We start from the raw sequence: 72,089 nt of genomic DNA, 5'->3' as shown, positions 1-72,089 counted from the left end.
TTTAGCAAATTCTTTGTGGACCCACAATATATATATTGGTTATAAGCTGGTCATAGGTGAGTGATGAAATTTAAAAAACGATACCTAATTTGGCATTACAGGAAAAAGGAGTGCTCGATATTTTTCGTTATCGTTGTCATGGCAGTGAACTTCGGAACTTCTGTTAATCATGCTAGCCAAATGCTTGGATAATGGAGAGGGATAATTTAATTTTGAACTAGAGTAAGGACTTCGAAATATTTTTCTTGGTAAGTCAAAAAAAAAAAAATACCAAGTGATATTTACAAAATTGTCAAGGACAACACTTGTAGGACAAGAGCCCCACCCTTGCACACTGCTAATTAACTACTATAGGTATAAAACAACTATCCTATCAACTCCAACAAACTTCTAAGCTAGGGATAGTAGTTTAGTTCAATCACTCTCGTTACTAGCTTTGACTTCATATATCCTTTACAAACTGCCTTTTGTATGATCAATCTAAGTACCACTTGTGGATTTATTTTTTTTTAAAAAAAAAAAATTATGCCCATCCGAGCGTTTTATTAATATGCAGAAAATAAAATAGAGTTTAAAAAGGCCCAACCCATAATCGGGTCAGGCCCAAAATAAAAGCAACAAAAATAAAAAATCCAAAAGAAATAAACTTTGTCCACTTTCCTAAATGGAACCCTATTTATCAGGTGACTTCTCTCTCTCTTTATCCACGCTTCTCACTGTATCTGGTCGCCGGTGTTGGTGTGAAGGTGCATACCATACGATGTTATGCTGATGGTTCATTTCTTATTCACACCTCTAGATGTGGAGTTCTTCATTGCCTCGTATCTCTATCTTCAGGTAAAACTTCAAATTCATAGATCTATTCATCTTCTTAATTTCCTGCTGCAAATTAAGCTTAATGACCTTGTCCTTGTTATGCATGTACCAATTTGGAACTCTATCTGTGTTGAAACCACAGTCCGAGCTCATCTCGTTAGTTGGACCTCCATAGCTTCTGGTAAGTTCTCCATCTTCCTTACTTTTTGTTTAACTGCTGCAATTTTCCCTTCTCCGATGATGTAGTTGATGATTTTGTTGAACATTTGCCTCTCCTTCTCACTTTAACTTTGACTTGCATAGATTAAATGTTTGTCTATTGAATGAGCACCGTGAGATGCTAATACAAGAAATAAAACATCTATCCAATCTATTTGTTCAAAGTTATAGAGAATTTGAGTATAAGTGTTATTTCTGTGTTTTCCTTGATATTCCATGATGTTTATGCCCAAAGTATGAATGTATTTGTCTTCTACTTGTTCCTTGATGATTTTGTTCTGCATTTTGATCATTGTATCTTCTGAGTTACATAGATTAGATACCTGCAAAAAAATACACAAAGTTAGTAAAAAATACCACCATGTTCTCCTCTAAATGGATTTAAACATGATGATAGGCTTCCTTCCCTTGTCCTTTCTCCAAATTTCCAACCAGCACCCCCGCAATTCCTCCATTTCCTCCATCATCTTGTGGTCCTTATTCTCAAATAAGGAATCTGGGTCTTATCACTATTGAGAATCTTCCCACACATTGATGGCAATTCCTGGAAATTGTGACACTGCAAAAAGGCTTTATCTAAGGCTTGGTTAGCCAAGGCATCTGCCAATTTATTCCCCTCTCTTAAAATATGACTGAAAGAAACAGTCATAGCATTTTTTATCTCCAAAATCTCTTCAATCCAGTTAAAAATTCCCCATAGTGGTTTCCAACCCTCTTCTAAAATTTTATATATCATTTCTAAGTCAGTTTGGACTATGATATTTTCAAGTCCATTATTCCTACAATATCTCATAGCTTCTACAATTAACATCACCTCAGCATCTCTGTTGGTAGTAATGCCTATATCTGCAGCTTGAGCATATATCAAGTTCCCATCTGTGTTCCTCAAACAAAAACCATAAGCACTCCTACCTGGATTTCCCCTAGAGGCCCCATCTGTATTACACAACAACCACCCTGATGGTGGAAACTTGCATACCACTTTTGTAATCTTTAGCCTATTAGTTCCTTCCTCTAGCATCCTTATCAATTCTTCCCATCTGTGTGGCACCTGAGTAATTGATGGATTCCTGACCATTACTAATCTTTGGATAGTTGCAAAAACTAGATATACAACTCTCTCGATTGACTTTTCCCTCTATGCTTAATGGCATTCCTTCTCTTCCATAATTCCCAGATAATGATAGCTGGAATAGCTTTGTAAATCATCTTCCCTCTTCCTTTGACTGGGGCAGTCCACCACTTTATAATTCTTTGTTGTAAAGATAATCCCTCCATGTTCATTCCTGCAATTAAAGACAAGTAGGCCCAAATCTTGTTAGCAGCATAAGATGTAGCAAATAAATGTTGATTTGTTTCCTCATTTGGGTTGGAACAACACCAGCATTTGGATGCCATATTATAATGCATCTTGTTCAAAACATCATCCAAAGGAACCTTATATTTCCAACATCTCCATAGAAAAAACGTTATCGTGAAAACCAGTCCTTTAATCCAAATATGCTTATACACATCCATATTCTGCCCTCTCAATCTAATATACCCCCAAGCTGACTTGACTGTGAAATCTCCCTTATTATTCAGTATCCACCATGGCCTATGCATTCCTATTTCTGCCCTTGGAGGTTTGATAGTGGTGTCAATATGTTGCACAATATCCTCAGGTAACAAATTATTCAATTTATCCATGTTCCACTACCCATCCTCCACCACATCTGATACATTTTGAATATTCTCATCATATCCTTCAACAGATTAATACAAAGCACCCATGCCTGTCCAATTATCAAACCAGAATTGTGCATTTCCCATACCTATTTGCCACCAAATTTGATGCTCTATCAAATCTCTAGCTTGTACCAAATTCTTCCAAGTCTGAGATCCATATCTCCACTGAACAGAAAAAAGCTATAGATACATCATGTAGTGGTCTGAATCCCATCCCTTCTTCCATTAATGGTAAACAACGATGATTCCAAGAAGCCCAGTGCCTACTTTTTCCTCCTATTGCGTTGCTCCAAAATAATTGGGCAAACATTTTATGCATTTGCCTGATTACACCAATAGGGGGATTAACAGCAGATAAAAGATGAATTGACATACTTTGAAACACATATTTAATAAGAATAGCTCTACCCCCCAAAAGATAACAGTTTTCCTTTCCAACTCTGTATCCTATTCATTATTTTCATCAGAATATGTGTGAAAAAATCTTTCTTTCTCCTACTATGGTATATAGGACAACCTAAGTAGTTGAAAGGAAAATATTTTCTACCAATCCCTGTGATAATTTCCACAGTGATACTCATGTCCCCAGGCACTTTTTTGTGCATTTACACTGCACTTTTATCCCTGGGATCATTTGCCCTATTGTGATCTCACATTTCTTCGAAACCTCCATAACAAGCTATAGAGAAAATAGATCTGCTGAGGCAAAGATGATCATATCATCTGCATAAGCAAGATGGTGCACCTTAGGACTCCATTTAGGCATCCCATAACCTTTGAACTGAGGAACTTGATTGAGAGCATTGATGTCACGACCCAACCCCGTAGGCCGTGACTAGTGCCCGATCTGGGCACCCAAACCCATCTATCAAATGCATTCAAGTATATAGCAGAAGCCGTCAAGGCTATATTCTAAATTTAGATAATTTCCAGAAAAATTTCGGCAGAGTTTCCTTTGTTTTACAGACTATCCAAAATAAACATGCGCACAGAAAATACCAACAAAGGCCACACCGGCCAACAAGGCAACATGTAAACATATGCGGACCGGCCGCCGCGGCGAATGGGATCGCCCAAACACATCATATACACACATCCGTACAGAAAGACCCAACCCACAAACATGTCCACAGACCTCTAAACAGACCGACAGAATCATATGACGGGACAGAGCCCCGCCGTACCCAAATAGTCAGATATACAGAAATATATACATAACAAAAGATGTATGTACCAAAAGTGGACTCCGGATCAAAAGGGAGTACTCCGAAATAGCAGAAAGTGGAGCCTACAGTGATGGATCACCTGTGTCTGTACCTGCGGGCATGAAACGCAGCACCCGAAGAAAGGGGGTCAGTACGAAAGATGTACTGAGTATGTAAAGCATAGAGTACAGAAATATGAGCCATAACTAAAAATAAACAGGATACAAAGGGGAAATACCGAACAGTATATCAAAATCTGTATCAAAACCATATATACGTAATGCAAACAAAATCACGCAAAGCTCAGGAACGTGGTCACCACTCCGACGCTGGTGCCACACACAGCATAACACCGGAAGGTTCAAATCTCCGTACATCCCCGAGCACACATATCAGCATAGCATATCACCAGCCATATCACAGCATAACTCCAAACGGAACCCGGCTATTATAGCCCGTATATTGTACGTTTGGAAATTCCAAAGTCGTCGTGGAAAGTTAGGGGCGAGATCATTTTCAAAAATTTATTTCAATGTACGAGTGGTTGAAAATATTATTTATGATTATTATTAGTATGGAAATGTTGAGAAAAGTTAAGGGCAAAAGGAGAAATTCGCAAAATGATCAATGGAAATAATGTGGAAGCTTAGGGGCAAAATGGTAATTTCACATAATGTTCAAGAATGATCTTGGAGGAGCAAAAATGTTCAAGAAAATTTATGAAGAGGCCATATTGGCCGTGCACTATATGCCCTTCTTTGTAATTAATGGGGGCTAATTGTGAGTATAGAATAATACATGGGTCAAAGCTTCCTTAAGAAGACATTTGGTCTTCTTTGACCATATGAAAAATTCAAAGAAAAATCAAGAAAAAGAAAGAAGAGTCTAGAAGAGGAAGGAAAGGGACTTGAGGTCATACTTGAAGGACTAAATTATAAATATGAAAAAGTAGTGGAAGACATGTATATATATATATGGAGTCATCTTTTAGTTGAAGAAATAAGAAAGAAAGACAAAAAAAAGATGAAGGAGAAAAATGAGGCCTAGGTTCGGCCAAGAGGGAGAAAAATTTCCCCCATGAAATCTTGGTCCAAAAAAGTTATTTCTTCATATATTTCTACCCAATGAAAGGTCCTCTACAACATGGAGTAGGTGTTGAAGCAAGTGGAATGCTCATTGGGGTCATATACCAACCCTAAGCCAAGGGTGAAGTTGAAGGAAAAAAAAAAGGGGGTAAGAACTAATCTTCCTTTATGTTGTATGAATGCTTGGTATATGTTGTTGTATGGAGAAATGAATGGAAAACATGAAACCTTGCACGATTGAAGTTGTAGCTGTGCATGGTGTGTGTTGTGTGTTGTGTTGCATGGAAGATCGAATTAATGTTATGTAGTGTGTTTCGTTGTTGTTGTAATGTGTAGGAAAAGATAGGAAATTCATGAAATATGTTGTTGTTGTGGTATGGCCGAATGGGGTGTGGGTTGACAAACCATGATGATTTAATTCTATTTGATATTTTAGTTGTTGTTATTATGGATTCTACGATGAAAAATGCAAGTTTGGTGGTTTGGAACAAAATGGTAATTGATATGAGAATGTTGAAGAAGTTAATACCATATTAGTTTAAAGTCTTACATTGCATGAATGGTGTAGTAAGTGCCTGGTTGTGGATGTGGTTTATGAATTTAGAATAAAAAAAATGTGTGGTTAAGTCCTTGTTGAAGATTTCGGATATCATTGAATCATTGGGAAGATTGTAAGTGTTGCTAGAATAATTGCTAGTATTGTTGTTGGTTTGGCCGAGTTCCATTCTCGGGTTGTTGTTGATTGAAATTGGCCAAGTTGAACTTGGTGGTATGGTGTATTTACAGGGGAAATGCTGCCGAAATTTCGGCAGACAAAGTGTTACTTTGAAGAATCAACTTCTAAAAGCTCTAATCAAGTTTTGGTAAACATGACCAATTTATAGATTTTGGCGAAATTGCAACTTGAATTTGGAGAAGCAAAAGGAAACGGAAAAGGTATGTAAGGCTTTATCCTTCCTTCTATGGCATGTCTTAGACGTAATAAGTCGGGTACGAGCCTCGGGGACAACCCTATTCCCCGGAATCCACACCTAAAGTTTTCCCTATTTCCTTCAGTAGAATTGAATTAAAAAGTGTGCAAAATATTGGAAGAATGTCCTAAACCTCTAGAACTCGCATAAATAGGACCCGGTGACCCTAAACCCTCACAAGTAACGCCATGATATGTAATATATGTAAACTTGGTACGCCACCTCATTTGATCCGAGGTGGGCCCACTGTTTCCCGGATTTACCTTATTACTCCACTTGACTTACTTTGATGCTGAATCAAAAAGAAACCTTCGATCCTTATTCCATTACCAAACGACAAGTACCGTACCTATCCCAACGAGAATACTTCCATGATGATAATGATAACGATGATGTCAGAAAAGAGAATATGCCTAAGATAAGTACGACAAGAATGATCTCACGACTAAGAGCCTTGAGCTAAGAATCCAATGTGAATATGGAAGTGTTATACTAGTTTCTAAAAGTATTCAAAGCATATGGATTAATGGTTATAATGCCTATGATCGTATTCTATGTCTCCTCTTAAAGCTGTCTTCCGTTGATAGTCTCGCCTTATAATTATCGTTCCTTCAAGGTGAGACAAGTGACCCGATTATCCCATAATGTAATCGGAGGATTTCGACCTTACGTCACTCCGATGGACACACGACTTTCTTTGGGCTCTCATGCATGCCAATTGTATGACATATGAATATGAAGTGAATATGTATATGTATATGTATATGGGGAAGGGGAAGGGCCACTGTTATATCACCACCTGATTCAGCTGGATTCCATCCCGGACGCGGGATATGGAAGAGCCGGATACGGCGTCTGTATATGTTATATATATTTATATATGATATGTTGGGACACTGTTGGGGAGGGGGGTGGGAGAGCCGATGTACCCGGCGTCTGTAAATATGAATAAAGGATACCGTTTTCTGAAACGTTCTGTTTTCTGTACATGTAAATAAGAAGTACTATTTTTCTGAGAAAGGGACTAAGCATGCATGGCATCTGCCTGAAAGGCATCCATATGTACAGGTTACTTCTGTCCCAAGATAAGCTCCATATGTCTATTCCGTTATTATTCATACTGTATATTCCTTTATTATGTCACTATTCATGCCTTACATACTCAGTACATTACTCGTACTGACCCCTCTTCTTCGGGGGCTGCGTTCATGCCGCGCAGGTACACCAGATGAGCCACAGTTATCATAGAAGATGTTCCAGCGGAGTTGGCGGGCTCCACTTGTTCTGGAGTGCTGCCGAGTCAGAGTATATGAGCTATGGTGTTTGTTCAATGTTAGAGACTTTGCAGACAGAGTCGTGGGTATAGAGTGTCAGTATTGGTAGACGGCTTCACCAGTCAAATGCTATTACTGTGTTTCATGTCACGGGTCCCACAGATGATAGACTTTACATATGAAGAAAAAAAATTGAGAGCTTACTATGTATTTATTCCTTAACTGATACAAGAGTTTGTCTATGTAATAAGAGTCAGCGGGTTCGCTCGGCTCCAGATATGGGGTCGGGTGCCCATCACACCTTAGTAAAGTCAGGGTGTGACAAAGTGGTATCAGAGCAGGTCGGTCCAAGGGTTGTCTGCAAAGTCGTGTCCAGTAGAGTCCTGTTTATGGGTGTGAAGCCGGCCACATTTATAAACAGGAGGCTGCGGGGCATCTAGGAAATATTGACCTTCTTTCTGTCTTAGATCGTGCGATAGAGCCAAGTCATAAGGAATAAGATTTCCCTATATGAGCTATATGTATGACGAAAGAAAATGAGCAAGGCTGCGGAAGCTTATAAAGGTAAGTCCTGACGTGATTGTTCTGTTCCCTGAACTGGAAATATTGGATGGCGGGGATGTGCCATATGGTCGTACGTTCTGTGAGGCCTTGATGACATTGGCCGCATACAGGTTTTGAATAATAGGAACAGTAAAAGAGGTTCTGCCAGAACGGGTACGTCCCACAGGAAGAAGTATGGGAAAGAAATACCGTGAATAGGTAATAAGCGACATGCGTTGGTTCAGAAAGGTTATGGATTTGGGCGTGGAGACGAAGGTGAGATCGCTATCATCAGGAATATAAAAGTCCAGGACAGGAGGTAGCCATACACACAGGCGGAAGATGAACATCGGGAACCAAAAAGGGTAAAATCATAATTGTAAAAGGAATGACGTGGTACGAAAGTGCCTTCGGAGCCTGTGAAACCTCGACTCGCTCCAGAACATGTAATAAAGGTCATGTGAAGAAGCGGGCGCGAAAATATCGGCATTAAGGCACCGAATTTCAGCGAAGCTTTTGGGTTAAGCGTGCTCAAGTGGGGGCAATTCCATGATGGGTGACCCCCTGGGAAGTTGGTGAGAAATTCTATAGATTGGGACATAAGAGCCAAATTAAAATCTAGGGCATTTTAAGGAAAATTAGAGTGTATGGGATGGCTGGGAATCTTAAGAAGATGCGTGAAACGAGGCAGACTAGCTCGGTAAAGAGCCCTGGAATTAAGCTAGGCTTGAACAGCGTTTGAAAGTATCTTGTGAACTAGTTGATAGTAGATATGTGTGTATATATGAATGTGTAAGATATCCCGCATATGATTGTATCGGTGGCGTGCGATCCCCAACAACCGAAACTACGGGAAGAAAGGTATTGATCGCGCAAAGGTGCAGAAGTACGAGTGACAGCAAGAATAAATGGTGCCACCGTCATAAGGTAAACAATTATTATTTTACCGTGGGTTAGAATTGAAAGATTTAGTGCAGTGATACTTGGAAAGGAAAGAGAGTAAATGGATGGAAGATAGAAATCATAAATGTAGGAAAAAGGTGAGAGTTAAGAAAACCTTAGTGAGTGAAACCACCGCGAGAAATTGATGGTAAAAATACGAGACCATTAGGATGAAAATTCAAGTAGGCATGTGAAAGGGATAGAGTGAGGAAAAAGGAAACAAGGAGAAATGTGTGGAGGTTGAGAGTTGATTTCAACAAGTAGGTCTAAGAGAATGGTGACCAGGGTAGAGGGATGTGAAGTAAGAGAAGGAATGCTCAGGATGGTGATGGTGTTAAGATGAAAGATCTGAAAAAGGACAAGTATGTAGCTATAGTAATATGCTTAGAGGTTTAAGAAAATAACGGGACGCTTAAGAAATACGGGCGCACAGTTACAACATGAACACGTAGTTAAGAAAGAATTACGAGCAAGAGAGCTAAGCAAGTGAAAGAACGAATAAAGGATAGAAAGGTATAGAAATGTGGACAAATGAGGACCTAGACAGGAAGTAAAAGAAAAGCTTAAGATAAGAAGTTTTCGATATGTTAGGCACAAAGCTGGAAAAGAAGGTGAGGGATAAAGGTATAAGCGAAGACTCCATAAAGGACTATGAGCATATAAGGAACCCTTTAAAGGGGGGGAGGCCATATTGGGCTTACAAGGAATGACGATAAACGAAACGAGCACAACACATGAAGTCAAAAGATGAGTGTACCTGTATTGAGAGATACGAAAAGAGACTAAAGAATAGTTGTAGTAAGAATCGGAAGGTGTGGCTTTTGCTAGATATGGTCGCGAAACAGTAACAGAAAAGAGATGATCTGAGAAAGACAAGGATAATACGTTGGCCCAACAAATTAGAAAACCCATGACACGGGAAGGAGTTTCAGGTAAAAACTGAGAAGTTCGATTATAAAAGGAATGAGGTAAAGGATAAGGAGTGAGTATGAAGAAAGGACGACTACAAAAGGGATCCTCCCGAAGTATTACGACACCCCATAAGATCAGTTGAACATTCGAGGACGAATGTTCTAAAGGGGGGGAGGATGTTATAGCCCGTATATTGTACGTTTGGAAATTCCAAAGTCGTCGTGGAAAGTTAGGGCGAGATCATTTTCAAAAATTTATTTCAATGTACGAGTGGTTGAAAATATTATTTATGATTATTATTAGTATGGAAATGTTGAGAAAAGTTAAGGGCAAAAGGAGAAATTCGCAAAATGATCAATGGAAATAATGTGGAAGCTTAGGGGCAAAATGGTAATTTCACATAATGTTCAAGAATGATCTTGGAGGAGCAAAAATGTTCAAGAAAATTTATGAAGAGGCCATATTGGCCGTGCACTATATGCCCTTCTTTGTAATTAATGGGGGCTAATTGTGAGTACAGAATAATATATGGGTCAAAGCTTCCTTAAGAAGACATTTGGTCTTCTTTGACCATATGAAAAATTCAAAGAAAAATCAAGAAAAAGAAAGAAGAGTCTAGAAGAGGAAGGAAAGGGACTTGAGGTCATACTTGAAGGACTAAATTATAAATATGAAAAAGTAGTGGAAGACATGTATATATATGTGGAGTCATCTTTTAGTTGAAGAAATAAGAAAGAAAGACAAAAAAAAGATGAAGGAGAAAAATGAGGCCTAGGTTCGGCCAAGAGGGAGAAAAATTTCCCCCATGAAATGTTGGTCCAAAAAAGTTATTTCTTCATATATTTCTACCCAATGAAAGGTCCTCTACAACATGGAGTAGGTGTTGAAGCAAGTGGAATGCTCATTGGAGTCATATACCAACCCTAAGCCAAGGGTGAAGTTGAAGGAAAAAAAAAGGGGGTAAGAACTAATCTTCCTTTATGTTGTATGAATGCTTGGTATATGTTGTTGTATGGAGAAATGAATGGAAAACATGAAACCTTGCATGATTGAAGTTGTAGCCGTGCATGGTGTGTGTTGTGTGTTGTGTTGCATGGAAGATCGAATTAATGTTATGTAGTGTGTTGGTTGTTGTTGTAATGTGTAGGAAAAGATAGGAAATTCATGAAATATGTTGTTGTTGTGGTATGGCCGAATGGGGTGTGGGTTGACAAACCATGATGATTTAATTCTATTTGATATTTTAGTTGTTGTTATTATGGATTCTACGATGAAAAATGCAAGTTTGGTGGTTTGGAACAAAATGGTAATTGATATGAGAATGTTGAAGAAGTTAATACCATATTAGTTTAAAGTCTTACATTGCATGAATGGTGTAGTAAGTGCCTGGTTGTGGATGTGGTTTATGAATTTAGAATAAAAAAAAATGTGTGGTTAAGTCCTTGTTGAAGATTTCGGATATCATTGAATCATTGGGAAGATTGTAAGTGTTGCTAGAATAATTGCTAGTATTGTTATTGGTTTGGCCGAGTTCCATTCTCGGGTTGTTGTTGATTGAAATTGGCCAAGTTGAACTTGGTGGTATGGTGTATTTACAGGGAAAATGCTGCCGAAATTTCGGCAGACAAAGGGTTACTTTGAAGAATCAACTTCTAAAAGCTCTAATCAAGTTTTGGTAAACATGACCAATTTGTAGATTTTGGCGAAATTGCAACTTGAATTTGGAGAAGCAAAAGGAAGCGGAAAAGGTATGTAAGGCTTTATCCTTCCTTCTATGGCATGTCTTAGACGTAATAAGTCGGGTACGAGCCTCGGGGACAACCCTATTCCCCGGAATCCGCACCTAAAGTTTTCCCTTTTTCCTTCAGTAGAATTAAATTAAAAAGTGTGCAAAATATTGGAAGAATGTCCTAAACCTCTAGAACTCGCATAAATAGGACCCGATGACCCTAAACCCTCACAAGTAACGCCATGATATGTAATATATGTAAACTTGGTACGCCACCTCATTTGATCCGAGGTGGGCCCACTGTTTCCCGGATTTACCTTATTACTCCACTTGACTTACTTTGATGGTGAATCCAAAAGAAACCTTCCATCCTTATTCCATTACCAAACGACAAGTACTGTACCTATCCCAACGAGAATACTTCCATGATGATAATGATAACGATGATGTCAGAAAAGAGAATATGCCTAAGATAAGTACGACAAGAATGATCTCACGACTAAGAGTCTTGAGCTAAGAATCCAATGTGAATATGGAAGTGTTATACTAGTTTCTAAAAGTCTTCAAAGCATATGGATTAATGGTTATAATGCCTATGACCGTATTCTATGTCTCCTCTTAAAGCTGTCTTCCGTTGATAGTCTCGCCTTATAATTATCGTTCCTTCAAGGTGAGACAAGTGACCCGATTATCCCATAATGTAATCGGAGGATTTCGACCTTACGTCACTCCGATGGACACACGACTTTCTTTGGGCTCTCATGCATGCCAATTGTATGACATATGAATATGAAGTGAATATGTATATGTATATGTATATGTATATGTATATGGGGAAGGGGAAGGGCCACTGTTATATCACCACCTGATTCAGCTGGATTCCATCCCGGACGCGGGATATGGGAGAGCCGGATACGGCGTCTGTATATGTTATATATATTTATATATGATATGTTGGGACACTGTTGGGGAGGGGGTGGGAGAGCCGATGTACCCGACGTCTGTAAATGTGAATAAAGGATACCGTTTTCTGAAACGTTCTGTTTTCTGTACATGTAAATAAGAAGTACTGTTTTTCTGAGAAAGGGACTAAGCATGCATGGCATCTGCCTGAAAGGCATCCATATGTACAGGTTACTTCTGTCCCAAGATAAGCTCCATAGGTCTATTCCGTTATTATTCATACTGTATATTCCTTTATTATGTCACTATTCATGCCTTATATACTCAGTACATTACTCGTACTGACCCCTCTTCTTCGGGGGCTGCGTTCATGCCGCGCAGGTACACCAGATGAGCCACAGTTATCATAGAAGATGTTCCAGCGGAGTTGGCGGGCTCCAGTTGTTCTGGAGTGCTGCCGAGTCAGAGTATATGAGCTATGGTGTTTGTTCAATGTTAGAGACTTTGCAGACAGAGTCGTGGGTATAGAGTGTCAGCATTGGTAGACGGCTTCACCAGTCAAATGCTATTACTGTGTTTCATGTCACGGGTCCCACAGATGATAGACTTTACATATGAAGAAAAAACAAATTGAGAGCTTACTATGTATTTATTCCTTAACTGATACAAGAGTTTGTGTATGTAATAAGAGTCAGCGGGTTCGCTCGGCTCCAGATATGGGGTCGGGTGCCCATCACACCTTAGTAAAGTCAGGGTGTGACACCGGCCCTATGGCGAGGTCTCGGGAACCGTAACACAGCATACGGCCGAATTTATCATAGCGCGCACGAATCATAACCGGCCCGGGAACCGGTGAACGAAGTCATAATAAGGGCACGAGCGGAGTCGTGAGAAAACAATGCAACTTATAAGTCAAAACACCATTTGAAACTTGATAATATCATATGCTAACTCATTAATCAAATAGTTCGAATAACTAGTCAATACGGGGTTCGTTTCACAAAAGTATTTCCAATATAGTATTTATGGTTCAAACTATAGTTTAGAATATCGTGGCAGTCAAACATTATTTTATGATAGCCAAATTCATAACCAAAAGTGTTTTGCCGACATTAGACAAGAATGGGCATAATAGAGCAAACAAAGATGTCTCGATGCTAGCGGGCCCACCGCGGGTCAAGTCGAGGTGACGGACATGAATTACAGACATTTGGGGTCTATGGAATCATACATGGAAGTCTCGAGGCAACTTGATTACATTTACAAAAGTTTCGGACATTAGATCACTTTTCAATATAATATGAGTTTTATAATTCAATTCAATTGAATGAATAATACTAAATTTCCAATTCGGATTTCTAGGAACAGAATTGCCCTCGGGGCTCTAATATCGACCTAGTATACCTAAGACATGCCAAAAGAAGGAATGGGTAGACTTACATACCTTATATGCGTCTTACGCTCGCCCAAAACTCAAGTCCCGTTTCGCTCAGCATCTGCAAATGGTCAAAGTTACCAATTAGGGATTTCAAGGCTTAAGAATTCACTTAACCTCATTTTTGTCTACCGAAATTTCGGCAGCATTTCCCCCATATATATATATCACCCTGAGACTTAGCTCGGCTCCATATACAACAACAACAACAACCCACAGTATCACAATCATCACAAGTCATAACAAAATCACTCTAACGTCAATATTCTTTCTTTCTACATAAATCAACAACTTTCATCCAAACTTCACCACATCCACATTATCATATTCATTTACTCATTCAAAGTTATTCAAACACATTCCAATAATATTCCAAACGATATACATGAATTTAAGCAATCCGCTACTTTCCATATTCTATTCAAAACGTCCACAACTACGACGAACATACTAACTTGCATTGTTTCATTCCAAATTCATTAACAACAACCATAATTCACATTTAAAGTCTTACTTTCACAATTATATACGAATATACAAAAATCATATAATTTCCCATAAGGACCCGCAACCATTTTCCATGCCAATTCAACTCGTTAAACATTCATTTACGTCATAAATGCCACAACGACGCAACTAACAAACTAAACAAAATCAAAATTCACCTTGCCTTCACCATGACATGGCTCACGGCCACTTCACCCCACACACACACACACCCACGGTTTCACACACACACCAAAACTACGAAATTCTCGTCTATTCTCAATCCTTATAATATTCTTACGAATTCCATATCACAAAAGTGACAAAATCCTTACCTTATCTTGAAATTCCGACTTGCCGCAAACGTGATTCTCTCGCCAAACAAATTGTATCACGTCGGAGAGCGTCTTGAACTTACTACAAATATGAGAAGTACAAGATTTTTGGATTAGAATCAAAGCTTGGATTTTTTTTTTCTCTAGGTTTCGGCCGAAGCCCTCTTGGCTTGGTGACTTCAAATTTTTGTTTGGTTTCTTGAACTTTCCAATGGATATATATGAATATATATTTTGATGATTATGTGATCACATGAAACTCACATGACCATTAAATGGGGCTTGGGCCAAGGCCTCTTGGCCGGCCACCCCTTGGTCTTGGGCCCAAATTTTTCTCTAATTTTTCTTGAGCCCAATTCATTAAAATCTCATTTTGTAATTCCCGAAACTAATTTTTCCGAAATTCCAATTCTCACCCTCGGCCTTCCCCGATGCCTTTGTACCAATACTTTCATAAACGACATAGGCATATTAACTAAAATCAAATTATTGCCTTATAACACACAAGTCTTAATTATTTTCAAGATTTCCAATTATGCGAAAACACGGGACATAACATTCTCCCCCCTTTAGAACATTCGTCCCCGAATGTTAAATTAGTCTTATAAAGTCTTATGAGCAAAACGGGGGAGTCTCTCTTTATAACTAGCACACATAATTCATTCATCAATCAATACAACAAGCTTAAAAGTTCAGATTACCTGTGGGCGTAGGAAACAAGTGGGGGTATTTCTGCTTCATCTCGTCCTCCGCCTCCCAGGTCATTTCTTCCCGGTTGTTGTTGTGCCACAGGACTTTAACAGAAGGCACTTCTTTAGTGCGTAATCTCCTGACCTGTCGATCCAGAATAGTTATAGGCTACTCTTCATAAGACAAATGCTCTGTTACCTGAATGTCATTTACTGGGAATATTCTGGAAGGATCACCAATACATTTTCGCAGCATGGACACATGAAATACCGGGTGCACTGCCTCCAACTCGGATGGTAAGTCTAGCTCATAGGCGACCTCGCCTATCTTCCGAATGATCTGATATGGCCCGATATACCGCGGGCTTAACTTACCCTTTTTACCGAATCTCATAACACCCTTCATAGGCGACACCTTCAGAAATACCCAGTCGCCAATCCGGAACTCTAATGGTCAACGTCGTCTGTCTGCATATGCTTTCTGTCGACTCTGTGCAGCCAATAATCGCTCCCGAATAAGTTTTACTTTATCCACTGCTTCCTGGATCACATCTGGCCCAATTAATTTAGTTTCGCCCACGTCGAACCAACCAATAGGAGATCTGCATTTTCTGCCATAAAGTGCTTCGTACGGTGCCATCTGAATGCTGGAGTGATAACTATTATTATAAGCAAATTCAATAAGCGGCAAATGATCATCCCAGCTGCCTCTGAAATCAATAACGCAGGCCCGCAACATATCTTCCAGCGTCTGAATAGTGCGCTCGGCCTGCCCGTCGGACTGAGGATGAAAAGCTGTACTGAGGCTCACCTGAGTCCCTAATCCCTCCTGAAATGACCTCCAGAAATTTACCGTAAACTGGGCACCTCGGTCAGTAATAATAGATACAGGGACTCCGTGAAGTCTGACTATCTCTCTGATGTATAATCTAGCATAGTCCTCAACCGAATAAGTAGTCCGGACTGGGAGAAAATGGGCTGATTTCGTCAATCTGTCAACAATAACCCAAATAGAATTGTACCTGCATGGAGTGCGTGGTAACCCAACAACGAAATCCATATTAATCATCTCCCATTTCCAGGCTGGAATTTCCATCTCCTGTAATAATCCACCGGGCTTCTGATGTTCAATTTTAACTTGTTGACAATTCGGGCACTGCCCAACGAACTCAGCAATATCTTTCTTCATACCGTCCCACCAATACAAACACCTGAGATCATGATACATTTTAGTGGAATCAGGATGAACAGAATACCGTGCATTATGCGCCTCGCCCATGATCTGTCGCCGTAGGCCTGCAACATCCGGTACACAAAATCTGCCTTCATATAATAATACCCCTTCAGGCGAAATTTCAAACGGAGTCTTTTCTTTATTAAGGGCCACCTCTCTGTACTGGACCAGAACAGGATCTTCAAACTGATGCTGCTTTATATCTTCCATAATCGAGGATTCAGCAATTCCTCGAACAGAAACCCCAATATCTCCAGAATCTGCCAAACGAACTCCAAGGCTGGCTAATTGATGAATCTCACGAACCAAGTCTTTCTTACCAGATTGTACATCAGCCAAACTGCCCATAGACTTGCGGCTAAGTGCATCCGCTACCACATTGGCTTTCCCAGGATGGTACAGAATATCAACGTCATAGTCTTTCAATAATTCAAGCCATCTTCTCTGCCGCAAATTTAGTTCTTTCTGTTTAAAAATATACTGGAGACTCTTATGGTCCGTATAAATATCGACGTGGACCCCATATAAGTAATTCCGCCAAATCTTCAAAGCATGAATCACCGCGGACAACTCAAGATCATGAGTGGGATAATTCTTCTCGTGCGGTCTGAGCTGCCGAGAAGCATAGGCTATGACTCGACCGTGCTGCATCAATACGCAACCTATCCCAATACCAGAGGCGTCACAATAGACAACATACCCGTCTGATCCTTCTAGAAGGGCTAAAACTGGAGCTGTAATTAATTTTTCTTTCAACATCTGAAAGCTGCACTCGCAGGCATCAGTCCACTGAAATTTTGTTGCTTTCTGAGTAAGCTTCGTCAGTGGTGCTGCTATAGAAGAAAAATTCTCCACGAACCTGCGATAATATCTGGCTAACCCCAGAAAACTGCGTACCTCTGTCGGTGTAGTAGGCCTGGGCCAATTCTGTACAGCTTCAATTTTCTGCGTATCGACCCGAATACCATCTGCTCCGACAATATGCCCCAAGAATGCCACAGAAGTTAACCAGAATTCACATTTGGAAAATTTAGCATATAATTTTTGTTGCCGAAGAATGCCAAGTACGGTTCTCAAATGATCTGAATGCTCCTCTGCTGATCGTGAATAAATCAAAATATCATCAATAAACACAATCACGAACATATCCAGGAAAGGCCGAAATACCCGATTCATCAAATCCATGAATACCGCTGGAGCATTGGTCAGCCCGAAAGACATCACTCTGAATTCATAATGCCCATACCGGGTCCTGAAAGCAGTCTTCGGGATATCTGATTCTCGCACTCGCACCTGATGATAACCCGAGCGCAAATCTATCTTTGAAAAATATTTGGAACCCTGCAACTGATCAAACAAATCATCAATCCGGGGGAGGGGATATTTATTCTTTATAGTCACCTTATTTAATTGCCGATAGTCAATACACATTCGCAGTGACCCATCTTTCTTTCTTACAAATAATACCGGCGCTCCCCAGGGTGATGTACTGGGTCTAATAAAGCCTTTATCTAACAGATCTTTCAGCTGCTCTTTCAATTCCTTCAACTCAGCCGGTGCCATTCTGTACGGAGGAATAGATATAGGCTGCGTATCCGGCAACAAGTCTATAGTGAAATCTATCTCCCTTTCAGGCAGAAGACCCGGAAGCTCATCTGGAAACACATCTGGGAACTCACTAACAACCGGAACAGACTGAAGAGTAGGTGTCTCGGCTGTAGTATCGTGCACACGAACCAAATGATAGATGTAACCTTTCTGAATCATCTTCTTAGCCTTGAGGTACGAAATAAACTTACCCCTCGGCGATGCCGTAGACCCGAACCACTCTATAACTGGTTCCCCTGGAAACTGAAAACGGACTACCTTTTTCTGGCAGTCAACATTAGCATAACAGGAAGCCAACCAGTCCATACCCATAATGACATCAAAATCCAGCATATCTAATTCTATCAAATCAGCTTTAGTGCAGCGATCACATATAGTCACAGAACAATCCCTGTATACCTGCCTCGCTATAATACAATCCCCGACTGGGGTAGCTACCTCAAATGGATCTATAGGCTCAGACACTATCCCAATTTTACTAGCAACGAGCGGGGAAATATATGATAAAGTAGAACCAGGATCAATCAGTGCATATACAGATCTGGAGAAAACCAGTAATGTACCTGTGACGACATTTGGTGAAGCCTCCTGGTCCTGGCGACTGGCTAATGCATATATGCGGTTCGAGGGACCGCTAGAACCTGAAGCACTGCCACGACCTCGACCGCGTCCCACCGGTGCAGGCATACCTCGCCCCGCAGGGCGTGCAACTGATGGAGCAGATGATGAACCAGCGGCTGATCCCGTCGGCTGAGCTACACTACCAGAACCGCTCGCCAACGGAAAATCTCGCATAATATGGCCCTCACCGCCGCATGAAAAACAGGCTCCAGTAAGTCGATAACACTCTTTCGGGTGTGATTTCCCGCAATGGGAACAACGGGGCCTGGGTGGTCTGGGCTGGCTGGGACCTCTGGCTATCTGTGACCCTGATGCTCTGGAGCTCTGACCGGCCCCAGACTGTCCTGCACTGTCAAATCTCCTACCGGCTGGCTGTGTACCCCGGCCTGACGGAGGAGGATGTCTGCCTGACTGCTGCTGCTAAGGCTGTCCACCTCGAGAATCTCCAGAATAACCTGCGGATCTGGCCCTCTTGGGCGGCCTCCTGTCCCGATCTCTGCTGGAATAATCAGCTCTATGTCGGTCCTCCATACCCAGGGCATAAGCCTGTAGTCGGGCAATATCCATGTCTGTCTGCAATGCCACCGCCATACAGCCATCAATCAAATAGCGGTCTAACCCCATCACGTATCTGTGCATCCGATCGGCCATATCTGCTACTATGGCAGGTGCATACCGGGCCAAAGAATCAAACTCCATATTATACTCACGGACGGTCCAACCCCTCTGCTGCAGATGCAAAAATCGGTCAACCCGCGCCCGCCATAACTCTGGGGGCAAAAAGTGGTGAGTGAAAGCAGTCACGAACTCGTCCCAAGTAGCTGGGGTAGCACCCTCACCCCTGGATAGCTCCCAGGACTCATACCAGTTAGCAGCAACATCCCGTAGTCTATGTGAAGCCAACTCAACAGACTCAGTCTCTGAAGCCCTGACCAAATCTAGTGAGCGCCGCATCCCCCGAATAAAGTCATGGGGGTCCTCGTCAGGCTTAGACCCGAAAAACTCTGGAGGGCCACATAATAGGAACTTTCGAACCCTTAGGCTGTCACGCCTGTCGTCATCGTCATCGTCATCATCTCTCCGCCCGCGTCTGCGAGCCTGCCCCGCTACCAGTGTGGTCAATAATTGCACAGCCTCTCTCACTGTCCTATCCTCCGCCCCTGGCTGAGGAGCTGGAGGCTCGGGTGCGGGTACTCGGGCCCCTGGAGCTGCTGATGGACCTGCTCCAGGCTCCGCCGGTGGTGGTGTAGCGGATCCCTCTGAATGGGGAACAACCTCGGGCAAATCATAAACACGAGCCTGGGTAACTCGCTGTGCCTGACTAGTGCCTGCCATCCCTGCCTTGCCCTTCTAGGCCGCTGTTGCCTTCTTCGGAGGCATCACTGCAAACACAATAACGGATCAGATCAAAATCATCATAATAGCACAGCTCTAACGCACGATCTAAGATTCCAAAGAAAGGTAACACCCTAAATGCCCTGTAGCCTCCTGTTTATAGATGTGGTGCACAACACACCGATAAATAAGACTCTACGAGACACGGCCTGTAGACATTCCGAGGACAGACTGCTCTGATACCACTTTTGTCACGACCCAACCCCGTAGGTCGTGACTAGTGCCCGATCTGGGCACCCAAACCCATCTATCAAATGCATTCAAGTATATAGCAGAAGCCGTCAAGGCTATATTCTAAATTTAGATAATTTCCAGAAAAATTTCGGCAGAGTTTCCTTTGTTTTATAGACTATCCAAAATAACCCTGCGCATAGAAAATACCAACAAAGGCCACACCGGCCAATAAGGCAACATGTAAACATATGCGGACCGGCCACCGCGGCGAATGGGATCGCCCAAACACATCATATACACACATCCGTACAGAAAGACCCAACCCACAAACATGTCCACAGACCTCTAAACAGACCGACAGAATCATATGACGGGACAGGGCCCCGCCGTACCCAAATAGGCAGATATACAGAAATATATACATAACAAAAGATGTATGTACCAAAAGTGGACTACGGATCAAAAGGGAGTACTCCGAAATAGCAGAAAGTGGAGCCTACAGTGATGGATCACCTGTGTCTGTACCTGTGGGCATGAAACGCAGCCCCCGAAGAAAGGGGGTCAGTACGAAAGATGTACTGAGTATGTAAAGCATAGAGTACAGAAATATGAGCCATAACTGAAAACAAACAGGATACAAAGGGGAAATACCGAACAGTATATCAAAATCTGTATCAAAACCATATATACGTAATGCAAACAAAATCATGCAAAGCTCAGGAACGTGGTCACCACTCCGACGCTGGTGCCACACACAGCATAACACCGGAAGGTTCAAATCTCCGTACATTCCCGAGCACACATATCAGCATAGCATATCACCAGCCATATCACAGCATAACTCCAAACGGAACCCGGCCCTATGGCGAGGTCTCGGGAACCGTAACACAACATACGGCCGAATTTATCATAGCGCGCACGAATCATAACCGGCCCGGGAACCGGTGAACGAAGTCATAATAAGGGCACGAGCGGAGTCGTGAGCAAACAATGCAACTTATAAGTCAAAACACCTTTTGAAACTTGATAATATCATATGCTAACTCATTAATCAAATAGTTCGAATAACTAGTCAATACGGGGTTCGTTTCACAAAAGTATTTCCGACATAGTATTTATGGTTCAAAATATAGTTTAGAATATCGTGGTAGTCAAACATTATTTTATGATAGCCAAATTCATAACCAAAAGTGTTTTGCCGACATTAGACAAGAATGGGCATAATAGAGCAAACAAAGAAGTCTCGATGCTAGCGGGCCCACCGCGGGCCAAGTCGAGGTGGCGGACATGAATCACAGACATTTGGGGTCAATGGAATCATACATGGAAGTCTCGAGGCAACTTGATTACATTTACAAAAGTTTCGGACATTAGATCACTTTTCAATATAATATGAGTTTTATAATTCAATTCAATTGAATGAATAATACTAAATTTCCAATTCGGATTTCTAGGAACAGAATTGCCCTCGGGGCTCCAATATCGACCTAGTATACCTAAGACATGTCAAAAGAAGGAATGGGTAGCCTTACATACCTTATATGCGTCTTACGCTCGCCCGAAACTCAAGTCCCGTTTCGCTCAGGATCTGCAAATGGTCAAAGTTACCAATTAGGGATTTCAAGGCTTAAGAATTCACTTAACCTCATTTTTGTCTACCGAAATTTCGGCAGCATTTCCCCCATATATATATATCACCCCGAGACTTAGCTCGGCTCCATATACAACAACAACAACAACCCACAGCATCACAATCATCACAAGTCATAACAAAATCACTCTAACGTCAATATTCTTTCTTTCTACATAAATCAACAACTTTCATCCAAACTTCACAACATCCACATTATCATATTCATTTACTCATTCAAAGTTATTCAAACACATTCCAATAATATTCCAAACGATATACATGAATTTAAGCAATCCGCTACTTTCCATATTCTATTCAAAACGTCCACAACTACGACGAACAAACTAACTTGCATTGTTTCATTCCAAATTCATTAACAACAACCATAATTCACATTTAACGTCTTACTTTAACAATTATATACGAATATACAAAAATCATATAATTTCCCATAAGGACCCGCAATCATTTTCCATGCCAATTCAACTCGTTAAACATTCATTTACGTCATAAATGCCACAACGACGCAACTAACAAACTAAACAAAATCAAAATTCACCTTGCCTTCACCATGACATGGCTCACGGCCACTTCACCACACACACACACACCCACGGTTTCACACACACACAAAAACTACGGAATTCTCGTCTATTCTCAATCCTTATAATATTCTTACAAATTCCATAACACAAGAGTGACAAAATCCTTACCTTATCTTGAAATTCCGACTTGCCGCAAACGTGATTCTCTCGCCAAACAAATTGTATCACGTCGGAGAGCGTCTTGAACTTACTACAAAAATGAGAAGAACAAGATTTTTGGATTAGAATCAAAGCTTGGATTTTTTTTTCTTTTTCTCTAGGTTTCGGCCGAAGCCCTCTTGGCTTGGTGGCTTCAAATTTTTGTTTGGTTTCTTGAACTTTCCAATGGATATATATGAATATATATTTTTATGATTAAGTGATCACATGAAACTCACATGACCATTAAATGGGGCTTGGGCCAAGGCCTCTTGGCCGGCCACCCCTTGGTCTTGGGCCCAAATTTTTCTCTAATTTTTCTTGAGCCCAATTCGTTAAAATCTCATTTTGTAATTCTCGAAACTAATTTTTCCGAAATTCCAATTCTCACCCTCGGCCTTCCCCGATGCCTTTGTACCAATACTTTCATAAACGACATAGGCATATTAACTAAAATCAAATTATTGCCTTATAACACACAAGTCTTAATTATTTTCAAGATTTCCAATTATGCGAAAACACGGGACATAACAATTGAGATTTCTAGAAAGAACCTCTACAGCTAGAATAAACAAAGTAGGGGATAATGGGTCCCCTTCCTTAATCCCTCTGGAGGACTGAAAGAATCCCTGTTGTTGCCCATTGATCAATACTGAATACCAATTATTGCTAAACAACAGAATATCATATCTATCACAAATTTAGAAAAAACCATCTGCCTTAGCACTTTGATTAAGAAAATCCATGAGACCCTGTCATAAGCCTTAGCCATGTCTAGTTTCATGACTACATTAGTAGATTTTGTCCTTAGCCTGATATCTGAAATAATTTCCTGAGTAAGTAGGACATTCTCCATTATGCTTCTTCCTTTCACAAATCCTGCCTGATGTAGAGAAACAATTTCTACTAAACACTCCACCATTCTTTCATGAATCAAACTTGAGATGAATTTATTACTAAAATTGCTCAAACTAATTGGTTTCATGTTTGAGAAGGTATTGATGATGTCCTTTTTAGGCAATAGGACCAAGTTAGTATGAGTGATAGACCTGGGTAATTCTGATCCACTGAAAAAAGCTTTAACCATATTTATTACATCTTCTTTTATGACATCCCAACAGGTTTGATAGAAAACTCCAGTAAATCCATCTGGCCTAGCAACACTTTCTCCATTTAGACTAAACACCACTTTCTTTACCTCTTCTTCAGTTAGTACTTCCCCCATGACATCATTTATATCAGCATTAATCTCCTGTGGAACATGATCCAGTATTTCAAAATCAGTTGGGCATGCTTCCTTAATAAATTGCTCTGAGAAAAACCTAATAGCCTCTGGGGATAGATCCTCCTGTGCCTCTATCCAATTCCCATTCTGATCCTGTATTCTTTTCAATTGCAACCTCCTTCTCCAACCTTGTACATAAGCATGGAAAATCCAGTATTCCTGTCCCCATCCTTGAACCATTGCATTCCAGCCTTTTTCTTCCAAAATCTTCTTCTAAGTGCAGATATCTATTCAAATCAGCCTGAACTTTATGCAGTCTCTCCTTATTTGCAGGGGTAGGTAGAAGTTCAACTGAATTTCATGCACCTTGATTACATCCTCCAAAGTCTCAATCTCTTGAAAGATGTTTCCAAAAGTCTCTTTGCTCCATAGTGTTAAAGCAGCCTTTACCTTCTTCAGCTTATAATGGAACAAGTTGAAAGGATTAGCCATAAAGTCAGCCTTCCAATGTTCTTTTACTGTATCCACAAAATTATCATGCTTAGCCAAGAAATTGAGAAACTTGAAAGATTTTACGAAAATTTCAGTTTCCCCAGTATAAGCTATTAATAGAGAAGCATGATTAGACCCATATCTGATTAAATGAGACACTTCCAAACCAGTATATTTGTCCAGCAAGGCCTAATTCCCTAGACATCTGTCCAACCTTTTGAAAATACAATCCTCTCCATTTTGACCATTCCACCAAGTATATTTTCCCCTTTTAAAGCCCAGATCCATCACTGGACAGCTTTGAATGCATGTTGAAGTCATGAACTTAATTTATTGTAATAGGTAGACCTCGATACTTCTCTTCTTCAGATGTGATGACATTAAAATCTCCTCCTATCAGCCAAGGCAATTGAATTGTGATAGCCAGTTATTCCAAAGCCTCCCATAACTCCAATCTTTCTATCTGAGTACACTTTGCATATACTAGAGAGACCACCATCTCTTCCATACGCCCCTGCATCTTCAATTTGAGAGTTAAAAGTTCTGGATGATCCTCCACAATTCACACCTCAAACATATCATCCACCAAAGCCCAAATTTTATTAGAGCAGTTAACAAAAGTAAGTTGTAGCCTTATTTTTCTTCTGTAGTCCTCATTCTTGTCAGCATCTTGAAAAGGTTCTAGTAAACCTGTTATATCCCGTATTTTATACGTTTGGATATTCCAAGGTAGTCGTGACGAAGTTAAGGGAATGACCATTTTCAAAATTTATTCTAATGTATAAGTTGTTGAGAATATTATTTACGCACATTGGTAAAATGGGATTAGTGAGAAGGACTAAGGATAAATAGGGGAATTCGCAAAATGGTCAATGGAAATAATGTGGAAGGCTAGGGGTAGAATGGGAATTTCGCCAAGTTCATGAAAATTCAAAAGAAGGCCACATGGTCACATGGTGTGTAGTGTATGCCATATTTAATTAATAAGGGTAATTTTGCATGTGCATGGTTGAGGCTTGCAAGAGAAGACACTTGGTCTTCTTGAATTAATTTTAAGAAAAAGGAGGAATTTTCTAGAAAAGAATGGAAGGGGTCATGTGGTCATATTTTTGTGTTGAGGGACTTAAAAATAAATATGAGTAAGAGGTGGAGGATATATATATATGTAGGGAACCTGCAAGAAATTTGGAGAAAGAAAACAAACCAAAAGAGAGAGCAAGAAGACTAGGGGTTCGGCCAAGGCTACAAGAAAATAAGGCCATGGAATTGATCAAGAAAAATTATTCCCTTCTAGTATTCCAAGCAAGTTGAAGGCCCTAATTAACATGGAGTGGTTGTTGGAGCAATAGGATCATTCATTCTTGCAAGACACAATTTTAGCCAAGTTGAGAAATTAAGTGGAAAAGGTAAGGTTTGATTCTCTTTTACAAGTTATAGATGGTTTGCATATGCTGTTGTATGGAGAAATGAATGGAAAACATGAAACCTTGCATGTTGAAGTTGTAGCCGTGCATGGTGTGTGTTGTGTGTTGTGTTACATGGAAGATTGAATTAATGTTATGTAGTGTGTTGGTTGTTGTTGTAATGTGTAGGAAAAGATAGGAAATTCATGAAATATGTTGTTGTTGTGGTATGGCCGAATGGGGTGTGGCTTGACAAACCATGATGATTTAATTCTATTTGATATTTTAGTTGTTGTTATTATGGATTCTATGATGAAAAATGCAAGTTTGGTGATTTGGAACAAAATGGTAATTGATATGAAAATGGTTGTAGGTTGTTATGGGAAATTATGTGATTTTAATGAAGATTTTATAATCATGAAAATGAGATTCTAAAATGTGAATTGTGATTGTTGGTAATGAACTTGGAAGGAAATAATGCGACTTTGTTGTTTCGTTGCAATTGTAGAAGTTTCGGATGGAATATGGAATTGGCGGGGTGGCTTGAATCTTTGAATATTGATTGGAATACCATTGAATTATGTTTAAATAATCTTGAGTTGGTTAATGAAAATGGAAAGATGTTGATATTAGTTTGATAGTGTGAAGTTGGAATGGAAGTGTTGCATTATGTAGAAAAGAAGAATAGATATGTTAGGATGTGTTTTGTTGTGGTTGATGATGTTGTTGGCATTGTTATGTTGTTGTTGATGTTGGTTTGGGCCGAGCCATATTCTCGGGGATGGTACATTTACAGGGGAAATGCTGCCGAAATTTCGGCAGACAAAGTGTTACCTTAAAGAATCAACTTCTAAAATGCTCTAATTAAGTTTTGGTAAACATGACCAATTTGTAGATTTTGGCGGATTTGAAACGTGAATTTGGAGTAGCACAAGCAGCGGAAAAAGGTATGTAAGGCTTCACCCTTCTTTCTATGGCATGTCTTAGACATAATATGTTGGCTAAGAACTTCGGGGACCCTCCTATCCTCCAGAATCCGCACCTAAAGTTTTCCCTTTTTCATGCAGTAGAATTGAACTAGAAATTGTGCAAAATGTTGAAGAACCTTCCTAACCCTCTAGAACTCACATAAATAGGACCCGATGACCCTAAACCCTCACAAACAACGCCATGACATGTAATTTATATAAATTTGGTACACCGCCTCATTTGATCCGAGGCGGGCCCACTGTTCCCAGATTTACCTTATTGTTCTGCTTGACTTACCGTGAAGCTAAATTCAAAGGAAACCTTCGACCCTTATTCCTTTACAAAATGACAAGTACTAAACCTATCCTAACGAGAATACTTCTATGATGATAATGATAATAATGATGTAGAAAAGATAGTATGTCTACGATAAGTATAACTAGAATGATTCCATGACCAAGATTCCTAAGTAAAGGATTCAATGTGAATACGAAAGTGACAAACTAGTTCATGATTCTTATCTCTATTGCTTAGCTATGACACTATGTTCTAAGGATTTCAAATTCTATGAATTGACGCCTATGATGCCTATGATCCCATACCATGTGTTCTCTCAGTGCTATTCTTCGTTGATAGTCTCGCCTTAAAATACTCGTTCCTTCAAGGCGAGGTAAAGCGATCCCGGTCATTCCATAATGTAATCGGAGGCTACCGACCTTACGTCACTCCGATAGTGTTATAACTTTTGATTGGGCTCTCTTGCATGCTTAAGATATAACAATTACACAGCGCCTAAATGGCCAGGCACGACCACCGCTACGGCGGGCTGCTATGTTTACACAAAGCCTATATGGCCAGGCACGACCACCGCTACGGCGGGCTGCTATGTTTACACAGAGCCTATATGGCCGGGCATGACCACCACTAGTGGGCGGCACGAGATGATTACCCCGGACGCGGGCTAATGATGTTATGTGATGCAGACAGATTATGAATGTATATATATAAAGGTGAAAGTGAACATGCATGATTCCGCCTTAAGGGGCACTCCTATGTACAGGTCACCGCTTATCATGATATATTTCACACGCATAAGTTATAGCTCTATACATGACATGTTCCATACGTACAGGATACCCTCTTTTACATGATATGCTCTACCCTTCATATTATGTTACTATTCTTGCCTTACATACTCAGTACATTGCTCGTACTGACCCCTCTTCTTCGGGGGCCGCGTTTCATGCCGCGCAGGTACTCCCAGATGGTTAGAAGACCTTACTGAAGATGTTCTAGCGGAGATGGCGAACTCCATTTGCCCCGGAGGATTGCCAAGTCCAAGTACATGCTATGATATTCTGTCCTATGTTAGAGACTTTGCAGACAGAGTCGTGGGTATAGAGTGTCAGCTTGTAGATGACTTCGCCAGTCGATATTACTATGTGTCATGTCACGGGTCCCACGTGATGATAGTCTTTACTTATGAAAAAAAATAAAAAAAAATTGGAGAGCTTACCATGTATTTTATTCTTAATTGATACAAGAGCTTATATATGTAATAAGAGTCAGCGGGTTCGCTCGGCTCCAGCGACGGGGTCGGGTGCCCATCACACCCTAGTAAGGTCAGGGTGTGACAAAACCAATAAAACCAAAATGATATTTTTGATGCATCTTCATTAACCTTGTAAAAGCTTCCATTGTATTCGCTGATCTAATATTCCAAATGATACCATTCATAAGGCAACATTAGGTTTCTGCAAAGTTCTTCTTGTTTGAACTCCACCACTTGGTAGTACACTGTTGTCTCTTATCTGCTTCTTCTTTCCTCTCCCTATTGCTTTATCCACCTGTTTTGGAGAGAGATCCCCTGCGCTAGCCACTGCTTGTATGTTTTTATCAATTGAATGCATATCAAGACCTTTTCCCCCTGAAATCCCAGTTTTTAGGATTCTTGTATCACGTTGAGTATTTATCACCTCCAAAACTGTACATTCACCATTATCCACCCCTCTTTTGATGGACTTGTTACTTTCACCTGCTTTGTTTGGAGTGGTAACACTATGTTGTTTGCTTTTTGATAAAGATTGTACAGAACTGCTGCCTTGTTGCCCTTGTACCTCATTTACTTCTGATTGCAAATTCTCCTTCTGATCATTGGTTTCCTTTGGACTGCTTATTACTTGCTCTATTGACTGCATCTTCTCAGGACTTGTGATGTTTCCTGAGTTGACTTCTTCTTCCTCTATTCTTTGCCCTTTGTTGTTACTTTTACTAGAAGATTGCACTGATTTAGTCTTCTGCTGTGATTTTGAATTGGTACTCATTCCTAGGCTTTGTATTTGAACTGAATCTTCTTTCTGCTCCTTTTCTACAGCTTGTTTGTCATTTTCTCCATCCCCCTGACTTACTCTTGGTTATTGTTGTGCGACTTTCTGCTAATCACTTGTCTTTTCTGTTGCAAGTTCCATAATCTCCTCTTTCATGAAAAACCCAAATTGATTCCTCTTGATTCTATGGATTCTAGCCTTAGATTAAGGATTAATAGAAGTAAATGGAGGATTCTAAGACCAAGAAAGTTACCTTTGTGAAGAAATAGCCAAAACCCTCTAAAAATCGCCTCCCAAGCCTTAAGATATGAATATGAAATAATGACAAGAGGCTGGGTTTTAATCACTTTTAAGTCACAGATTCAGTCGTCACTGCTTCCGCGGCATCGGGGCAGCTACGGTGGTTTCGCTAGGGCGGTTTCTCAGACCGCTTTGGCGGTCTACCTAGATTCTCACTACGCCGCTCTTGCGGTGCCGCTATAGCGGTAATAGTGTCGCCATAGCAGACACTAGAATCTTAAACTCATGTTTCACAATTCAACCCGAAATTCCGACTATCACCCGAGACCATCTGCTCACAAACCAGATATGTAGACATACATAAAAACACGCTACGAAAGGACTCGTGGCCTCAGAATTCCCATCGGGGGTCTCGTTGACCAAGTAAACCCCCGATACCTCAAAACTAACTTCCCAACCCAAGTCCCAAAATGCACCGGAGTGCATTGGGCACCGAACCGAATATGCACACAAGTTCTAAAAGGCCATTCGGACCTCTCGGAATCGACGAATTCTCAAAAAAGGTCCGTTTACCCAAAAGTCAACTTTGAGTCAACCATTTTTCGCTTTTAAGCCAAATTTCCCCAAAACTTTCCCAAATCAATTCCGATGACCTCGGGAAGCATGACAACGGTCCCCGCGGGTCAAATATGGGCTAATAAAGCTCGAAAAAGTTATCAAAAGGGTCGGAAATGCAATAACGACCAGTTTGGTCGTTACAAACCGTTTCTCTTTTTAAAGTTGAAGAAAACGCATATTGTGATACACACTTTCAATTCAAACAAGCGAAGTTACCATTTCGTTTTCCTTTTCAACTTAATCTCTAAGACACTTTGTTCAAAGTTGATCTTGTGCAATTTTTATATTTTATAATTAGTAATAGAGTTTTATGAGACGGAGTGGGATTTGTTGGCAACCTTGGGTTGACATTTTTCCAAAAACATGCAACTCCTCTCACCATTTCAGGTTATGCATTTAATTTCTATTTTAGGATGTTTCAAATGTTTGTCACACTTGTATGAATCTTCACACTTTATGAACCAAATGAAGGAAAAGTTGATTGTGGCAGCTATTTGAAGATCAACACAACTGGTTTACATAAATAGCGGAGAACACACAATCATATATTTTATCTTAACCTTTCTTTCTTTATAAATTTGGATCATTCTTTAAGCATGCATTAATAATGCTACACTCCTTTTGCACATATATAAGGCTAGCATATCAGAAGAGAAAATGTCAAATTGCGGCAAAGAGAAAAGTGTGATGAATTACTTGATTCTCAAATCTTTTCACCTATGCATCTGTATATCTTTAACGGTCAAATATATTGATTGAGAGTATATGGCAAAAGACACTGCAACAAAAGATTAAGAAGAAAGTGATAAAACCGGGTTCTACCTTATGTTCTTAGTCCTTAATTAACAATAGAATATGATTTGAAAATTTAATATTTATAAATATAGAATAAATGGACATACTCTAATAATAGATATTATGTCTTGCATGCATGTTTACCAGAGGAAATTGGATCGGTTATATATAATTTCCTAGAATTTATGCAAAATGTGGAATATTATTTTCAAGGTTATAAGACATAAATTAAAACTTACAGTAATACTTGATAATTAGATCGAGATCATGAAAATGATATAGATGAAGCCTTTTATTTGGATGAATCATATTTATACTTGAAAAGGTATTTGGATGATTCATATTCATACTAACCTTATATATGTGCAAAAGGAGTGTAGCATTAAAGAATGCTTCTTTTTATTAGTATAGTATTTCGTGTTTTATGACTAGAAAAAAAAAAGAATCAGTTGTTGATCTATCTCTAATATTTCATAGCTAATATGATTTTTTTTAGAAGCTTACGTTGATACGACATTTAAATAGAATTAACCACGAATTTTTGTTATTTGACAACATATTCTGTCAATAATTCCTGATTGATGACATAGATTTTTATATATAATAATTTTTTGATAATAATAATCCAATAATTAAAAAGAAGGTGTTTTTTTTTTAAGGCTAGTGATGCTCATTGAGGCACCAACCAGAACTTATGTTGGTAATCAACCTTTTTGTTTTTGTCTTTAATTGTTAGCTGCATTTAAAATCAAAATACACATCTATACAAAAGCTTTTTTCCTGTATTGTAGTCACAGTAAGAAAAGCTATTTTTCTGAAATTCTGCCAAAATCTTCTGCATTTCTACCAACGGAAATATATTGATGTTGCGTTTTCTATTGGGTTGAACTTCTGTTGTAGAAGAAATAAAAAAATGAAACTTTAATTTCTTGAATAAGAATTGTATCTTGCAAACATAAGTTTTATTTACCCATTTGCACTATATATGTAGAAAAGATTACTATCCTAAAGATAGTGGCTTATAATGCCTACACTCATTTTACATTTTACATAAAAGTTTCTTGCAACATTTCACATGTATAACCAGTAATGTTGACCTCAACAAATAAGTTATTATATGAAGATTCATATCAATCATTCGCATAAACTTGTATATTAATTTTTAATATATAATTACATACTCAAATCTATCTAAACATATTGTATTATTTTACAGAATCGTGTGTTACGTGACTGGACATACACGTGCAATGCACGTGTAGAGATACTAGTTGTTTATAAATATAGAAAGATATCATTCGTTTGAGACGAAATAAAAAGGAAAGTGTGACACATAAAACAGGACAGAAATAGTAACTATGTGTATTGTAAATACGTGTTATATATTTATCTATTTAATGTAAACATTAGATACAGGTAAATACGTTCCATATATAAGTTTGGATAATCAGGATTATTAGTGTAAAGTCTAGGTCACACCGCCTGCTACAAGTACTAAATATTATAAGTTTCTAAATTCTTGCTAGATATTCCTTTTCTTGCTTATTTTGATTCTGGAAAAGCCTTCTCCATTGAGTGCAATGCCTTAGAATCACCTTCAATCTTGACACTGACTTCTACACCTTTTGATTTTGCAACTTTTTTGAGATCCAATATTTCATTAATGTCCTCTTTGTCTGAATCCTTGTAAACAAAATATAGTAGCATTTGAACGACTCCAAATAGAAACCCCAGTACATTTGGTAACTGCACAATCCCCAATGGGTAACAAAATTAAATAAAAATCAAATTAGTTGTTTAGAAGAAAAGAAAAGGTTGGAACAGGAAAAAAGCACTACCCCTCTATTCCATTTCTATAGGACACTTTTTCATTTGTAAGATACTTTTTCATTTTCTTTTAACTTTTATATTCTAATTTTAATCTTAATGATATAGAAATCTTTTATAGAGAGAGAAATATCATCGGCGGGACGAGCTAATAGACAAGCCACTAAGGCAAGTGTTTTAGGCCCCTAAATTATGGGGGTCTATTTTTTAATAGTAGTTAGTAAAAGCAGAGTTAGGTGTATAGTTTTTTTTTTCCTTTTAAAAAAATTAAATTAAGCTAGAAATTTTTTCTTAAAGGCAGTCTCATATGCTCAGCAAACTATTTCAAGAAACAACCGTCCCAAATTTAAATAATGTCCAATAATTTTCAGTTTAACTATTAAATCTGCTGAAATCGGATCATCCTTCATCTTTTTTGAGCGTGTACTAACTTCCTTTTACTATAGATGTATACCTCACACACATGTTTAACAACAATATATATGTGATTTTAAAATAATTTTACTAATTGAGATGGGATGCACGTGCGGCGCACGGAATGCACATGTGACGCACGCAGAAACTAGTTTTGTTGAATATATTTGAGACCTCTTATTAAGATTTGACTCTAGACCACTAATTCCACTGAACCGCACCCGATCATTGGTACATAATTTATGTGAAGAAAGTTATTCTTCGTTAAACAGAGGGAGTAAATTGTATGAATTTATTGATAACTTACAGCAATGTAGAAGTCCTTGAAAACCCCATAGAAAAACCACATTGTAGCGCAGAGAGTGAGGAACAATGATAAAGTGAAGGGCATAAACTCTACACTCTTTGTTCTTATTACTTGCCTCTGCAACACACATTTATAAGAGTTAAGGAAGTAACTAAAGCATATATATAAATATAAAGGGATAAATTACAGTATGAAATAAAAACTAGAGAGTAATTAATGAGACCATGATGCTTAAAGGAGCAGCATAGACCACAACGTTGATAACAACACAAATCCATCCCACTATCATCACTCCTTCTGAGCCTTTTGCAAATACATAAGAAAATAGCATTATCATTCCTAGGGCTCCCACTATCAACAACATCAGCCACCCCGTGAAAATCTGCAAATTATAGCAAGCAAAATAGTAGTATGAAATATGTCTCTTTTTATGTATTGATAGTGTAAATATAAATATTTTACACAATCAAACCATTTATAAAGTAATTACAAACAAATCTCTCCTAAAATGATTAATTAGTAACTTGATAAAAATGGTAACTGACTTGCTATCTCAAGTTAAAAGACACTAATAGTGTAAAAGAATCTTTACATTGTAGTGTACTGACAGTGCGCTATCACGTCATTTATGAGATAATTACGAGTTAATATCTATGATAACTGGCGTGCTGTAATATGTTACTACACTAATAAATAAATAAAATTGTACTGTCAGTGTATAAGATATAATCCGATAACTCAAATCATGTACAACACGTGTATAAAATTTAATCTGTTTCTTTCCTAATGAGAAAGAGCAAAGGGAGTTCACCTGAGACTTTCTGGGTGCGTAAAAGAGAAACAAAGAGATGTAAGCTAATTCAATAACATATCCAAAGCCATTAATGTTGACGATAAGGTAGGCATTCTTCTTGAGATAAGCATAATATAGCAATAGTCCTGCACTGAATAGTGCTACTAAATATGGTATTGCTTGAAACCCTTAATGATGAATTCCTTTTATATATCTTGTAAAATTCTGGCCTGGAAAGAAAAAAAGAAATGGAGAAAGAAACCAACTTGTCCATCATATTATTATTGTCTAAAAACTTCTTAAATTGACTTGAAATGTACTCGCTCCATCCAATTTTACTTGTCCTCTATATTAAAAATACATGTGCACTTTTACTTGTCCAATTTAGCAAATTAAGACAGAATTTAACACTTAGTTCTCAATTTATCCTTATTATTAACTATAATCATTTCTTGATGCATTTTCTAAAACATTGAATTTATCATATTGAAAGTGTGATATAGTAAGCATATAATTTTATTAATTGCTTCTTAAGGGGTGTGCCAAATTAAATATGGACAGAGGGATCAGAGTAATTGTTCTTACACTGGTGCTAAGAACACTATGAATGACACGATATTACCTACATAACAGTAGAATACGAGTTAGAGAATATTGAGAGAACAAAATAAAGATAAAAAGTACAAAATCAGTGTACATTGTTTTGCATTTTAGCATACCAAGAAGGCCAAACATGAAAGATAAGTGTAACACCCCGTACCTTTAACTTAAACTTTGATCATGATCCTAGACTTAGAAAATCAGATAAAGAATGTGGGAATTGAAATTTTTCCGTTCAGTTGTGATATGGTGGTTTACGCCCATGAACAGTGGTCGTATTTCAGTTTACTGGCCGTAAACCAAGTCGAGAATTGAAACCAAGAATTTCTGAACATTCTGGAATTTGACATTTTTGAGGTCATAAAGTTAAATACGGACCGTATTTCACTTTACGGCCCGTATTTCAAACCGTATTTGGAATTTGGGAAAACTTCCTTGATGAAAGTTGTAGATCATTGAAATACCTTTCCAACGGTATCTTACGGGGGTCAAACGGACATCTGTACAAAGAGTTATGGTCATTTTACTGAAGAGACACAGTGCAGTCCGTGTGCAAAATACGACCCGTAAAGTCAGTTTACGGCCCGTAAACTGAAAATACGGCCAGCACAGTGCTGGACGTAAACTGTATTTTCCAGAACATTATATATTCGTCCATATCAGTTCAAGTCATTATTTTTCATTCCCTCAAACCCTAGAACAACCTCCTACTCTCCTCCAACATCAAGAACACCAAGGTAAGTCCATTCTAATTATTCCAACTCCATTCTAACATATATCCTTGTAATCTAAACAAGAAATCATCATTCCTAATCTAGGGTTTTCAAGAAAACCCATCTCAAGATTCAAGAATCAAGATTTAGGAAATCTTCTCCAAAATTCAAGTCTTTAATTCAAGTTTTGGAGCAATTAAGGTATGTCTCTTTTGAAAAATCTTATTTTGGAATGCATGACTTCTTTTCTTGAAATTTCTTTATTGAATAGAAAGGGTGAACTTCTCATACAAAACCCTAATGTATGTCTAAGATTTTAATAACATTCTTACCCTTATCATTGATAGATTTGACGGGTTAGAATAGAGAAAATGACATTGAAAGCTCGGTTATAATTTTTGGATATCAAATGATTTGTGGGCTGTTTTGGTATGATTAAATGGATAGAATTAGTTGGATATTGATATAAAATAATTGTTGAGATTGTTGTTGATGTTGTTGTTCTTGAATTTGGAAGTATAAATATTATTCAAGATCCTTTAATGAATGAAAGGAAAAGCAATCTTTTCATGTTCCTTGAACTCTAATTCATGTTTAAATGGTGGTTAATGTGTGTGAGGGGACAAACCCACATTAAACCTAGATTGTAACAAACCCTATATATGTATGTGATATTATGAATGTTTTCCTCTATAAGATATGTTTAATAATGATGGTTAAGGGTTGGTAATGATATTCTCATTGATGATTTAAGACATGGAAATCTTTCGTAAAGAAGTTATACGTTTTCAAACATTGGTCGGAATAACTTCTCCTTTCAATATGGCATAATGGTCCGTAATGATAATTTGACTACAAAGATGATTTCTTTTAGACAAGGTCATGCGTGTGTAGGGTCAAGCCCGCATCGAACCTTACACGAACCATACTACTTTGTGAAACTCGCTTTTCCCCATTATTGGATGATTGAACTTAATCTTCTAAAGGTTAGACCTTCAACTTGTTTTGTTGTTAAATGGGTTTCTTAAACTTGAAATTGAATAAGATATTTGAATAAGATTCTCAATCGGTTGTAACTTGAAATGCCTCTATTTGAGATGATGACTTGAGAAGTGAGATTCGGCTCTAAGCCATGATTGATAATTTGGTAATATGACATGATTTGTATTTTGTTTGTGTTTGGGCCTGTATGGGCAAGCTGTGCTAGTCCAGAGGACGATTAGCCTCCGTTGCTTCCCAGCACGGAGTATCTATTGCTGTGCTAGTCCAGAGGACGATTAGCCTCCGTTGCTTCCTAGCCCGGAGTATCTATTGCTGTGATAGTCCAGAGGACGATTAGCCTCCGTGGTTTCCTAACCCGGACTAACGATTGATTGATTAGTTTGCCTATGAGTGGCTTGCTTTGTATCTTGTTGCCTTTGAGTGGCTTGTGGTGATATTGAATTCGTAAGTGAAATGTTTGGCATGGTAAATGGTAAGGAGTTAAGTTAATATGTCTTTCGTTGATCGATATGTGTAATGAACTTTAATGTTATTGATGTTGTGACTGCTTTGAGACAATTTTTGAATCGGCTTCTATGCCATGGACTTTATTGTTATGTTTATGCCTAGCCATTCGGGAGGACGAGTGGTCACCGAGAATTATATGTTCCGGTGTGGTGCGCTATGCGCGATATGATTGATTCTTGGGCCTGTATTGGCATGTGTGATATTCTTATTCTCTCATGGGACGGTCGTTGACAATCTTAATTGATTAGAAAGGCATATTTGAAGTTATAAATTGACAAAAGGCTTTGTAATTGATTTTGACAATTCTTATTGAGATACATATGCTGAATACCTGTTTTTATATCGATTAATGGCTTTGTAAACTGCTTAGCAAATGATATTAAGAATCACAAAAGGGGAATGACTGTTTTTATACTATCCTTTCAGAACTGATTTCTTTATGTATTATTATATTTTATTTTTATAATACTTGTTGTCTCCGAGGCACTCACTGAGTACGAAAGTACTCAGGCATACCATTGTTGTTTCTGATGGTATGTTAGGTAACAAAGAAGAGCAGGTTCGTGATACTTTCGACGCTTAAGAGGACTTGCTGCTGCTGCTGCTGATTTGGGTGAGCCCACATCCTTGTTCGTGGGACACTTCCTGTTTCATTTATTATTCTAGATTTCCGGGCTGCGTCCCGAAGTTTGACGATTGTTATGTCTCTTAGAAGCTCCATAGATAGTTGTTAGAATTGTGGGTAGATTGTCAAAGTCTCGTACGACTTAATGGGTGTTTGTCACGTTTATGACTATTTACTTATAAAGACTTCCGCTGATTTAATTCATGTGATCATGATGTGTTACATTTAATTTATAAATTGTTGGAGGCGAATGTTGAACCTGGCGGGTTCAAGTATTATTATTGTGTCGTTTAGGTTCTTCCGATGTTGTTCATGACGTCGGATGCCGGTCACGTCTAGGGTGGGTTTTGGGGCGTGACAAGCTTGGTATCAGAGCCTAGGTTTAAATGTGTCCTAGGAGTTGTCTGTGTCTGTGGAGCTGTGTCTAGTGGAGTCTTCTTTGTGCATCCTGATCACCTGCATGATCGAAAGACTACCAGGGCATTTATAGGTGTTTCTCACTCCTCTTTATTCTAGATTGTGCTATAGAGCCTGAACTTCCTTTAGGATCATTCTGACGTGTCCAATAATTCGTGCCCCGCAGAAATGGCTTTAACTCCTGCGAGGACTGGTAATCAGGGAAACAATGGTGCTTCTAAATCATCGCGTGGCGGACGAGCCACCAGGGTCACTAACCATACCACTGCTGGGGTCAAGAACGGTAATTCCTTGGTTGGGTTTGCCGAGCAACAAGAGAATTGGAAGAGAGAAGAGCGGTTAGACAGGGAACAAAGTAAGAAGGCCCGATCTGTGGGTGGTTTCACTGGTTCGTATGATGGAGGGCAACGAAAAGGAAATTATGCACCTCAACAGTTTGGTTCTCAGTCTAATATAGGCGTTCCATCTGGTAGACAAGGTCAGAGGAACAATGATCAGAACATATATTCGCAAGGTAGTAACCGACAAACATTTAGATTGGAGGATCGTGTTTGTCACCATTGTGGGATTAGGGGTCATATCAAGAAATATTGTAGGAAGTGGATTCGTGAAATGGCTAACTCTTCAGGCCAAAGGAATAATTCGTCTGATGGTAATGCTAACAACACCCCTAATGCTCGTGGTAATAGGGCTGGTAAAATGGTTTCTAACACCGCTAATAGGGGACAAGCTCGACTTTATAGTTTGATTCGTAGGGATACGGTAGAAGATCCTGAAGCCGGGGCCACAGGTATTCTTACTATATGTTCTTTTGAAGCGTATTAGCTGATCAATTCGAGTTCGACTCTTTCTTATATAACTCAAAATCTTGCCCTTGATTTTGTGTGGAAGTCGAACAATGGTTGACACCCTTTTTCTATGAATACCCCTGCGTGCTTGTTATCGCTTTTATAATGTATAGAGACTGTGTCATTGTAGTTAAGGGCTGTGAGATTACTTTTAATGTGTTTGAATTAGAAATGATGAACTGTGATGTGATTTTTGGGGATGGACTAGCTTTCCGAGTGTTATGAAACTCTGGATTGTCAATCAGAAATGGTTAGGCTTGAATTTGCTGATGGACCCGTTATAGAGTGAAAAAGTGATATTGTTAAAAATTCGGAGTAGACTTATGTCGTATCTTAAGACTTGCGGGGTGAAATCAAAAAGGGCTTAGTTTTATCTAGTTGTTGCGGTATTACTCAAGCCGTGTTACCTTGAATATTATTCCCTACTATAGGTATGTGTTGAACCTTTCGGATGTGTTTTCCTGTGAAAGTTTAGAGTGAAGTATAAATCTCACAATTGTGTTTAGACCTTAATGATGCATTCGTTATATGGTTAGTCGTATGTTATCTCTAAGGATGTTTCACCTTGCTAGGAGAATTCTTGAAATTTTGAAATTTGAGGTTTAGTGAAGAATCTTAAGCAATGACTTTCATTTGAGGACGAATGATCTTAAGGGGGGGATAATGTAACACCCCGTACCTTTAACTTAAACTTTGATCATGATCCTAGACTTAGAAAATCAGATAAAGAATGTGGGAATTGAAATTTTTCCGTTCAGTTGTGATATGGTGGTTTACGCCCATGAACAGTGGTCGTATTTCAGTTTACTGGCCGTAAACCAAGTCGTGAACTGAAACCAAGAATTTCTAAACATTCTGGAATTTGACATTTTTGAGGTCATAAGGTTAAATACGGACCGTATTTCACTTTACGGCCCGTATTTCAAACCGTATTTGGAATTTGGGAAAACTTCCTTGATGAAAGTTGTAGATCTTTGAAATACCTTTCCAACGGTATCTTACGGGGGTCAAACGGACATATGTGCAAAGATTTATGACCATTTTACTGAAGAGACACAGTGCAGTCCGTGTGCAAAATACGACCCGTAAAGTCAGTTTACGGCCCGTAAACTGAAAATACGGCCAGCACAGTGCTGGACGTAAACTGTATTTTCCAGAACATTATATATTCGTCCATATCAGTTCAAGTCATTATTTTTCATTCCCTCAAACCCTAGAACAACCTCCTACTCTCCTCCAACATCAAGAACACCAAGGTAAGTCCATTCTAATTATTCCAACTCCATTCTAACATATATCCTTGTAATCTAAACAAGAAATCATCATTCCTAATCTAGGGTTTTCAAGAAAACCCATCTCAAGATTCAAGAATCAAGATTTAGGAAATCTTCTCCAAAATTCAAGTCTTTAATTCAAGTTTTGGAGCAATTAAGGTATGTCTCTTTTGAAAAATCTTATTTTGGAATGCATGACTTCTTTTCTTGAAATTTCTTTATTGAATAGAAAGGGTGAACTTCTCATACAAAACCCTAATGTATGTCTAAGATTTTAATAACATTCTTACCCTTATCATTGATAGATTTGACGGGTTAGAATAGAGAAAATGACATTGAAAGCTCGGTTATAATTTTTGGATATCAAATGATTTGTGGGCTGTTTTGGTATGATTAAATGGATAGAATTAGTTGGATATTGATATAAAATAATTGTTGAGATTGTTGTTGATGTTGTTGTTCTTGAATTTGGAAGTATAAATATTATTCAAGATCCTTTAATGAATGAAAGGAAAAGCAATCTTTTCATGTTCCTTGAACTCTAATTCATGTTTAAATGGTGGTTAATGTGTGTGAGGGGACAAACCCACATTAAACCTAGATTGTAACAAACCCTATATATGTATGTGATATTATGAATGTTTTCCTCTATAAGATATGTTTAATAATGATGGTTAAGGGTTGGTAATGATATTCTCATTGATGATTTAAGACATGGAAATCTTTCGTAAAGAAGTTATACGTTTTCAAACATTGGTCGGAATAACTTCTCCTTTCAATATGGCATAATGGTCCGTAATGATAATTTGACTACAAAGATGATTTCTTTTAGACAAGGTCATGCGTGTGTAGGGTCAAGCCCGCATCGAACCTTACACGAACCATACTACTTTGTGAAACTCGCTTTTCCCCATTATTGGATGATTGAACTTAATCTTCTAAAGGTTAGACCTTCAACTTGTTTTGTTGTTAAATGGGTTTCTTAAACTTGAAATTGAATAAGATATTTGAATAAGATTCTCAATCGGTTGTAACTTGAAATGCCTCTATTTGAGATGATGACTTGAGAAGTGAGATTCGGCTCTAAGCCATGATTGATAATTTGGTAATATGACATGATTTGTATTTTGTTTGTGTTTGGGCCTGTATGGGCAAGCTGTGCTAGTCCAGAGGACGATTAGCCTCCGTTGCTTCCCAGCACGGAGTATCTATTGCTGTGCTAGTCCAGAGGACGATTAGCCTCCGTTGCTTCCTAGCCCGGAGTATCTATTGCTGTGATAGTCCAGATGACGATTAGCCTCCGTGGTTTCCTAACCCGGACTAACGATTGATTGATTAGTTTGCCTATGAGTGGCTTGCTTTGTATCTTGTTGCCTTTGAGTGGCTTGTGGTGATATTGAATTCGTAAGTGAAATGTTTGGCATGGTAAATGGTAAGGAGTTAAGTTAATATGTCTTTCGTTGATTGATATGTGTAATGAACTTTAATGTTATTGATGTTGTGACTGCTTTGAGACAATTTTTGAATCGGCTTCTATGCCATGGACTTTATTGTTATGTTTATGCCTAGCCATTCGGGAGGACGAGTGGTCACCGAGAATTATATGTTCCGGTGTGGTGCGCTATGCGCGATATGATTGATTCTTGGGCCTGTATTGGCATGTGTGATATTCTTATTCTCTCATGGGACGGTCGTTGACAATCTTAATTGATTAGAAAGGCATATTTGAAGTTATAAATTGACAAAAGGCTTTGTAATTGATTTTGACAATTCTTATTGAGATACATATGCTGAATACCTGTTTTTATATCGATTAATGGCTTTGTAAACTGCTTAGCAAATGATATTAAGAATCACAAAAGGGGAATGACTGTTTTTATACTATCCTTTCAGAACTGATTTCTTTATGTATTATTATATTTTATTTTTATAATACTTGTTGTCTCCGAGGCACTCACTGAGTACGAAAGTACTCAGGCATACCATTGTTGTTTCTGATGGTATGTTAGGTAACAAAGAAGAGCAGGTTCGTGATACTTTCGACGCTTAAGAGGACTTGCTGCTGCTGCTGCTGATTTGGGTGAGCCCACATCCTTGTTCGTGGGACACTTCCTGTTTCATTTATTATTCTAGATTTCCGGGCTGCGTCCCGAAGTTTGACGATTGTTATGTCTCTTAGAAGCTCCATAGATAGTTGTTAGAATTGTGGGTAGATTGTCAAAGTCTCGTACGACTTAATGGGTGTTTGTCACGGTTATGACTATTTACTTATAAAGACTTCCGCTGATTTAATTCATGTGATCATGATGAGTTACATTTAATTTATAAATTGTTGGAGGCGAATGTTGAACCTGGCGGGTTCAAGTATTATTATTGTGTCGTTTAGGTTCTTCCGATGTTGTTCATGACGTCGGATGCCGATCACGTCTAGGGTGGGTTTTGGGGCGTGACAATAAGTCATGAACACTTAATTGCACCATGATGATATATCTACCTAGTGAAGCCCTTTTTTAGTTTCAAGTGCTGAATGCTCTTTGTGGATCTACAAAAGGGACTTGAAGAAACTATACACACTTCAAATGCAATTTTATAATGGAGATCAACTACGGAGAAACAAAGAACAAGAATTCGGTAAAGGAAGTTTTGATGAATTCGGTATTATTGTTTGGCAAGACCATAATGCATACGTACAATTGTTTTTCTTCATTTGGTTTAGCCCAACAGATAGATGATACATACAAAATCTTCTGTGCTAAATTCAAATGACAAAAACTATGATAACAATACAAGTAACCGAGTGAAATTGATTAAATCATTACTATTTATAATTAGTGGAATAGTCATAATCCGTCGTACGTATTGTGTAAGGAGAATCTCAAGGAGAATCTATTGGATTTTCAAGAAACAACGTGGGCATATGTATACAATAGGTATGAGTCAAAGATCTGGGTGGAAGACGATCTAATAGGAAGGTTCACTGGATGAACTTGGCATCAAGATTCGACGAGCAAAGGGGTTGGGTCGAACTGTAACTCATCGAAGAACCGGTTTCAACCATATACTCTGTCGGAGAGGTCAGTTGTAATTAGGGGTACCGGTCCTTGGAAAGGTCAAATGCCGATAGAAATGATGATCGTGGTAGAAACAACTAGGGTCTGCAGAGGAGAGATAGAGGAGAGTCTCTTTGATCCCCTTCAAGGCATACGGAATATCCAAACCTCTCCGAATATAACTTCAGCATTGACGAGGTGCAGATGGTAGCCACCATGAGAACTAAGCCTGCGGCACGATTCCCTATGCTGCTCCGATCTGTCCCTAATTCAAAGAATATGACCGTACAATACTATTTCCATTGCACGAAAGGGCATAGAAGAGCGAACTGCAGGCATCTCCGGGAGGAGGTGACTGACTTTCTCAAGAAAGGACACCTAAGGGAGTTATTGAGCGAGAGAGCGAAGAATAATTATGAAAAAAGTATGGCTACAAACGACCAGGTCGTGCCGACCATCACACGTTAGGTAATAAATATGATAATTGGAGGAGCCGAAGTTGCTGGTACAACCTTCATGATGGAAAAAAAGAGAAAGGTGTCAGTTACTTGGGAAACGATACCTCGTGAGCTTTCAAATGAAAATGGCATCACTTTCACCGAAGAAGACATAGAGGGGATCACATCGCCTCATAATGAGGCACTGGTAATCACTGTAGACATAGACTGTTTTCAAACTAAGCATGTCTTGATTGATCCAGGTAGTTCAGCCAACATTTGATGGAAAGTCGTAGAGAAAATGAAGATGTTGGAAAAGCTAATACCAGCCACTTGGGTCATTTTCGGATTCAATATGGTGAAACGACCAAAAGAGATATTACACTACCAGAAAATGTCGGGGGAATGATCAAAGAGACAAAGTTCTATGTTATAGATGGTGACATGAGGTTCAATGTAATCTTTGGAAGGTTGTAGTTACATTACGTGAGGGCAGTACCGTTAACATTACAGCTACTGATAAATTTTCCACTCCAAAGGGCATCAATCATATCTAGGAGGAGCAACCGGCTGCAAGAGAAATGTTCTCCATCATGAGCCAAAGGTCAAGGAAGAGTCAAAAGACGTAAAATAGTAATCACAAGAATCGGAGCTCACACCCGATTCGGTCCCGCAAGTATAAGAATCAACAACGTGACCCGAAGATGAGTTACAGAACAGGTATCTGGTTCCTAGGTTGGCTTGTATGCAGATCTCTTGGAGATGAAGACATACCTGGGCACGGGTCAAACCCTCGAGCTCAGGAGTGATATTCTTGCTTACCTTAAATCTAACTATGATTGTTTTGCTTGGTCCTATCAAGATATGATAGGTATACCCCTAGAGGTTAGCATACACAAATTTAGCCTGGATCCTAGCTTCCCATCGGTAAAGCAAAAGAAACAGCTTATAGCAGAGGTCGAAAACAAGTTTGTTAAAGAGGAGGTAACAAGGTTACTCAATATAAGGTCCATTCAGGAGGTAAAATACCTGAATTGGTTAGCCAATGTAGTTGTAGTACCTAAAAAGATCTTAATAAAGCGGGTCCAAATGACTCCTTCCCGCTGCCGAGCATAGATCAAATGGTTGACGCAACGACTGGCATGAGATAATGAGTTTTCTCAATGCTTACTCTAGGTATAATCAAATAAGAATGCTTCATAGGATCAAGATAAAACATCATTCGTCACTAACTTTGACATTTACTTCTATAATATGATGTCTTTGGGACTTCAGAATGTTGAGGCCACCTACCAGAGGTTGGTAAACGGAATGTTTGAACAGTAAATTGGGAGAACAATGAAAGTATATATTGATGACATGCTTGTCAAGAGTCTTTGTGAAGGGGACCATTTAAGTCTTTTGCTGGAAACCTTTGCCATCTTAAGGAAATATAACATGAAACTACACTCGGAGAATGGCGCATTTGGAGTTAGCTCGGGGAAGTTCTTGGGTTTTCTTGTGTCTTAAAGGGGAATTGAGGTAAACCCAGACAAGATCAAGGTGATCGAAGAAATCCCGAATACCTTGGACAACATAAAAGCAATGCAGGGATTAACCAGGTGGTTAGCAGCCTTTAGCAGGTTCATATCACGGTCGTCTGAAACGTGTCACAAGTTCTTCTCCTTGTTGAAGAGGAAGAAGAATGACTTTGAATGGACGCTGGAGTGTCAGCATGCACTATGAGACTTGAAGAAGTAATTGTCTAGTCCACCACTTATGTATAAGCCAAAGGATGGAGAGCAACTCCTAGTATACTTGGTTGTCAAAAAAGTGGCAGTAAGTGCAGTCTTGGTCCGGGAGGAAAAAGGTACAAAATTTCCTATTTATTAAATATGTAGGATTATGTCAGGGGCCGAAACTCGGTAACCTTACTTGGAAAAGCTGGCCTTTGCTCTCGTGATGCAATCCCCTAAGCTCAGGCCATACTTCCAGTGTCACTCTATAGCCGTTGTGACGACCTTTCCACTTCAGAACTTTTTGCACAAGCCCAAACGCTCGAGACGTTTGCCTAAGTGGATAGTATAAATAAGTGAATTTGACATTGCTACAGACCCCGGACTGCAATCAAGTCACAGGTCCTTACTGACTTTATGGAGGATTTCAGTCCGGGAATGGTGCCATGCACCGAAAAATAAGCCACCTTGGTCTCGGGGACTGTCCCCAGGGTTTGGATCCTTCACATAGATGGGGCGTCCAACGTAAAAGGAACTAGACTAGGTATAGTTCTTCGTATGCCATCCGGCGAAGTGTTGAGACAGGCGATACGTAGTGTAACATTAACTAACAATAAGGTCTAGTTATAAGTTTATGATTGCAGGTCTTGAATTGGCCATTGTACCAGGTTCTGATGTCATGGGAATAAAGTGTGACTCCTTGCTAGTGGTGAATCAAGTTCATGGCGTGTTTGTGAAAAGGAGCAACGCATGTTAAAATACCTGGAAAAAGTTTTGAAGTTGTTCTCTCGGTTCCAAGAATGGAATATGGTAGATGTGCCCAGAAAAGAGAATGTTGAGGCCAAGACCCTGGAAAACTTGGGTTCATCTACTGAGGCAGAAGGACCGAACGCCGAGTCGCTGGTGCAATTGCTACACTCTGCTTTAGATGCTACGGGATATGACGTGTTGTTTGTTTCATTATGCATATGTATTTGAATGATTTTATGTGTTGTTTGTTTCATTTATATATATATATATATATATATATATATATATATATATATATATATGTATATGACGAAACAGTTTATTCAAATACATCTAAATACACACGCCTGCTCCTAAAAACTAGCTATGAAATATAAATACATAAAAGATAGCTACGGATTGTTAATAGCTCTCAAAAGATAGTTATTCCTGTAAGTTGCCCTTTTTTCAATGTCTCCCGACTTAAATCATGTTATCTTTGAGCAAATTTCTAGACGGGCTTTTCTTAAAGAAAGGATAATTTTAAGATACTAGCTAGCTAGAACTCAACTATGTTTTGCCTAAAACGTAAATTTGTCCCATTAGAATTCAGATGTTCCATCAGGTATATCGACAAACATTATCTACTTATAGTTACATAAACATTTTAATTCCCAAACACAGAAAAAATATTGGCAATAAATCTGTTTATTACAACCCTTCCTCTTCCAAAGTTGAACAACTCCTCTATTACCGTAAAAGAAAAACTCGATGTTAGAAGCTTTAGGTTGTAACTCATTTTACATTTTTTGGTTCCATAATTGAAATTAATTGCTCAATTAATTTGAACTTTCCCCATATTTTCTTTAAGGAAATTTCTCCATTCTTGGAACTTGAACTCGGGACCTGTAGTGAAATTGTAAAAGATAAAAAAAATCTCAATCATGCAATCAGTGTACATTCGTCCATCAATTGTAACTAAATCAATACAAAGATACTCTTAACATGTTGTGATATTGTCCCCTTTGAGTTCGCACAGTTTTTCCTCAAAAGATCTTGCACCATTAATAGATCCCACACGTTTTATATAGTTTCCCAATCTTTTCAACTATCAATGTGGGACTTTATTCGCACCCAATAGGATTTACTGATAAAAGTAGTTTGTGATCTATTGAAGAGAAACCTTTTAGAAGGAAAAACACTGGAATTAATCTACCACTCACCTGAAACACGTTTCTTCTTTCTTGCCAGGATAAAAAAGATCCAACAAATACCTAAGGCTTTCCATCTGATGGAAATTTGAGTTCATTGTATTTAATTAAGATATAAGAATCTGTTTGTTTCTGAGTATCTTTTTTCGAGGTTCTGAATTGCATGCTAGGAATGGCAAATCTTGTTGATTTAATCTCTCACTTTCTTGGTGTCGTTTAGTTGCAAAGCCTAATTCATTTTTTAGCATGATGGACGTCTCAGGAGATAGAAATTAGAGAAGTTCCGTCACATAACACTCAATTAATTATTTGATCTAATTTTCGTAAGCTCTCGGGTTGTGCCTATTTCCATGAATATTATATTCAACTAAAGAGTACTGATTTGTTAGTCTCTAATACATTTTATTGGTTTTGGTTCCTTCATTTAATGACAAGGTTTGGCATTATTATCTTCCTCTTATTTCAGATTATCAAGTTGATTCATTAGGACATTGCTTGAGGCAAGCTACATGTTTTGTGGCTAATATGAATAAGCTATATGCTTGAAGAATATACCCTCCCCCCCCCTCCCCCCCCCCCACCACCCACAAAAAAAGAGAAGAAAAAAGCAATGGTATTGCTTTCACAAATTAAGAACATCGATTTCTTTATTATTATCTTTTTAATCCATTGGTGTAAAATTAAAAATAATATAAGTTGTATTTAAACAATTCCAGTCCATTGGATCGATCCTGTTTCTGAAGTAAGTGTCCATTTTATGTAATCCGACTTAAAAGAGGTCGTGCAATTGTGACACGCGGAGATGCTTTCTTTTTTTTGGTCATTTCTCCGAATTGTCTTCTAATGTATGTGATCTTTAATTACTTGGTTTTTTTTCCTTTCTTTTGTTGTATATGTTTTATTTTCTGTTTACCCTTTTTCTTTTTGTCACGTCAAGATTGTTTTTGTTTTGGCTAGATAAACTTATCCCCTAATCCCAATAGGAGGCTAAACTGAATCAAGTGAAAAAACAAAACTTAGTTTATTACCTCCGAGATGCCAGTTGGTTCATCCATTTAAGGAGAGATCATGATAGCCATACATAGATTTACTCTCAAGATAGTTTTAAAGATCTTTCTTTTAATGATTTACCCTAAAGGTTTCTCTAAAATTGGTGCATTTATTCAAATCCCCCTTAAACTATATCCAATTCTAATTACCTCCTGTGTACTTGGATTTTTTGCAATCGTTACCCCCTCAAACAATAAAACAATTGATTATAATTACCCCCATGTACTTAACTTTTCTATTATCCTAGTGATTTGAATTGACGTTTGGTGCGTGAGAGTGTAAAATAAGAACCACAGCATATTAATCTGATGTGTAAAAAAGCTAAAATACCATTTCCGTTTATATTTACCATCCCAATGGCTATTTCCTTTTCTCCCTTCCATATATCTTCTCTATTTCTCCATTAATATATAGCTGCAAATTTTTTATTTTTTTATCTTTTCATTTTCCTTTTGAGAGGATAACAACAACAACAACATACCCAGTATAATCCCAACAGGTCAGGTGTGGGGAGGGTAGAGCGTACGCAGATCTTATCCCTACCTTTTGACGGATAGGGAGGCTGTTTCCGATAGACCCCCGGCTCAAGGAGAGATGAAAAAGCATCAGTAAAAGTGCACAGTAATAATAAGCATTAATAGCACAAGATAACAGGACGACGTAGTAAAAAAGAACAAGAAAAGTCAAGTACATGAGGGTGATTAGGACCAGTTGAGGTAATGATTTTAAAAAGGCAAAATACGGGAGTAATTAAAATCATATATAACTAGTGTACTTGAAAGCGCTTCGCGCAGTCATAAAAAAATCTCTTACAAACATAAAGATCATAGATTAAATGAAGAAAAAAAATACACATATTCATGGGAAGTAAAATTAAAGGTATAAATATTAATTCCTACATTTAGTTTAAAATATTTATTTTGCCAAAAAAAATAATAATACATTTTTACAATATAAATGCAAAAAAAAAAAAAAAAAAACTATCATGCTGATAAGCACAAAAATTATAAATCTACTAAAAAAAGAAAGAAATACGGAGGAAAAGTAAAAGAAAAAAAAAAAACGTAACACCTACTTATTAGTCTTAAATCTCTCACTGAGAGCATCAAAATTACATAACCCCAAAACCCAAAGTACATAAATTTAAGAAAATTATGAAAATTACATACCAATTAACTAAACAAAATAGAGAACATAAAGAAACATTAAAAAAAATAGTCCTACTCTAACTAATAACTAAAGAATTGATTTTACATCATATTAAAACTTATTAAAAAATTTCATGATATTTAAATAAGCAAATGAATTGAATAGAACATTTAGAAGAGCTCACGAGCCTGAAAAAGAAAACAAAACAAAAAAAACATATCAGTAGTTTGTTAGCCGTCAACCCTTCTTTAAGAACATGGGCGTGAACAAAATTAAAAGGAAATCAAGATCACAATTACTCAAAGCCCCCTAAGCACAAAGAAATACAAAAATGAAAAAGAGGGGAAGGGGCAAGGTATTTTCTTTTATTAATAAATTTCATATAAATTATAACATTTATTTTAGGAGAAGGGGAAAAGGATCAAAATATTTGAGGAAAAAAAACAAAAGAACAAAATGTTTGTGCCACGTCACGTTCCTAAGACCAACACGTGAATAAAGAATTTAGACACAATTTTTCTGTTCTATGAAAACAAATAGGCTTTCAACTAAATTATTGTTGGGTTAATTTATCACTTTGGCTTGCATATAAAATGTATAGTTAATTATTATTAGTGGTACATTGAGAAGATGAATTTTTTTTATAAAGGAAGTACAAATTTTTTAATTAGCAACAAAATCATATGACTTCTACCACCTCTCGCCGGCCTTCCATTACAAATTTAGAAATACTGTAGCTGAAATTTTTTTATTAGAGTGCGTTCCTTGTATCTAAAATAAGTAAAATTGATATTGAAATAAGCAACAAAAAATTGATCGTATATTTATAAATGTTATTGTAGACAATAAAATTCGCGTCGAGAAAATAATAATCAAGACAGGAAAATATCGCAACAATCGTATTATTTGATTTCAAAAAATATGTGTGTTACAATCTCTATGATTCCTCTGATTCGCCTTTTCAATAATAAATTCAAGGGCTTTTGAGCTTGATCTTGAACTTGTACTTGGATTCAAGGGCTTGAAGCTTGATCTTGAATCTTCGTCTGGATCTCTAGAACTTCTAGAGAAATACTTGAGTGTTTGAATGCTTTTAGCTTGAAGAGAAATCTGCAGCGTTTGATCCACGAGCTTTCTCTAGCTTCTTGTTAGAATTTCTGTCCCCTTTTCTGAATTATGAGGCCCCTATTTATAGTTGTAGGATAGAGGAGTTGTGATGAGGACGAACTCCTTTTGGCCAATCAGATTTTAGTTGACATGGCGATATTTGATTGGTCGGATCATGTCACTTGTATATGTGGCACATCTTCATTGCCTTTGATTTGACTAGGCATGCTGTATCATTTTGCCACGTGTCATGACCCTATAAGCTTCTTTGTTTGACTTGGCGTGCCACCTCATTTGACATGTGGCGCCAGAGTGGGCTTCTAGGAAGATGACATCTTGGGCTTAGCCAAGCGGGCTCATTATTTATAGCCCAAATCAATGGACTAGCCCAACAAAATTGGATCATTAATCAAATCCATGTTTATCAGACTTAAATAATTAAGTCAGTCATATTAACCCACAATATTTATTTCGACTAATATATCTTGAATTTAATATAATCTAATTTTTTTGTGGATTTAAATTTAATAAAATATCACTGTCCACAAATACCCCCTACTTCAAGACTTGTCGGAATATAAACTCATTGGATTTCCCGGAGACTAGTTTTGATGTACCGATGGTGTACCAAAATTGACCTCGGTCAATTTAAAACTTTGGATATCTTGTGTGAACAATCGTATTTGAGTTCAATTGTATATCATTCCACTTTTTGTGCAATGGAGAAAAAAGTAGATTTGACATGCACGTTGCTTTGTCATTATATCCACACAGGAGCACACGAATTTGCCACTTGTTTTCTTTTTCTTATTGCTGCCATGCAAAATAATATCCAAGCAATAAATATTGCTTTTATCCCTATTTTTCAAAAGTGGAAGATACTGCACGGACAAATTGGAAATTCTTTTCCAAATCAAACAAGGATTTGCATAGTGCCGCCACCGTAAATCGTATATGTCCTTGGTCCGAAAGTTTCTCCAATAACTTAAGAGTCCTATTAGGATTCAAGTTCCATGTTTTATTCAGAATTGGACAGCCCACACACCGCTTTTTTTTCATTCTATAAATAGGGGTCAAGTCCATAATATTCTCACATTATTTTCTTGGAGGAGCAAACGTCTCCAACGTTCTTGGTGAGTATTCTTCAAGCATTTTTTTTTCTGTGTTAGTCTTTTTTTTTTTGTAGGTTCAACACTATAAATAGACCAAATTCGACCCTAAATCATATTTTCACCATTTTTGGACCTAGAAATCTCTAGAAACTCTCTCAACAAGTCCTCCTATGATCTAAGACCAAAACCAAGGGCAAACCAAGTGATTCTAACATGAAGAATTCCATGATCATCATTAGATTGTTCTTCCTCTTGTGGTGTCGAATTTGGAGAATTCTTGGAGCTGAAGGAATTTCGAATTTAGAGTGATCCTGGTGATTGAAGAGAAGATTATCACTCCATCTTCATGTTTATAGTATTATTTGGCATTTACATGACTTATGGGAAGGAGAAATGGTGAAAGTAAGGCTTAAGTTGTGCTATAACTTGTTCCTAGCTATGCTAGAGTATGAATTGTTCTAGACTTGGTATGGTTGTGATGTTGTTGGCCTGGTTGGTGTAATTAAAGTTGTAATATGAAGTTGTTGGATTGTTAAGTGAGGTGTGAAGGTGGAAAGGGAAATAGTAGAGGATTGAGGTAGACAAGCTACATGAATCTGATGCACATAAAATGTTTGACAAAATGTCTAAATGAGTTCTCGTATAAGTTATGGACCCATCGTTAATACGGATACTTCGTTTAATGCAGATAATCATTCATAGAGCATATGAGGACTCGAAGGATCCATATACTAAGGAGACGAGGTATGTAAGGCTACCCTCTTTCTTCCAAAGGCATGGATCCTATGTTATAATCCCATATATGCTATCCATATTATTCTTGTTCCTAGAGGTCCTAGAGAACCTTAACTCTCAAAACTCGTATAGTATAGTTGAGCTTACCATGAAATTCTTAACAGCGTTCATGATAGTTGGTCTCATCTTATATTGTTATTTCCTCAAGCATGACAAGATAGTGATGATGTTCATGATGATGATTTCCATTCTAGAAAGGCTAAAGCTTAAAGTTCTAAATGTTTTCATGATATCATTGGGTTGTCACGTGTTTACTAATATTATTCATTATTGATGATCTCACCTTATGATTATTGTTCCTTAAAGGTGAGATATAGCTATGATAATTGTTCCATAACATAATCGGAGGTCACCGACGTTATGTCACTCCGATAGAGTTGTAGCTTTGATTGGACTCTTATGCATGCTATATGTATATGTATTATTACACCGCGCCTAGATGGCCGGGCATGACACCACTTCGGTGGGCGGCTTATTGATAATGATGATTACTCCGCGCCTAGATGGTCGGGCAGCACCGTCAAGGCTGGCGGCTTACTACACTGTGTTTATATGGCACAGACATCACCACTAGTGGGCAGCGTGAGATGATTACCCCGGACGCGAGCTAATGATGTTATTGATTCAGACAATTTATGTATGTATGTGTGATAGGTTTTATAGGTAAAAGTGAGCATGCATGATTCCGCCTCAAGAGGCAAGCAGTTACAGTTATCCTTTCTTCTTATGCTTTCTATACTTCCTTATTATGTTATCATATATGCCTTACATACTCAGTACATTGTTCGTACTGACGTCCTTTCTTTTGTGGACGCTATGTTCATGCCCACAGGTAGGCAGGGAGACGGTGCAGACGCTTACGAGCCACATCAGAACACACAGGACCACTCCACTGTCCGGAGTTGCTGTTCATTGGTATATTCTTTTGTGTACATTTTGGGGCATGGCGGGGTCCTGTCCCGTCCTCATGATTTTGGGATTCTTGTTAGAGGCTCGTAGATGCTTATGTGTGGGTTGTAGATATTATGTGACCTCTCAATGTATATTTTGTACATCATTTTGTAGCTGTGAGGGCTTATGTATATATGCATGCTTTGGGAGATAATTTATGATCAGTTCACAGTAAGTATTACCTTGGAGGTTATGTGTGTACAGGTTGGGTATGATAATTACTATGATGAGTGGTGCTCGGTAGCCACCTCCGGGTACCGTCATGGCCCACTAGTTGGGTCGCGACAAAAGTGGTGCTCGGAAGCCTGCTCCGGGTACCCGTCATGGCCCACTAGTTGGATCGTGACAAAAGTGGTATCAGAGCAGTTCCGTCCTAGGGTGTGTTAACGAGCCGTGTCCAATAGAGTATTGTTTATGGGTTTGAAACGCGCCACACTTATAAACAGGAGGCTGCAGGGCATTTAGGAACGATTGACCTTCCTTCTTATCATAGATCGTGCGATAGAGCGGTGATATAAAAATTCCCTTTTCCTTAACCGTGCGCTATGTTTTCTGTAAAGTCTATGAAAGAAAAAGTTACAGCAGCCCAGAAGGGCAAGACAGCGGCCAGAAGAAGGACTGAACGGGAGCCGCCCACAGATATGGATGAGGGCGAGTCCCAAAGTAAGGTTATATTTCAGTTCTCTCATACTTCGCCCATTCCAGAGGAGCAAAGGGGAGCCTCAACTTTAGCTCCAGCACCCCCAGTTTCTCCACCAGATAACTCAGGCCAGGATATGAGACAGGCCATTCTTTTGCTGACCCAATTAGTAGCCGCTTAAGCTCAGCGGCAGGATGCAGGCCATAGTAGCAGGAGTTGGAGGAAGAAGGTTAGGTCTTCAGGGTTTGACCATGAGTTTAGAGGTTCCCTGAGGCACCAATTCTCTAGGCACTTAACTTGTTCAACAGCTAGTGTGCCTCCACAGTTTCCTGGACCTAGGGTTGATAGAACTGCTTGTTTTGGGCCAGTTCAGGGTTTTAGAGCTTCTAGTTCCCAGACCAGGGGTGATTCAGGCCAAATGAGATTACCTTTACCACGATGTACTCAGTGTGGTAGACTACATTCTTGACCGTGTCGTTTGGGTTTGGCTGTTTGTTGTGCCTGCGCTCGGCCAGGCCATTTCAGGCGCGACTGTCCATGGATACGTGGTAGAGATAAGGTTCGGCCTATGGGATTAGCAGCTGGCTCTTCATCATCAGTGCGCCCTCCGAGGCAAGGCTCACAGACACCAGCAGGCCGTGGGAGAGGAAGAGAGGGAGCAGTTGGTTTGAGTAACCCACATCACCGCTCCTACACACTAGCGGGACCACGGGATCTTGAGTCTTTCCCTTATGTTGTCGCAGGTATATTATTGGTATCCTCTTATGATATATATGCATTGATTGACCCAGGGTTTACTTAGTTAAATATGGGATAAATGTAGCAAGTATGTATTAAGCTGAAAGCAACGATGATTAGGTCAAGATAGAATAAGAAACATGAGAAGGGAAAATGATGTGCTTTGGGTAGAAAGAAGTTTTATATACTAAGGAGAATTAAAGAGATAAGCATTCCAGAAGAAGTTTCAAGTTAGAAGAATTTGGCTAGCTCTTTTATGCTTTGGAAGATTGAGTTGTGAAATGAACTCGATATATACGTATAGGTCGATGCATGTAACACCGATTCAGATTATTAAGTTAGACTTCACCCCATGATTATAGCAGGAGAAAACTTTCGTGTCACTATGAGCCAGCCTTGTTAACCTCGGTGATACCTCGAGGAAATAAATCAAAAGAGATGTGTTTACAAAAGCTCCTTGCCTGGCAATTAGTTGACCTTATGACCGCAATTGTGTTCTGTGTTATAGTTCAGGTTATTTATCTGGGAATTTACTCGAACGGTCACACAATAGGAGTTTTCTATTACTGATGTGAAGGGAGGTGAAAACAAGTTAAGGTTGATCAACGACACAAAGGAACGATAAGTGACGAATGTGTTAGGTATGCGTTGGAAACAGAGAAGGAAGGACAGAAGTGAGACAAATTGAAAAAAGGTCTACTAGAGCAGTAACCCGATAAACAAAGGGGGGAAGAGAATCAAACCCTGCGGATCTTCTAATACTAAGAGGAAATGTTAATAGGTGTCGTGAAGTGATTGAGACTTTTAATCAGGCTGTAAGAGAGGTGTGGCTAATTAAATTATGACCCGAAATATGGAACTAATTGTTGAGTAAGATATCTTATGCTTAAAGAGCGACTTTACACAATATTTTTCCAGAGAATTCTAAAAGGACTGTTTATTACCCCGTTATTAATATGTTGAGATAGCAGAGGACAGTGCTTCTATGGCAGTGTGAACTGATCAGAGGAGAATATGGAAGGAGTGATGTTGAATCTTAAGTTGCAGCTTTATTAAAAAGAAGTCAATGATACTCTGAAAAATGCTTAGGACTATTGTCCTATGAATGAAATCATTTGAGACAAAGGATGAGAAGTAAGACAAAAGAAGAAACAAGGTTTGATTGTGAATGATCAATGGACTGACTTTATATGTATATCAAGACAGCAACAAACAGAATCGCATCCCCGGTGAGTTAGTGGGTATGGGTTGTAGTTCTGGTTTGATTGTAGTGCATAGGAATGTATGTTTACAGTTGTTGTCAGTACTGAGAATATGACGCTACATTGTTATGGTGGGAACAACAAGTCAATGTTGGAGATGCTGCTATTTGTTATCTAACAAGTCTCCAGACAAGAGAAAGAGTGAAGTATAAGCTTGTTCATGTTAAGAGTGAAGTATAAGCTTGTTCATGTTAAGAGTGAAGTATAAGCTTGTTCATGTTGTTAGAACACATGATAGAGTAGATGATAAGACATTTCGCTGTGTTTACCAAGAATAAGATGATGCTAGGAAAAGTGGTGTTTCTTTATCAAAAGATCTCATGGCAATTGTTGGTGGTGCTCTTAAGACAAATATCACTACATTGGTTCCTCTTGTTTTACCAATTAGTAAGCAGTTTCTGTTCTTTGCTACACTGATAATAAATAAAGTATTCAACAGGATTGTGAAGCCTTATATTCCAGATTTCAAGTTTGCATTTGATCATTTTTGCATACATGCTGGAGGAAGGGCAGTAATAGATGAACTGGAGAAGAATTTAGAGTTGCTACCAATTCATGTTGAGGCATCAAGAATGACATTTCATAGATTTGGGAATATTTCATCTAGCTCCATATGGTATGGTTTTGCACATATAGAGGAAAAAGGAAGAATGAGAAAAGGTGATAGAGTGTGGCAGATTGCATTTGGGAGTGGTTTCACGTGAAATAGTGTTGTTTGGGAGGAACTGAGAAATGTGAAGCCTTCTCCTTGTGGTCCATGGGAGGATTCTATTGACAGATATCTTGTACAAGTAGTATCGTAGAACGGTAAAAGAACTATACATGATTATGTATATTCAAAATTGCTACTCTAATGACTCTATGTATTATTCTAGTACTAATATGTACTCTATTGATTCTCTTCCCTTAAAGTCTGTCCCTATGCCCTTTTAAATTCATGAATCAATAAGTCTTTGTTTTTCTTTTGGTTAGGCCTAACGGTAGAAAATATCTACACATCCTAACTTCACCAAAATTAAACTCTTTAATGAAATATGGAATTTAATTAACTGCTAATCAGTTTTTCGTTCTCATTTTAAATTTTTTATCATCCTAAGAGCTTGCTTATTTTAGCAAATTCTTTGTGGACCCACAGTATATATATTGGTTATAAGCTGGTCATAGGTGAGTGATGAAATTTCAAAAATGATACCTGATTTGGCATTACAGGAAAAAGGAGTGTTGGAGATTTTTTGTTATCGTTTTCATGGCTGTGAACTTCCGAACTTCTGTTAATCATACTAGCCAAACGCTTGGATAATAGAGAGGGATAATTCAATTTTGAACTAGCGTAAGGACTTTGAAATATTTTTCTTGGTAACTCAAAAATAAATAAATTACCAAGTGATATATACAAAATTGTCAAGGACAACACTTATAGGACAAAAGCCCCACCCTTGCACACTGCTAATTACCTACTATAGGTATAAAACAACTATCCTATCAACTCCAACAAACTTCTAAGCTAGGGATAGTAGTTTAGCTCAATCACTCTCGTTACTAGTTTTGACTTCATATATCCTTTACAAACTGCCTTTTGTATGATTAATCTAAGTACCACTTGTGGATTTTTTCTTTTTTAAAAAAAATTAATTATGCCCATCCGAGCATTTTATTAATATGCAGAAAATAAAATAGAGTTTAAAAAGGCACAACCCATAATCGGGTCAGGCCCAAAATAAAAGCAAACAAAAATAAAAAATGCCAAAGAAATAAACTTTGTCCACTTTCCTAAATGGAACCCTATTTATCCGGTGACTTCTCTCTCTCTTTATCCACGCTTTTCTCTGTATCTGGTCGCCGGTGTTTGTGTGAAGGTGAATACCATATGATGTTATTCTGATGGTTCATTTCCGATTCACACCTCCAGATGTGGAGTTCTTCATTGCCTCGTATCTCCATCTTCAGGTAAAACTTCAAATTCATAGATCTATTCATCTTCTTAATTTCCTGCTGCAAATTAAGCTTAATGACCTGGTCCTTGTTATGCATGTAGCAATTTGGAACTCTATCTGTGTTGAAACCACAGTCCGAGCTCATCTTGTTGGTTGGACCTCCATAGCTTCTGGTAAGTTCTCCATCTTCCTTACTTCTAGTTTGACTGCTACAATTTTCCCTTTTTCCGATGATGTTGTTGATGATTCTGTGGAACATTTGCCTCTCCTTCTCACTTTAACTTTGACTTGCATAAATTAAATGTTTGTCTATTTGAATGAGCACCGTATGATGCTAATACCAGAAATAAAACATCTATCCAATCTATTTGTTCAAAGTTATAACTGAGAATTTGAGTATAAGTGTTATTTCTGTGTTTTCCTTGATGTTCCTTGATGTTTATGCCCAAAGTATGAATGTATGTGTCTTCCACTTGTTCCTTGATGATTTTGTTCTGCATTTTGATCATTGTATCTTCTGAGTTACATAGATTAGATACCTGCAAAAAAAAAAAAATACACAAAGTTAGTAAAAAATACCACCATGTTCTCCTCCAAATGGATTTAAAATTTTAAACATGATGATAGGCTTCCTTCCCTTGTCCTTTCTCCAAATTTCCAACCAGCACCCCCGCAATTCCTCCATTATCTTGTAGTCCTTATTCTCAAATAAGGAATATGGGTCTTATCACTATTGAGAAGCTTCCTACACATTAATGGCAATTCCTGGAAATTGTGACACTGCAAAGAGACTTTATCTAAGGCCTAGTTAGCCAAGGCATCTGCCAATTTATTCCCCTATCATAAAATATGACTGAAGAAACAGTCATAGCATTTTTTATCTCCAAAATCTCTTCAATCCAGTTAAAAATTCCCCATAGTGGTTTCCAACCCTCTTCTAAAATTTTATATATCATTTCTGAGTCAGTTTGGACTCTGATGTTGTCGAGTCCTTCATTCCTACAATATCTCATAGCTTTACAATTGCCATCACCTCAGCATCTATGTTGGTAGTAATGCCTATATCTGCAGCTTGAGCATATATCAAGTTCCCATCTGTGTTCCTCAGACAAAAACCATAAGCACTCCTACCTGGATTTCCCCTAGAGGCCCCATCTATATTGCACAACAACCACCCTGATGGTGGAAACTTCCATACCACCTTTGTAATCTTTAGCCTATTAGTTCCTTCCTCCAGCATCCTTATCAATTCTTCCCATCTGTGTGGCACCTGAGTAATTGATGGATTCCTGACCATTACTAATCTTTGGATAGTTGCAAAAACTAGATAGATAACTCTCTCAATTGACTTTTCCCTCTATGCTTAATGGCATTCCTTCTCATCCATAATTCCCAGATAATGATAGCTGGAATAGGTTTGTAAATCATCTTCCCTCTTCCTTTGACTGGGGCAGTCCACCACTTTATAATTCTTTGTTGTAAAGATAATCCCTCCATGTCCATTCCTGCAATTAAAGAAAAGTAGGCCCAAATCTTGTTAGCTGCATAAGATGTAGCAAAAAAATGTTGAATTGTTTCCTCCTTTGGGTTGGAACAACAGCAACATTAGGATAACATATTATAATGCATCTTGTTCAAAACATCATCCAAAGGAACCTTATATTTCCAGCATCTCCATAGAAAAAAAGATATCGTAAAAACCAGTCCTTTAATCCAAATATGCTTATACACATCCATAGTCTGCCCTCTCAATCTGATATACTCCCAGGCTGACTTGACTGTGAAATCTCCCTTATTATTCAGTTTGATAGTGGTGTCAATATGTTGCACAATATCCTCAGGTAACAAATTATTCAATTTATCCATGTTCCACTACCCATCCTCCACCACATCTGATACATTTTGAATATTCTCATCATATCCTTCAACAGAATAATACAAAGCACCCATGCCTGTCCAATTATCAAACCAGAATTGTGCATTTCCCATACCTATTTGCCACCAAATTTGATACTCTATCAAATCTCTAGCTTGTAACAAATTCTTCCAAGTCTGAGATCCATATCTCCACTGAACAGTCACAGGATTTTCTTTTCTGCAATACTTATTAACCATGAAGGCACTCCGTAATGATGGTTTAGTCCTGAGATTCCACCATAATTTACAGAACAAATCTATAGATACATCATGTAGTGATCTGAATCACATCTCTCCTTCCATTAATGGTAAACAAAGATGATTCCAAGAAGCCCGGTTCCTACTTTTCCCTCCTATTACGTTGCTCCAAAATAATTGGGCAAACATTTTATGCATTTGCCTGATTACACCAATAAGGGGATTAACTGCAGATAAAAGATGAATTGACATACTTTGAAACACATATTTAATAAGAATAGCTATACCCCCAAAAGATAACAGTTTCCCTTTCCAACTCTGTATCCTATTCATTATTTTCATCAGAATATGTGTGAAAAAAATCTTTCGTGTGAAAAATCTTTCTTTAAAAAATCTTTCGTGTGAAAAATATTTCTTTCTCCTACTATGGTATATAGGACAACCTAAGTAGATGAAAGGAAAATCTTTCCTAGATGAAAGGAAAATCTTTTCTACCAATCCCTGTGATAATTTCTACAGTGATGCTCACATCCCTAGGCACTTTTTTGTGCATTTACACTGCACTTTTCTCCCTGTTGATCATTTGCCCTGATGTGATCTCACATTTCTTCAAAACCTCCATAACAAGCTGTAGAGAAAACACATCTGCTGAGGCAAAGATGATCATATCATCTGCATAAGCAAGATGGTTCACCTTAGGACTCCATTTAGGCATCCCATAACCTTTGAACTGAGGAACTTGATTTAGAGCATTGAGATTTCTAGAAAGAACCTCTACAGCTAGAATAAACAAAGTAGGGGATAATGGGTCCCCTTGCTTAACCCCTCTGGAGGACTGAAAGAATCCCTGTTATTGCCCATTGATCAATACTGAATAACGATTATTGCTAAACAGCCGGAATATCATATCTATCACAAATTTAGAAAAAGCTATCTGCCTTAGCACTTTGTTTAAGAAAAACCATGAACCCTGTCATAAGCCTTAGCCATGTCTAGTTTCATGACTACATTAGTAGATTTTGTCCTCAGCCTGATATCTGAAATAATTTCCTGAGTAAGTAGGACATTCTCCATTATGCTTCTTCCTTTCACAAATCCTGCCTGATGTAGAGAAACAATTTCTGCTAAACACTCCACCATTCTTTCATGAATCAAACTTGAGATGAATTTATTACTAAAATCGCTCAAACTAATTGGTCTCATGTCTGAGAAGGTATTGATGGTGTCCTTTTTAGGCAATAGGACCAAGTTAGTATGAGTGATAGACCTGGGTAATTCTGATCCACTGAAAAAAGCTTTAACCATATTTATTACATCTTCTTTTATGACATCCCAACAGGTTTGATAGAAAACTCCAGTAAATCCATCTGGCCTAGCAGCACTTTCTCCATTTAGACTAAACACCACTTTCTTTACCTCTTCTTCAGTTGATACTTCCCCCATGACATCATTTTGATCAGCATTAATCTTCTGTGGAACATGATCCAGTATTTCAAAATCAGTTGGGCCTACTTCCTTAATAAATTGCTCTGAGAAAAACCTAATAGCCTCTGAGGATATATCCTCATGCGCCTCTATCCAATTCCCATTCTGATCCTGTATTCTTTTCAATTGCAACCTCTTCTCCTACCTTGCACATAAGCATGGAAAAATGCAGTATTCCTGTCCCTATCCTTGAACCACTGCATTCCAGCCTTTTTCTTCCAAAATCTTATTCTAAGTGCAGATATCTATTCAAATCAGCCAGAACTTTATGCAGTCTCTCCTTATTTGCAGGGGTAGGTAGAAGTTCAAACTGAATTTCATGCACCTTGATCACATCCTCCAAAGTCTCAATCTCTTGAAAGATGTTTCCAAAAGTCTCTTTGCTCTATAGTGTTAAAGCAGCCTTTACCTTCTTCAGCTTATAATGGAACAAGTTGAATGGATTAGCCATAAAGTCAGCCTTCCAATGTTCTTTTACTGTATCCACAAAATTATCATCCTTAGCCAAGAAATTGAGAAACTTGAAAGATTTTACGAAATTTTCAGTTTCCCCAGTATAAGATATTAATAGAGAAGCATGATTAGACCCATATCTGATTAAATGAGACACTTCCAAACCAGTATATTTGTCCAGCAAGGCCTGATTCCCTAGACATCTGTCCAACCTCTCGAAAATACAATCCTCTCCATTTTGACCATTCCACCAAGTATATTTTCCCCTTTTAAAGACCAGATCCATCACTAAACAGCTTTGAATGCATGTTTTGAAGTCATGAACTTAATTTATTGTAATAGGTAGACCTCCATACTTCTCTTCTTCCGATGTGATGACATTAAAATCTCTTCCTATCAGCCAAGGAACTTGAATTGTGACAGCCAGTTGTTCCAAAGCCTCCCATAACTCCAATCTTTCTATCTGAGTACACTTTGCATATATTAGAGAGACCACCATCTTTTCCATAAGCCCCTGCATCTTCAATTTGAGAGTTAAAAGTGCTGGATAATCCTCCACAATTCACACCTCAAACATATCATTCACCAAAGCCCAAATTTTGTTAGAGCAGTTAACAAAAGTAGGTTGTAGCCCAATTCTTCTTCTGTATTCCTATTTCTTGTCAGCATCTTGAAAAGGTTCTAGTAAACCAATAAAACCAAAATGATATTTTTGATGCATTTTCATTAACCTTGTAAAAGCTTCCATTGTGTTCACAGATCTAATTTGAATGATAGCATTCATAAGGCAACATTAGGTTTCTGCAAAGTTCTTCTTGTTTGAACTCCACTGTTGTCTCTTATCTGCTTTTTCTTTCCTCTCTCTATTGCTTTATCCTCCTGTTTTGGAGAGAGATCCCCTAGTCTAGCCACTGCTTGTTTGTTTTGATCAATTGAATGCATATCAAGTTCTTTTCCCCCTGAAATCCCAGTTTTTAGGATTCTTGTATCATGTTGAGTATTATCACCTCCAAAACTGTACATTCACCTTTATCCACCCCTCTTTTGATGGACTTGTTACTTTCACATACGTTGTTTGGAGTGGTAACACTATGTTGTTTGCTTTTTGATAAAGATTGTACAGAACTGCTGCCTTGTCGCCCTTGTAACTCATTTACTTCTGGTTGCAAATTCTTCTTCTGATCATTGGTTTCCTTTGGACTGCTTATTACTTGCTCTATTGACTGCATCTTCTCAGGACTTGTGATGTTTCCTGAGTTGACATCTTCTTCCTCTTCTATTCTTTGCCCTTTGTTGTTACTTTTACTAGAAGATTGCAATGATTTAGTCTTCTGCTATGATTTTTAATTGGTACTCATCCCTAGGCTTTGTATTTGAACTGAATCTTCTTTCTGCTCCTTTTCTACAGCTTGTTTGTCATTTTCTCCATCCCCCTGACTTACTCTTGGTTCTTGTTGTGCTACATTCTGCAAATCACTTGTCTTTATTGTTGCAAGTTTCATAATCTCCTCTTTCATGAAAAACCCAAATTGATTCCTCTGACCATCCGGACCTTTCGGAACCAACGGATTCTCAAAAAAGGTCCGTTTACCCAAAAGTCAACTTTGAGTCAACTATTTTTCGGTTTTAAGCCACATTTCCCCAAAACTTTCCCAAATCTACTCCAATGACCTCGGGAAGCATGCCAACGGTCCCCGCGGGTCAAATATGAGCTAATAAAGCTCGAAAAAGTTATCAAAAGGGTCGGTAATGCAATAACGACCAAACAGGTTTTTACAAACCGTTTCTCTCTTTTTTAAGTTGAAGAAAACGCATATTGTGATACACACTTTCAATTCAACCAAGCAAAGTTACCATTTCTTTGTCCTTTTCAACTTAATCTCTTAGAAACTTTGTTCAAAGTTGATCTTGTCCAATTTTTATATTTGATAATTTGTAATACAGTTTTATGAGACGGAGTGGGATTCGTTGGCAACCTTGGGTTGACATTTTTCCAAAAAATGCAACTCCTCTCGCCATTTCAGGTTATGCATTTAATTTCTATTTTAGGATGTTTCAAATGTTTGGCACACTTGTATGAATCTTCACACTTTATGAACCAAATGAAGGAAAAGTTGATTGGAGCAGCTATTTGAAGATCAACACAGTTGGGTTTACATAAATAGCGGAGAACACACAATCATATATTTTATCTTAACCTTTCTTTCTTTATAAATTTGGACCATTTTTTAAGCATGCATTAATAATGCTACACTCCTTTTGCACATATATAAGGCTAGCATATCAGAAGAGAAAATGTCAAATTGCGGCAAAGAGCAAAGTGTGATGAATTACTTGATTCTCAAATCTTTTCACCTATGCATCTGTATATCTTTAACGGTCAAAGATATTGCTTGAGAGTATATGGCAAAAGACACTGCAACAAAAGATCAAGAAGAAAGTGATAAAACCGGGTTCTACCTTATGTTCTTAGTCCTTAGTTAACAATAGAATATGATTTGAAAATTTAACATTTATAAACATTAGAATAAATGGACATACTCTAATAATAGATATTATGTCTAGCATGCATGTTTACCAGAGGAAATTGGATCGATTATATATAATTTCCTAGCATTTATGCAAAATGTGGAATATTATTTTCAAGGTTATAAGACATAAATTAAAACTTACAGTAATACTTGATAATTAGATCGAGATCATGAAAATGATATAGATGAAGCCTTTTATTTGGATGAATCATATTTATACTTGAAAAGGTATTTGGATGATTCATATTCATACTAACCTTATATATGTGCAAAAGGAGTGTAGCATTAAAGAATGCTTCTTTTTATTAATATAGTATTTCGTGTTTTATGACTAGAAAAAAAAAAGGAATCAGTTATTGATCTATCTCTAATAGTTCATAGCTAATATGATTTTTTTTACAAGCTTACGTTGATACGACATTTAAATAGAATTAACCACGATTTTTTGTTATTTGACAACATATTTTGTTAATAATTCCTGATCGATGACATAGATTTTTATATATAATAATTTTTTGATAATAATAATCAAATAATTAAAAAGAAGGTGTGTCTTTTTCAAGGCTTGTGATGCTCATTGAGGCACCAACCAGAACTTATGTTGGTAATCAACCTTTTTGTTTTTGTCTTTAATTGTTAGCTGCATTTAAAATCGAAATACACATCTATACAAAAGCTTTTATCCTGTATTGTAGTCACAGTAAGAAAAGCTATTTTTCTGAAATTCTGCCTAAATCTTCTGCATTTCTACCAACGGAAATATATTGATGTTCCGTTTTCTATTGGGTTGAACTTCTGTCGTAGAAGAAATAAAAAAATGGAACTTTAATTTCTTGAATAAGAATTGTATCCTGCAAACATAATTTTTATTTACCCATTTGCACTATAGATGTAGAAAAGATTACTATCCTAAAGATAGTTGCTTATAATGCCTACACTCATTTTACATTTTACATAAAAGCTTCTTGCAACATTTCACATGTATACCCAGTAATGTTGACCTCAACAAATAAGTTATTATATGAAGATTCATATCAATCATTCGCATAAACTTGTATATTAATTTTTAATATACAATTACTTACTCAAATCTGTCTAAACATATTGTATTATTTTACAGAATCGTGTGCTACATGACTGGACATACACGTGCAATGCACATGTAGAGATACTAGTTGTTCATAAATACAGAAAGATATCATTCGTTTGAGACGAAATAAAAAGGAAACTGTGACACATAAAACGGGACAGAAATAGTAACTATGTGTATTGTAAATACATGTTATATATTTATCAATTTAATGTAAACATTAGATACATGTAAATACATTCCATATATAAGTTTGGGTAATCAGAATTATTAGTGTAAAGTCTAGGTCACACCGCCTGCTACAAGTACTAAATATTACAAGTTTCTAAATTCTTGCTAGATATTCCTTTTCTTGCTTATTTTGATTATGGAAAAACCTTCTCCATTGAGTGCAATGCCTTAGAATCACCTTCAATCTTGACACTGACTTCTACACCTTTTGATTTTGCAACTTCTTTGAGATCCAATATTTCATTAATGTCCTCTTTATCTGAATCCTTGTAAACAAAATATAGTAGCATTTGAACGACTCCAAATAGAAACCCCAGTACAGTTTGGTAACTGCACAATCCCCAATGGGTAACAAAATTAAATAAAAATCAAATTAGTTGTTTAGAAGAAAAGAAAAGGTTGGAACAGGAAAAAAGCACTACCCCTCTATTCCATTTCTATAGGACGCTTTTTCATTTGTAAGATACTTTTTCGTTTTCTTTTAACTTTTAAATTCCAATTTGAATCATAATGATATAGTACTCTTTTATAGAGAGAGAAATATCATCGGCGGGACGACCTAATATACAAGACACTAAGGCAAGTGTTTTAGGCCCCTAAATTATGGGGGTCCATTTTTTAATAGTAGTTAGTAAAAGTAGAGTTAGGTGTATAGTTTTTTTTTATTTTTCCTTTTAAAAGAATTAAATTAAGCTAGAAAATTGCTTCTTAAAGGCTGTCTCATATGCTCAGCAAACTATTTCAAGAAACAACCACCCCAAATTTAAATAATGTCCAATAATTTTCTGTTTAACTATTAAATCTACTAAAATCGGATCATCCTTCATCTTTTTTGAGCGTGCACTAACTTCCTTTTACTTTAGATGTATACCTCACACACATGTTTAACAACAATATATATGTGATTTTAAAATAATTTTTCTAATTGAGATGGGATGCACGTGCGGCGCACGGAATGCACGTGTGACGCACACAGAAGCTAGTTTTGTTAAATATATTTGAGATCTCTTATTAAGATTTTGCTCTAGACCACCGATTTCACTGAACCGCACCCGATCATTGGTACATATTGTATCTGAAAAAAGTTATTCTTCATTAAACAGAGGGAGTAAATTGTATGAATTTATTGATGACTTACTTCAATGTAGAAGTCCTTGAAAAACCCATAGAAAAACCACATTGTAGCGCAGAGAGTGAGGAACAATGATAAAGTGAAGGGCATAAACTCTACACTCTTTGTTCTTATTACTTGCCTATGCAACACACATTTATAAGAGCTAAGGAAGTAACTAAAGCATATATATAAATATAAAGGGATAAATTACAGTATGAAATAAATACTAGAGAGTAATTAATGAGACCATGATGCTTAAAGGAGCAGCAAAGACCGCAACGTGGATAACAGCACAAATCCATCCCACTATCATCACTCTTTCTGAGCATTTTGCAAATACATAAGAAAATAACATTACCATTCCTAGGGCTCCCACTATCAACAACATCAGCCACCCCGTGAAAATCTGCAAATTATAGCAAGCAAAATAGTAGTATGAAATATGTCTCTTTTTCTGTATTGATAGTGTAAATATAAATATTTTACACAATCAAACCATTTATAAAGTAATTACAAACAAATCTCTCCTAAAATGATTAATTAGTAACTTGATAAAAATGGTAACTGACTTGCTATCTCAAGTTAAAAGACACTAATAGTGTAAAAGAATCTTTACATTGTAGTGTACTGACAGTACGCTATCACGTAATTTATGAGATAATTACAAGTTAATATCTATGATAACTAGCATGCTGTAATATGTGACTACACTAATAAATAAAATTGTACTATCAGTGTATAAGATTTAATCCGATAACTCAAATCATATACAACACGTGTATAAAATTTAATTTGTTTCTTTCCTAATGAGAAAGAGCAAAGGGAGTTCACCTGAGACTTGGAAGCTAATTCAATGACACATCCAAAGCCATTAATGCTGACAATAAGGTAGGCATTCTTCTTGAGATAAGCATAATATAGCAATAGTCCTGCACTAAATAGTGCTACTAAATATGGTATTGCTTGAAACCCTTCTGATGAATTCCTTTTATATATCTTGTAAAATGTTGGCCTGGAAGAAAAAAAGAAATGGAGAAAGAAACCAACTTGTCCATCATATTATTATTGTCTGAAAACTTCTTAAATAGACTTGAAATGTACTCGCTCCATCCAATTTTACTTGTCCTCTATATTAAAAATACATGTGCACTTTTACTTGTCCAATTTAGCAAATTAAGACAGAATTTAACACTTAGTTCTCAATTTATCCTTATTATTAACTATAATCATTTCTTGATGCATTTTCTAAAACATTGAATTTATCATATTCAAAGCCTGATATAGTAAGCATATCATTTTATTAATTATTTCTTAAGGGGTGTGTCAAATTAAATATGGACAGAGGGATCAGAGTAATTGTTCTTACACTGGTGCTAAGAACACTATGAATGACACGATATTACCTGCATAACAGTAGAATACAAGTTAAAGAATATTGAGAGAACAAAATAAAGATAAAAGGTACAAAATCAGTGTACATTGTTTTGCAATTTAACATACCAAGAAGTCCAAACATGAAAGATAAGTCATGAACACTTAATTGCACCATGATGATATATCTACCTAGTGAAGCCCTTTTTGAGTTTCAAGTGCTGAATGCTCTCTATGGATCTACAAAAGGGACTTGAAGAACCTATGCACACTTCAAATGCTATTTTATAGTGGAGATCAACTACGGAGAAACAAAGCACAAGAATTCGGTAAAGGAAGTTTTGATGAATTCGGTATTATTGTTTGGCACCATAATGCATGCGTACAATTGTTTTTCTTCATTTGGTTTAGCCCAACAGATCTATGATACATACAAAATCTACTATGCTAAATTCAAATGACAAAAACCATGATAACAACACAAGTAACCGAGTGAAATTGATTAAATCATTAATATTTATAATTAGTGAAATAGTCATAATCCGTCGTACGTATTGTGTAATGTACACAAAACTGTTACATAAATTTTGACTGACATAATGGAATGGTCAATATGTTTTGGCTACTTCTGGTCCACCCACCTGTAAGATGTAGCTTTTGGTTTGCATATACATTTCTGTTCTTCGGGTCGACAGGGCTTGTTGGGAGGAAAAAAGAAAAGGAAATATAAATGAACTTCATGTATTGGGTAAAATTCGTAGACTCCAAGTGGATGTATTAAGTGATGACATGTGGCAAGAGTGATAGATCGGATTTGAGTTAGATAGGGAGAAGCTCCGAGGAAACTTGCATGACCCTGAAAAAGTGGTATGATATCTCGCTTATGGGGACTAAAGAGTGTAAAGGCTCGGGGTATCGTTCTATTGCACCGGTCACACGAAGTTCAACGATCAGACGTTACAAGAAGACTCCAGGTCTTCATCGAGTCTTAAATGAGCATTATTACCCCTTTTTATTAATATTTGGTAATAAAGGGAGGCACGATTCATGGATCGTGCACCTCATAGCTTTAATATAAATAGAGTATCACATTTCATTTTAAAGGACATCTGAAATCTAATTGCAAAAGCAAGCACTCTTAAGCAATTTCTTAATATTAGCACTTGATCTATCTTGACAAAGCTTTGGCAATCTCTCCGCCTAGGGACTCTAGCTCACAACTTCTCCAAGGCTCATGCATGCTATTTACTTTGAGTATTATTAGTTTTCTTTACAATTATCTTACTTGTTCTTGTCTATTATTTCATTATTTTAGTCATATTGATCTGTGTATCCATAACCACGTATACAAATTCAATTATATCGATTTACGGGTAAACTAGCACCGGGGCGGGACAATTGTGGTATCATTGTGACCCTGTCTATTATACTGATTCTCTTTAGTTTTCTCTAGTAGAACCGTTATTTCAGTTATGACAAATATTAGTGATGACCAAGCATGTCTCAACACCGAAAATGACAGTAACAATGAGCAGCTTAATCTGAATGGCGTGCCTGCCCACGATCCAACGACTAAGGCCCAGCATACATATGGATCAATTGCCTCGAGGAACGGTCAAAATCAACAGGTTACAGAGAAAGCAACTCCTACTGACGAGATCCCCAAGGAAGCGATGTAGATTATGAGGTCACAACAACAGCCATTGATCGAGGAGATGGAACTCATGAGGTAGACTATGTTAGCACTTTTTCGCAACGTTCCAAATGCTGGAGAAAGCGGCGCCGAAGGGACTCCCCCGCTCATATAGTTAGGAATGACACATCTAGGGGCGATCGATCAGAAGGAAGAACCTTTGGAAATGGAGATGCATCAGGGAGCGAAAACGCTTTGGAGGACCCCTTTGGGGCATGGATCTTACAGTTCATGCAAGACATCAACAATATGATGGACAAAAATACTAAGGAAGCAGAAAAGAACGTGAAGGAATTTCATGACTGGACGGACCAGATCTCGGGGGCACCACCGATTATCAAGGGCCTAGATGGGAAGAAGTACATTCAGTTGGCATACAAACCTGAGGCAGAGCCAGAGCTGATCCCAAAAAGATTCAATATGTTGAACATCCTTAAGTGCGATGGGACAACGGATCCACAAGAACATATAACGGCGTATACCATGGCGGTCAAAGGGAATGACCTTAAGGAGAATGAGATTCAATCTGTCTTAATCAAGAAATTTGGCGACACATTGGCCAAAAGGGGCCTTAACTTGGTATTCTCTTTTGCCCGAACACTCAATTGGTTTGTTTGTTAAGCTCGCAGATATGTTTATTAAGCCACGTGCTGGAGCCCGAAAGGTGCAAACACAAAAGGCAGACATCTTTTGTATTTGTAAAAAGAAAGCGAGTTACTCTGTGATTTCGTCATCCGGGCCGCAGAGGCTTTCACCGAGAGTTTAAATCCTCATATCTCAGACGCTTCACAAAAACTCAAAGAGAATCTATTGTATTTTCAAGCAACAACGTGGGAATATGTATAAAATAGGTATGAGTCAAAGATCTGGGTGGAAGACGATCTGCTAGGAGAGGTCACTGGATGAACCTGGCATCAAGATTCAACGAGCAAAGGGGTTGGGTCGGACCGTAACTCATCAAAGAACCGGTTTCAACCATATACTCTGTCGGAGAGATCAGTGGTAATTAGGGGTACCGGTCCTTGGAAAGGTCAAATGTCGATAGAAAGGATGATCGTGGTAGAAGCAACTGGGGTCTGTAGAGGAGAGCTAGAGGAGAGTCTCTTTGATCCCCTTAAAGGCGTACGAAATATCCAAAGCTCTCTGAATATAACTTCAACATTGATGAGGTGCAGATGGTAGCCACCATGAGAACTAAGCCTGCGACACGATTCCTTATGCTGCTCCGATCTGACCCTAATTCAAGGGATATGACTGTATGGTACCATTTCCATTGCACGAAAGGGCATAGAAGAGCGAACTGCAGGCATCTCCGGGAGAAGGTGACTGACTTTCTCAAGAAAGGATACCTAAGGTAGTTATTGAGTGAGAGAGCGAAGAATAATTATGAAAAAAGTATAGGTACAAACGACCAGGTCGTGCCGATCGTCACACGTCAGGTAATAAATATGATAATTGGAGGAGCCGAAGTTGCTGGTACAACCTTCATGATGGAAAAAAAGAGAAAGGTGTCAGTTACTTGGGAAAAGATACCTCGTGAAGTTAAGGATAAAAATGGCATCACTTTCATCGAAGAAGACATAGAGGGGATCACATCGTCTCATAATGAGGCACTGGTAATCACTGTAGACATAGACTATTTTCAAACTTAACATGTCTTGATTGATCTAGGTAGTTCAGCCAACATTCGATGGAAAGTCGTAGAGAAAAGGGAGATGTTAAAAAAGCTATTACCAGCCACTTGGGTCCTTTTCGGATTCAATATGGTGAAATGACCAAAAGAGATATACACTACCAGTAAATGTTGGGGGAATGATCAAAGAGACAAAGTTCTATGTTATAGATGGTGACATGAGGTACAATGTAATCTTCGGAAGGTTGTAGTTACATAACGTGAGGGCAGTACTGTTAACATTGCATCTACTGATAAATTTTCCACTCTGAAGGGCATCAATCATATCTAGGAGGAGCAAACGGCTGCAAGAGAAATGTTCATCATCATGAGCCAAAGGTCAAGGAAGAGTCAAAAGACGTCAAATAGTAATCACAG

General features: G+C 37.9%; 1 protein-coding gene and 2 long non-coding RNA genes across 4 annotated transcripts; 2 read left to right on the top strand and 1 right to left on the bottom strand.

The window, feature by feature from the left end:
- The first annotated feature begins 361 nt into the window (after nt 1-361).
- Nucleotides 362-7,496, top strand: LOC132619099 (uncharacterized). Its single transcript, XR_009574511.1, has 3 exons — nt 362-837; nt 959-997; nt 7,244-7,496. It is a non-coding gene; the product is annotated as an uncharacterized LOC132619099 (long non-coding RNA).
- A 24,658-nt stretch (nt 7,497-32,154) lies between these two features.
- On the bottom strand, nt 32,155-68,584 carry LOC132619097 (bidirectional sugar transporter NEC1-like). 2 transcript variants are annotated; one of them, XM_060334062.1, is made up of 6 exons: nt 68,476-68,584; nt 68,342-68,378; nt 67,807-67,987; nt 67,223-67,381; nt 33,298-33,414; nt 32,156-32,495 (listed from the first exon to the last, which is right to left on the bottom strand). In XM_060334062.1, exons 1-6 carry the CDS (start codon nt 68,522-68,524, stop codon nt 32,292-32,294), a joined length of 747 nt encoding a protein of 248 aa, XP_060190045.1. In that variant the 5' UTR covers nt 68,525-68,584; the 3' UTR covers nt 32,156-32,291. The 2 variants fall into 2 exon arrangements, with proteins under 2 accessions (XP_060190046.1, XP_060190045.1); XM_060334063.1 differs by lacking the exon at nt 33,298-33,414 and having other exon boundaries at nt 32,155-32,495; nt 67,334-67,381.
- LOC132616617 (uncharacterized) lies at nt 57,830-64,312 on the top strand. The gene is made up of 3 exons (XR_009573305.1): nt 57,830-57,969; nt 58,058-58,129; nt 63,954-64,312. It is a non-coding gene; the product is annotated as an uncharacterized LOC132616617 (long non-coding RNA).
- Nucleotides 68,585-72,089: the final 3,505 nt, after the last annotated feature.

The sequence above is a fragment of the Lycium barbarum genome, chromosome 11 (genome assembly GCF_019175385.1).
Source record: "Lycium barbarum isolate Lr01 chromosome 11, ASM1917538v2, whole genome shotgun sequence".
NCBI classification, from domain to species: domain Eukaryota; kingdom Viridiplantae; phylum Streptophyta; class Magnoliopsida; order Solanales; family Solanaceae; genus Lycium; species Lycium barbarum.
This window is presented reverse-complemented; position numbering and strand designations above follow the sequence as displayed.

What these genes read in the sequence shown, in the direction of transcription:
- LOC132619097 (XM_060334062.1), bottom strand. Translation starts at nt 68,524, where the DNA reads ATGGTGCAATTAAGTGTTCATGACTTATCTTTCATGTTTGGACTTCTT. An exon ending in ATAGTGTTCTTAGCACCAGT is followed by an intron (nt 67,988 to 68,341) that starts GTAAGAACAATT and finishes TTTTTCTTCCAG; the next exon opens with GCCAACATTTTACAAGATAT. An exon ending in CTGCTCCTTTAAGCATCATG is followed by an intron (nt 33,415 to 67,222) that starts GTCTCATTAATT and finishes TGTGTGTTGCAG; the next exon opens with AGGCAAGTAATAAGAACAAA.